The sequence below is a fragment of the Glycine max genome, chromosome 15 (genome assembly GCF_000004515.6).
Source record: "Glycine max cultivar Williams 82 chromosome 15, Glycine_max_v4.0, whole genome shotgun sequence".
Taxonomy (NCBI): domain Eukaryota; kingdom Viridiplantae; phylum Streptophyta; class Magnoliopsida; order Fabales; family Fabaceae; genus Glycine; species Glycine max.
This window is the reverse complement of record NC_038251.2, coordinates 52,646,926-52,704,521: the sequence shown is the minus strand read 5'-3', so window position 1 is coordinate 52,704,521 and position 57,596 is coordinate 52,646,926. Positions and strand designations below refer to the sequence as shown.

The 57,596-nt window shown below is 34.2% G+C and overlaps 3 protein-coding genes across 5 annotated transcripts; 1 reads left to right on the top strand and 2 right to left on the bottom strand.

The window, feature by feature from the left end:
- Positions 1–15,895: 15,895 nt before the first annotated feature.
- On the bottom strand, positions 15,896–20,335 carry LOC100780879 (probable serine/threonine-protein kinase DDB_G0280111). Of its 2 annotated transcripts, none has more exons than XM_003546817.4 (9): positions 20,175–20,335; positions 19,940–20,024; positions 18,736–19,224; positions 18,129–18,294; positions 17,778–17,828; positions 17,495–17,677; positions 17,264–17,357; positions 16,394–17,136; positions 15,896–16,294 (listed from the first exon to the last, which is right to left on the bottom strand). In XM_003546817.4, the coding sequence occupies exons 3-9, from the start codon at positions 19,197–19,199 to the stop codon at positions 16,013–16,015; spliced, it is 1,983 nt and encodes a 660-aa protein (XP_003546865.1). In that variant the 5' UTR covers positions 19,200–19,224; positions 19,940–20,024; positions 20,175–20,335; the 3' UTR covers positions 15,896–16,012. The 2 variants fall into 2 exon arrangements, with proteins under 2 accessions (XP_003546865.1, XP_006598247.1); XM_006598184.4 differs by having other exon boundaries at positions 19,940–20,052; positions 20,175–20,333.
- A 6,143-nt stretch (positions 20,336–26,478) lies between these two features.
- LOC100780512 (protein EMSY-LIKE 3) lies at positions 26,479–36,876 on the top strand. Its single transcript, XM_003545914.5, has 10 exons — positions 26,479–26,758; positions 28,396–28,601; positions 28,685–28,794; positions 28,919–29,165; positions 29,306–29,524; positions 29,605–29,673; positions 33,360–33,602; positions 33,690–33,758; positions 33,851–33,914; positions 36,549–36,876. The coding sequence occupies exons 1-10, from the start codon at positions 26,494–26,496 to the stop codon at positions 36,593–36,595; spliced, it is 1,539 nt and encodes a 512-aa protein (XP_003545962.3). The 5' UTR covers positions 26,479–26,493; the 3' UTR covers positions 36,596–36,876.
- A 12,608-nt stretch (positions 36,877–49,484) lies between these two features.
- On the bottom strand, positions 49,485–54,538 carry LOC100779988 (lateral signaling target protein 2 homolog). 2 transcript variants are annotated; one of them, XM_003545913.5, is made up of 3 exons: positions 53,707–54,538; positions 52,857–53,589; positions 49,485–50,858 (listed from the first exon to the last, which is right to left on the bottom strand). In XM_003545913.5, exons 1-3 carry the CDS (start codon positions 54,117–54,119, stop codon positions 49,764–49,766), a joined length of 2,241 nt encoding a protein of 746 aa, XP_003545961.1. In that variant the 5' UTR covers positions 54,120–54,538; the 3' UTR covers positions 49,485–49,763. The 2 variants fall into 2 exon arrangements, with proteins under 2 accessions (XP_003545961.1, XP_014623573.1); XM_014768087.3 differs by having other exon boundaries at positions 49,485–50,861; positions 53,707–54,535.
- Positions 54,539–57,596: the final 3,058 nt, after the last annotated feature.

The following is a 57,596-nucleotide window of genomic DNA, read 5'->3' as shown; positions in this document are numbered from 1 at the left end:
AATTCTTTTCGTGTGCAAAATTTTCTTGAATCAACAATAGTCATACACCACGAGCGAGTAAAATTTTCTTGAATCAACCGTGGGAGGTTGTGAGGAGCATGGTTCCATCGATGGATGTCATGGTTAAGATCTTCTGCGTTGATTTCATGGATGTAGTGGTAACTGGTCATTTAGGGTTTTTTATTCTAATATGGGATTTGGTATCTTAATGTTGCTTATTTTTGTGATGAATATATTGTTGTTGTTTTGAGATTTAGAGAACACTCTTTTGTGGTTTGTTGCTTATTTGAGATTATGATGGATTCTTTTGGAGGTCTTATGCATTTCTAGGATTGTGATGAATGTGGAGAACATTCTTATACTGTTGCTTATTTTCCATGTTATGTTTTTCACTGTTCGCTAGTTGTTTGATGAAATGCAGAGGATTATTTTAGTTGGAATTATATGATTGTTGGGTATGTGCAAGTTAGGGATTTGGACTATGCAAATGAGTAGTTTGAATTAATGCAAAGGTTAAAATGTGTATATGGTTTTGATTCATCTTTCATTCAATGATTTAAGTCTAATTTGTGAGCTGATAACACTCCTGGGATGTATTTTTAAATTCTGGTTTTGTGAAACTGATACTTAGTCCTGTTGGTGGAATATTGCATATGTTATGGGATGTAAAGGTATGGTGGGGTTGTAAATGATTAAGCAAGAAATGTTTTCGAAGTCTCAATGCGAAGTTCAAAATTGTGTAGATTTTAAATGTGAGTTCAAATTGCTATGGAAATGAAATGCTAATGGTGTGTCGAAGTTATGACTTATTTTATCTATTTTTAATTTACAAAAACATTTTAAAATTAAAAAACAAACTAAACTAAAACTAAAAAAACTAATTTTTGTTTTTTAAAATTTTGAAATTAAAAACAAAAAAAACCACCTCGAATGTGCCCTTAGTTTTTGCATATTTGTTCATGAAAAATATTTCATTATTATCTAATACATTATTCTACCTCCCTTTCTAGTGTGATATTCATTATTTCAGTTAGGATCAAAGCTCGACCTCTCGAGTTGAGTATTTAGCAATACAAAGGAAAAGATCCAATCAAAAAAAGAAATGGAAAAAGGATATGTTACCAACAAGCCACCATTGTTCAATAGAGTCAAATATGACTATTGGAAGAAAAGAATGGGTGAACACTCTTCAAGTTCATACATATCGATATATGGGACATTGTAAAGAATAACCACATTCCATATGATGCTGAGTAGAATGAGATCCCTAGAAATCAATTGACGGAAGAGCAAAAATAGAGATTTTTGCTCAACTTCTAAGCTTTAAATGTTTTGTTGTGTACTCTCTCTGAGGAAGAATAAACCAAAGTCCACAACTTGAGAAGTGTTAAATAGATGTGGGACACATTGGCCATAACATATGAAGGAACATCGCAGGTAATTAAAGAGGAACAAGCTAAGTCAATTCACACGTAAGTATGAATTTTTTACTATCGTAGAAAGTGAAGAGGTACAATGTATGTTTGGACACTTCCAAACTGTTGTATGTTGGTTCATTAACAACCATTAGTTAGTTCTCTTGCTCTTTACCAACTTGTATTTTTCTGTTTTCTATTATTCTGTTATAACATGTAACAGTTAATTAGTTTTAAGTTGGTTGGGTTAGTTAGGATTGAAATAGTGCTTCTATTTCTTCTTCTTGTATAGCCTAGATCAAGAGAGTTTTTTTTTTCTGTAACTAGAGAGAGTTCTGTGCTTAGAAAATTCTGCAGAGATTGAATAAAGTGGCTGCTATGAGCACAATGCAGTTTTTTCTATTCATCCTTTTTCTGCATTTTGCTTATTCTTGTCCATACAAGAAACTCATTCTTTTGTGAATTATAATCTAATCTTGGCACAACAAATTGGTGCGGTGAGCGTGGAGCGATTTTGAGTTCGATTCAAGAAATGGGCTCGGCCAAGTATGAGGTTGAAAAATTCACAGGGCAGAATGATTTTGGGCTATGGCGATTGAAGATGAGAGCTCTTCTTGTTCAGCAGGACCTGGTGGAAGCACTTGATGGAGAAGCCAAACTTGAAAAGATGATGGCTGATGGGGATAAGAAAGCACTACTGCAGAAGGCACACGGTGCAATTATCCTCAGTCTCGGAGACAAGGTGCTGAGGCAAGTCTCTAAGGAAACAACTGCTGCTGGGGTTTGGTCAAAGCTTGAAGGTTTGTACATGACCAAATCTTTAGTTAATCGTCTTTACCTAAAGCAGTCTTTGTATTCGTTTAAAATGCATGAAGATAGATCAGTAGGAGAACAATTGGATTTGTTTAATAAACTGATTCTAGATCTTGAAAATATTGATGTCACTATTGATGATGAGGATCAAGCTTTGTTATTGTTGTGCTATTTGCCTAAGAGTTACTCTCATTTCAAAGAGACTTTATTGTTTGGAAGAGATTCTGTTTCTCTTGATGAAGTGCAGACTGCTCTGAATTCAAAGGAATTGAATGAAAGAAAGGAAAAGAAGTCCTCTGCAAGTGGTGAAGGGCTGACAGCAAGAGGCAAGACCTTCAAGAAAGATAGTGAATTTGATAAGAAGAAGCAAAAGCCAGAAAATCAGAAGAATGGTGAAGGAAACATCTTCAAAATCAGATGTTATCACTGTAAAAAGGAGGGTCATACAAGGAAAGTTTGTCCTGAAAGGCAGAAAAATGGTGGCAGTAACAATAGGAAGAAGGACTCAGGAAATGCTGCAATTGTTCAAGATGATGGCTATGAATCTGCAGAGGCACTTATGGTGTCTGAAAAGAATCCAGAAACTAAATGGATAATGGATTCAGGGTGTTCATGGCATATGACACCAAACAAATCATGGTTTGAACAATTTTCTGATCAAGCAGATGGGTTAGTACTCCTTGGAGATAACAAGCCTTGCAAAATTGAAGGAATTGGATCTATAAGGTTTAAGTTTCATGATGGGGCTGAAAGAATTCTCACAGAGGTCAGATATGTACCTGAGTTGAAGAGAAATTTAATCTCTCTTGGTGAATTTGATAAAAGAGGGTATGTGTTCAAGGGTGAAAAATGAATATTGAATGTAGTTAAAGACTCCATGGTTGTCATGAGGGGAATTATGGAGAATGGCCTCTATTCTGTTGATGGTGAAGTTTTAATTGGCTCTGCAGCCACTGCAACCGGAAGAGTTTTATCAAAAACAAAGTTATGGCACATGAGGTTGGGCCATGTAAGTGAGAAGGGATTGATTGAATTGGCAAAACAGAGACTGTTATGTGGGGACAGAATGGAAAGATTAAAGTTCTGTGAACATTGTGTCTATGGCAAAGCCTGCAAATCCAAATTCAATGCTGGACAGCAAAGAACAAAATTGATTATGTTCATGCTGATCTTTGGGGTCCAACCAAGACTCCCTCTCATTCTGGAGCATGGTATTTCTTGAGCATTGTGGATGACTACTCAAGGAAGTTGTGGATCTACATTCAGAAAACAAAAGATGAGGCTTTTGATAATTTCAAAGGCTGGAAAACACTTGTGGAAAACCAAACAGGCAGAAAGATCAAGAGGCTCCGTACTGATAATGGTCTTGAGTTCTGTTATGAACCTTTCAATGATTTCTGCAAAGAGAATGGCATTGCAAGGCACAGGACAGTTGCGGGCACTCCTCAACAAAATGGTTTAGCTGAAAGATTCAACAGGACCATTTTGGAGAGAGTGAGATGTATGTTGCTGAGTGCAGGATTACCCAAGATTTTTTGGGCTGAAGCAGCAATGACTGATGTATATCTCATCAATAAATGTCCTTCAACAGCTCTGAATTTCAAAACCCCTGAGGAGATTTGGTCTGGCCATCCACCAAGTCTAAAAGAGCTAAAGGTATTTGGTTGTGTTGCTTATGCTCACATCAAGCAAGATAAATTGGAACCTAGAGCTGTCAAGTGTATTTTTCTAGGATATCCTGAAGGAGTGAAAGGGTATAAGTTGTGGTGCTTGGAGGCTGGTTTTAAGAGGTGTTTAGTGAGTCGTGATGTTGTCTTCAATTAAGCTGAGATGGCCTACAAGACCAAGCCCAGCATGGTTCAGTCCAGCACTGATCAGAGTAAGGAAACTGATTCTGAAAAATTAAATTTTGAGGTGGAGACTGAGGATAAACATGCTGAAACACAAGCTGTTAATTGGCCTCTTGATGAAGAAAAATCTGAAGAAGAGGAACAAGAAGAAGCTGACTATGTGCTGGCTCGAGATAGAATCAGAAGGGAAATCAAACAACCTAAGAGGTATGGATATGCTGATCTAATAGCATTTGCTCTGGTAGCTGCTAGTGAAGTTTTGGAGGAAGATCCAAAAACTGTTAAAGTTGTCTTAGCTAGTAAGGAGAAAGAAAAATGGCTAAGTGCCATGAATGAAGAGATTAAGTCTCTCCATGACAACCATACATGGGAATTGATTAAAAAACCACCTGGTTCTAGAGTGGTCAACTGCAAATGGATCTTCAAGAAGAAAGAAGGCATCCAAGGAGTTGAACCAGACAGATTTAAAGCTAGACTTGTTGCTCGAGGGTTCACTCAAAAAGAGGGAATTGACTTCAATGAAGTTTTCTCTCCTGTAGTGAAACACAGGTCAATCAGAATTCTTATGGCTATGGTGGCAAAATTTGATCTTGTGTTAGAACAGATGGATGTGAAGACAGCATTTTTGTATGGAAAGCTTGATGAGGTGATATTGATGAAACAACCCGAGGGGTTTGAAGTCAAAGGTAAAGAGGATTATGTTTGCAAATTAAATAAATCCTTGTATGGTCTAAAATAGTCCCCAAGACAATGGAATAGGAGATTTGATGAATTTATGGCTCACATACAGTTTCATAGAAGTCACTATGATAACTGTGTTTACTTCAAATTTCCTTCTAAAGCTGAGTTTGTGATATTGCTATTATATGTTGATGATATTTTGATAGCAAGTAACAGCAAGAGTGAGGTTGAAAAATTGAAATCTGAGTTGAGCAGGGAATTTGAAATGAAGGATTTGGGAGCAGCCAAGAGAATACTGGGAATAGAAATCAAACGGGACAGAAAAAGGAAATTGTTGTATTTGTCCCAGGAGTTATATCTCAGAAAAGTTCTTGAAAAGTTTGGAATGTCAAATTCTAAACCTGTAACTACTCCTATGTCACAACAGTTTAAGCTCAGTACAAGTCAAGCACCTAAGACACATGATGATATAATTTACATGGAAGGTATTCCATATGCTAATGCTGTAGGGTCAATGATGTATGCTATGGTATGTACTCGCCCTGACATAGCTCATGCAGTGAGCTTAGTAAGTAGGTTCATGGCAAATCCAGGCAAAGCACATTGGCAGGCCCTGAAATGGATACTCAGATATATCAGAGGATCACTTGGAAGAGTTCTGGTTTATGGTGGAGCTAGGAATAGTAGAAGGACAACTGCTATTGAAGGTTTTGTAGACTCTGATTATGCTGGCTGTTTAGATTCAAGGAAATCCCTCACAGGATTTGTGTTCACTGCTTTTGGCACTGCAATTAGTTGGAAAGCTATCCTTCAAAAGGTAATGGCTTTATCAACCACTGAAGCTGAGTACATTGCTCTTACAGAAGCTGTGAAAGAATCTATGTGGCTTGAAGGCATTGCAAAGGAGCTGAAGATACAAAATGAAGTGATCACATTACACTGTGACAGCTAAAGTGCCATTGATTTATCCAGAAATTCTGTGCATCATGAGAGGACAAAGCACATTGATATTAAGCTGCATTTTGTCAGAGAAGTTATTGGTCAAGGATCAGTTATAGTCAAGAAGATTTCAACTGATCACAATCCTTCTGATATGATCACAAAGGCTCTTCCAAGTAGCAAGTTTTTCCATTGTTTGGACTTAATTCAACTGAAGGGTGATTAAATCCTATTTTTGCAGCAGCCACTGGTTTTGTTAATGTTTTGTTATTGAACCAAGGTGGAGAATTGTTGTATGTTGGTTCATTAACAACCATTAGTTAGTTATCTTGCTCTTTACCAACTTGTATTTTTCTGTTTTCTGTTATAACATGTAACAGTTAATTAGTTTTAAGTTGGTTGGGTTAGTTAGGATTGAAATAGTGCTTCTATTTCTTCTTCTTGTATAGCCTAGATCAAGAGAGTTTTTTTTTATGTAACTAGAGAGAGTTTTGTGCTTAGAAAATTCTGCAGAGATTGAATAAAGTGGCTGCTGTGAGCACAGTGCAGTTTTTTCTATTCATCCTTTTTTCTGCATTTTGCTTATTCTTGTTCATACAAGAAACTCATTCTTTTGTGAATTATAATCTGATTTTGGCACAACACAAACCATATTAAATGAACTAAGATCTTTAGGCATAACTTAGGATAATTATGATCACGTTGAAAAAATTTTGAGAAGTTTGTGTAGAAAGTTGAGACCACATGTTATAGCCTTGAGAACTCTATGTTGGAATAAGAATGTTAAAAGCTCAAAGGAAAAGCTCATGTGGAGAAAAGCTTAAAGGTCTAAAAGGTTGGGGGGAATATGTGGTTAAGGAAAAGCTCGAAGGCCTAAAAAGAAAGTTAAAGGATTGGAGTAAGAATGTATCTTGTGTGGAGAAGAGTCATTTTGTCCTTGAAAAAGAATTGAATGATCTTGATAAGAAGGAGAAAGTGGTAGGGTTGGAAGTGGATGAGGTGGAGAAAAAAAAAGGTTGTGCAAGTACAACTTTGAGAGTCTATCTTCCATAATGAATCCTTGCTTAGATAAAAAGCAAGAATCAAGTGGTTACAAGAGAAGGATGGTAATAAAAAGTTTTTTCACTCCATTCTTAACTAGAGGAGGAGAAATAATTCATTGATGGGACTCTATATAGGTGGGGAATGGGTGGAAAATCTAGGGTGAAAGAGGAAGTCAAAGCTTATTTTCAAAAGAAGTTTAGGGAGGAAGGGGTTGTAGACCAAAACTAGATGGTGTGGCTTTTGATAGAATATTAAGTGAAGATAATACTATGTTAACCTCTAAGTTTGAAGAGACAGAGGTCAAGAATATTTATAGGATTGTGATAGCTTAAAGAGCCCGGGACTAGATTAACTTTAATTTCATCAAGAATTTTTCGGAGGTTATTAAGAAGGATGTCCTTTACTGTGGTTGTAGGTGTCTCCCTCCTAGCCTCCCTTGCTAACTGACTCTTGGTCTTAATGAGTAAGAGCTTTTCACCCCTCTCCTTGCTCTCTTCATCACCTTCTTTTCTCTTATTATTCTCTCCTTTCTCATTATTGTCATCACATTCTCCAATACTCTCTTAACTCTCCTTTCTCTCTCTGAATTCTCTCTTCTCTGACTCCTAGTAATGGAGGTGTGAAAAAATACGCGATGGAAACATTTATAGTAATTAGGGGTGAAAAAATATATACAATGAAAATACGATTCTATTGTATAATATACAACGGAATCAAGTTTTTGTTATATATATTTTTTCACCACCACTTAATTTAATGGAAACACGTTTACGTATGACCAAATATCATTAACCATTTGCAGAAGGAGTTGGGGCAACGTGGTGGTGTGGACACACAGTGGTGACTAGGCCAAGGGGGTCACACGCACGGATCTTGAGTCGGGAACGACGCACAACACTATTAGGACTGTGGTGGTGTTGCGGACACCATTGGGGTTGTTGCGTTCAGATATGGTCAAGGTGTGGTCGTTGTGTTTAGATTTGGCTTGGGGTGGGGTGTGCCCAGTGAGGGGATCAGGCACCACCAAGGTGGTTGGCGATGATGATGGTTGTGCGACTTGTGGTGATGTGTGGTTGTTTTGGATCTAGACAGAGGTGGGGCGCAAAGCAATGGTGGGGTGGTGATAAGTTGGGTGGGATGAGAAGGTAAAGGAGAAGAGAAACATGTAAGATGGTCTTTTCTTATATTTGTAGGAACCATTCACAAATGATACATGGGTCAATATCAACTCTCCTGGACTATGCAGAGGGCAGGCCCCGACACTTCGTGCATTAAAGTTAAGAAATTGATATCTTAATTTATGTATCCATCCAAGTTATATTTGAGCATTCTACATTTTTAAAGGCAACCAAGCTCGGTGTATTGATTGTGTATTAAAATGCATAAGTTTTTTTAAGTTATTTTAAAACTTTTTAAATACTTAATTCACCTCTCTTAGATGATTGTTGTCATAGCTAACATTTATTTACTTATATATATATATATATATATATATATATATATATATATATATATTTTTTTTTTTTTTCTATGAACATGCAACAATATTTGCCTTTCAAGAGAATAGACTCACTTAAGAGAGAGTTCTTCCAACACTTCTTTTATTTATAACCTTAATTAGACTATACTTAAAAGAAAATCAAGTTCAAACTATAATATACATTAGTTAATCTTCAACTATAATATACATTAGTTAATACTAATGGTATTGAATCTGTCTCATACTAACCACTTAAACTAAGTAATTGACCCATTATAATTGGTCCCACAAACTTTAGATCAGTAATGAATTTCAGTTAGTATAACTTGCCAAAATATTTAACTCAAAACTACCACCCTTTGAGAATTCATATTGAACTGTCCAAGTATGTATTTAGTTTATAGTTAAAATTGTTGTCTAAGTGTGTCAATCACTTCAAAAAAAATGAAATATTTCTTTGAAAAACATCACTTTTGACAAATTAAAAGAAAAACCTAACAAATTTAAAAAAAAAACTAAAAGAGAGAATTTGGTTTCCAATATCAATCTTTATGTTCCCAATTTGATCTAGAGAACCAACCGTAGGTCTCAATCCTAAATCTTCTTTTCTATATCCTCCAAGTGGAGGATTCTTCCTTTTTTGGTCCATGTTTGACCAGTCACTGTATGTCGGTGGCTTTCTTTGTTCCTCGCAAGTCGCAACCCTTGATCGATCAACTCCTACCTTAATGACTATTACTAATAGTTTAAAGCATAGAGATGTTGCATCGATTTAATATAACCCACAACTAATTAAAAGCATTATATTTTTAGTAGCTTTAATTTTTCTTTTGAAAGCTTATAGTGGCTTTTTTTTAGCCAACTTATTGTGCCTTTTAAGTATTGATCCAAAAACTGTTATATCGTACACGTGTCATTAATTACCATACCATCAATAATCATTTATTAAGTTTCTTTTTACATAATAACTATTATGTAACTCGTGCATACATACGGGTCGTTCGCAATTTATTTAGCATGCATGCTTAATTGTTTTGCAAGTAGAAGCAAAATGAGAGGCAGTGTGGAACTTAAGAGAATTAAATATTTATAATAATATTGTGCTTAAACCTCGTCAGTTATGTACCCACAAATTTTTATTTATTTAGCAATTTTAGAATGTTTTTACTGAATGGTAGGAAAAAAAAGAAATATAGGAATAAAAACAGCTATTATAACAATATAATTACCGGGGTTAGGGCTATAGCTTGTTTCCAATATTCAACGGCTTGATATTATTGAAAAATAGGAATCTGTGTTATCAAAAGATTCCATGCAATTCTTTCTAGAATAGAATGAGTCAATCATCCACTTTGGTATCCATTCACTCTGGTAGCTAATAAGTTTTTCTACTCATTTTTTTATTTTTTTTTTCTATCTTTTCTTATTGTTTCATTTTCCATTTTTTAGTTATTATGATATTCGGACGCATCAACGTGTTATGAAATCACATTGATAGTCTTGACTCGTGTCCTAGCTCGTCTAAGAGCTAGATTTAGCTCAATTGTTCTAATTCGTGGTCTAATTCAAAAACATTTTGCTTTGAACATAGGAATTGCTAAGAGTAAAATTCGGGAACAATAACTAACTTTAGTAAAGAGTAAACCTTTTTCTTTTAGATTAGAGTTTTTTTTATAGATATAGAATTTGTATTAACATGAGAAAAGCATAACTAACTTTGTTTGTAAATTAAAGGAACAATAACTAAATGTAAAGCAAGGGTATTTTTTTGTTTTAATTTTTTTGGTGTTAAATTTTTCAAAAAACAACAGGAACACACAAAAGGTAGAATAAATAAATGGATAAAATTTGAAAATAATAGAAAACGAAATGAATATGGGAGAGAAATTTGAGAAAAACATAGATTAAAATGAAATATATATTGGAGAGTTTAAGATGTTGAATCTTTATGTATCTTCTCTAAATAATCAAATCTCCTAAAATTGAAGAAGCATACCTTACTTTAATTACCGTGTATAAAGTTACAACAAAACAAAAGCAACTTAAGCTCATAAACTTGGATGTTATTTACATCAGTTACAATGCATCATTATATTTACCTTGTCAGGTTTTTGAATTTGCATAACAATGACATGTAGGAATTGCTTTAAAAACATCTCCTAAATAGAAAAACATTTTCCTTCATAAAAAATAATCTAAGATTCACACGACAGGTATCATTATTTTTTCATAAATATCTGCTGAGTCACGTACCACCGTGTATATTTGGGTAGTACAGTGTATTTCTGTTAAGTTTCTCTTAGGATTGAAATATTTAATGGATTATACTTATAGACAATAAAATGATTATATACGGTAAAATTCTTTCTCTAAATATTTAATATGATTATATATTTAAGATTTAAATTTAAAGACATGTAATTAAATTAAAATTATTTTATCTAACTTAATCAACATGTTTGATAGTATATGAGGAAAGCGTGTATTACCACCTACACACACCAAGAACATCAAAGAAAAATTTCAATGTTCACTCCCGTCATTACAACATAAAAAAGGGCATTCAGCTAGAGCTTACATAATAATAATAATAATAATAATAATAATAATAATAATAATAATAATAATAATAATATCATTAGAGAAAGAGACAAAATTAAATAGACACAGAATGCATCTACAAAAAGAAGAAAATAGACTAATTTAAAATTATAAATTTATTTACAACATTATCCCAAATTAAGTGTTTGACATTGTGAATTAATCATAATGATGAATTGTATTTCTAATAGAAAATATCTTCTGGGTTTGTCCTTCGTAGTGAATGAAGTAGTTGTCAATGGTGTTGCCAACAAACATGCATGACAACAAAAAAAAATTAAGAGATAGGAAATATGAGCGTTAATTATTGTCATCACAACATAAGAAAGGACCTTCAGTTAGAGCCTACATAATCTATAATAATAATAATAATAATAATAATAATAATAATAATAATAATAAAGCAAACATGCAGGACAGGAAAAAAAATTAAGAGATAGGAAATATCAGTGTTAACTTCTCTCATCACAACATAAAAAAGGACTTTCAGCTAAAGCCTACATAATAATAATAATAATAATAATAATAATAATAATAATAATAATAATAATAATAATAATAATAATAATAATATTAACAATAAAATTAAATAGAATTATAAAGCAATACTTAGGACAACCTTGAAGAAAGAATGCCAAAGAAAACAAAAAATGAGATGTCCTGGACGACACACGTGCTACAATGGGCGGGACAAAGGATCGCGATCCCGCGAGGGTGAGATAACTCCAAAAATCCGTCCTCAGTTCAAATTAATAATAATAATAATAATAATAACAAAGCAAACATGCATGACAGCAAAAAAAAACTAAGAGATAGGAAATATCAATGTTAACTCTTGTCATTGTGGCATTATAATTTCATATATAGGAATTTGTTTGATTATTTACAGTTACTTGTGGCACACAAAATTAAATAAAAAAGAAACTAATACATTCAAGTCTTAGTATCGTTTCTAAAAAAATGTTAACTAATATGGTAGCGCGCACACACACACACACATAAGTTAATCATCAGCTTTGAGCTTTCTTTAATTTGTTGCAGATGTCTTGACCTTTCTTTAATTTTTTGTATTTCAGGTATTGATTCATTAATCATAAGCTTTGATCCCTGCCATGTGTTAGTTATTGTAATTGGGTAAAGTACTGTGAATTTAATAATAGGAAATAAGTTAACTTATGTCATATGAAAAACTAATCAAAAGTGAAAAACTTTGTGCCTCTTTGATGCGAGTGACTACACAATGGAAAATGAGATACACGTGAAGAATGGTATGTTTAGTAAACATACACAAGCTTATTTGTACCTCTATTTTCCATGTTTTAACATATTGGCAAATGAGTTGATCATGTGCTTGTTTCTACTTGTACCAAATATGGTTTCAACTTTCAAACTCACAACTCTTCATGCATTGCTTTCATTCCTTACGAAAAGAAAAAAAATTGTAATAACATTTGTGCACTTTACTTTCATTTATTACAAAAATAATATACAACCTCAATCATATACTTTCAAATCCTAAGCTACCTTAGAGCTCAAATGGTTCTATGCAGGGTAATTCCTTCTTTCTTTACACTACAATTGTATCAAATATGGTTTCAACTTTCAAACTCACAACTCTTCATGCATTGCTTTCATTCCTTACGAAAAGAAAAAAAATTGTAATAACATTTGTGCACTTTACTTTCATTTATTACAAAAATAATATACAACCTCAATCATATACTTTCAAATCCTAAGCTACCTTAGAGCTCAAATGGTTCTATGCAGGGTAATTCCTTCTTTCTTTACACTACAATTGTTCACCACTCCCCCACATAATAATAGGGAACTAAGAAGAAATTGTGAGGGACTCAGAAACATCGAGTGGTAGCAGTGTGCTACCACATTGCTCACCTTTCAATTGTGCAGCGAACCTTTTTGGGTTTTGCATGTCGATACTCTCATAAGCAGCTATAGAGTGAGGAGAGGAAGAGCTCGTTGTTGTTGAAGATGATGGTCAACATATTTGAGCCGCGAACCTTCCATTTTCCCTCCAACGCAATCTTCTTCGTAGTTCAAACATCAAACGATAAAACCACTATCTCCATTTGTTGTTGGTACTGCCTATACCTTTGCTCCACCTTCAACTATCACAAATATTTTATTAACTGTAATCAACCACAACCATGCAATTTAAGACCATTAGCCATTCATAATCTTTCTAAATTTATATTCATTAATCAGTATATAAGATAAAGCTATATAATATGTGCTCCAACACATGTAGTAGCAAGCCAAAGACAATACTACTACAATAATAATATGTTTGAAAACTCGAGGAGAAGTAATAAATTACTTCCAAAATGTGAAAGTTATAACTATTAGCTTCCGAGTACAAAACATATGAGAAGTGGAACCACACACACTACAATCAAAGTGAACAACACATACCTCATCAAGCATACCAATTAGTTTGGCTTTCTTCATCAAAATTTCTTGTCTTTCTGTAGTTGATAGCTCTGAAAACTCATTCTCAACTTGGATTTTATCATAAACCATGCTAAGTTCTATCATATTTCTTGGAGTAGAACCTTTATTTTTTCCTTGGAGGGATTTCGATTTCAGCAAGATGAACCATTTGGAAGTTTTTCTTTCCCTCTATTATTCTGGATGCTATCTTTGTATGTTAGATACCCTCAAGGCTTCAACATATAACTATTTCAATTGGTCATCAATATGTTTCCTTACAAAATGTAGGATGAGAAAAGTCATTAGTAGCTTTTAAAATGAGTTATCTAAATATATTTTTTGTAAACCATTTGCTAAAAACAATAGTTAAAATTAGATAAAAGCTCCATGCCAGTACCAAATGTGCTATCAAACATCAGCTTATCAGGCCAAAAACAAATTAAAAGGACAAATTCTGATTGAAAATTTGTCATTAACATTGAAGAAATCAACTACAAAGCAGAGAATAAAACAATTCAAAACTATAAAGATGAATGTGTGACTTTAATCGAAGAATCTGCATGAAATTAAACAAATGAGTTAAAGAGTTGATTTAAGGTGAACCCTTCAACTTCACCCTCAAGGAAATTTGCACTTTTACATCATATAAGGTCGTCACAATTTTAACTCATGTGTGATTCATAGTACTATATTGAAAACATGATAAATCATGGGTACTAGAATATAACAATAAACCTTAGAAAAAAACTTCTGAGGATGACTTCGAATCTGAATAACAGTCTTTGTACCAACATGTTCTATGGTGAAAATAAATGGATCCAAGAACTTAGAGCATACTTCTTGATTCCCTAATTTATGTGTGTGTGTGTGTGTGTCCAATTTCGTATTTGGTCCCCAGTAATTTAATTCACAAATTGAGTCCCTCAGTTTTGTAAAATCTTGCAATGTTGGTCTCAGACGCCTCAATTGGACGTTGACCATTAAGCTCAGACGTTGATTGTCACGTGTCAATGTCTGAGAGGCTCTTGAAATTTTTTACCCATTTGTGGTAAAAAAAAATTTACGCTGACACCCCCCCCCCCCCCCGGACGCCTCAATTGGACGTTGACCATTAAGCTCAGACGTTGACTGTCATGTGTCAATGTCTGAGAGGCTCTTGAAAATTTTTACCCATCTGTGGTAAAAAAAATTTACGCTGACCCCCCCCCCCCCCCCCCCCCCCCCCCAATCCCCCCTAACCCTAGTAGTAGTGTTTCATGTACGCAGCATTTAATGACAGCACAAAAAACTTGCCTGCAGGATGCTTCTTCATCGATAGCCTAGTAAGCGGGAAGATAAAAAAGGAACCAAAAACAAAGTGGAAAAATCAGTAACAAACCAGAAACACGAAACAAAGAATTATAAATTACCAAGAAAACATGCATAATAGAAAAGAAAAGTAAAACCTTGACCCTGAAAAAAAATGCACAAAAGCAAAAGTAAAACCTTTATTCGTGTGGCAAACAAAAATTGGAAAACTCAGCAGAAAACAAAAGCATAAACTGGAAGTGAAGATGGAAGAGACGAACCACAAAAATGAAGAAGAAAGAAAGCAAACGAAAAAAATAGGTAGAAGTTGGTGAAGAAATGATGCAAACGCAGGAAGTAGGTTCCAATTTGGTGAGGAAACGATGGGAGAAGGTTGGAGAAGAAGCCACGTGGAGCAACCAACAGAGTCACAAAACCTCAAGTGAAAATGCCCAAAAAACCAACAAATGGGACACCTGTCAGCAAATGAAACATGGACACAATAGTCATTTTCAAGGACTTCTCGTTTATAAGACTTTATATAGACTATTAAATTTTAAAATCTCCCTATATATCATAATGCACAAGCTAATATACTTGTTATTATTTGTCAATGTTGCTCATACAAATCTTTACTATTTAATGTGAATTTTCTTTTATGTTGTTTCTTTTTACAAAAAAAATTCGTTTACACTGTTATTCTTCTTACAACATTACTTTATTATTATTTATTTATTATTTGAAAAAATATTAAATTATTAATTACTAATATTTTTTTCTTTTTATAGTAAAAGCTATTCATTTTAAAACCTAGCTACTTAAATTTTCAAATTGTTTATTTTTTATTAATATTTTCAAATTGTTTATTTTCTAATATTCTTAAATTTTACTTTTTTCTCTCAAATTTTTATTTCAAATTTAGAAATTCCAGTTTATTCTAATTTGTTTAAAGAAGTAGCTCAAGCAGTCAAGTCTCTGTCACTCAGATAAACTAATTAGAATTCTCTTAAATGAAGTTTATACCATAGATAAGTATTTAACACTACATAACATGCAGACGAAATTCCCCCCTGCTATTTCTTCACTCATTTAAGAATTTGATAATTTTCTTTATTATCCAACGCAAGATAAATGCCACCACTCGTTCAAATTTGTATGGTGCACATGAGGGTGGAGGTCCACTCAGACCCTAGCCAATTAACACAAATATAGAGTAAAACGTAATGCCACAATCTTGCAGAAGGGAAATGAATACCGTCACTCAAGAATGGTTTTAGTCCAAAGAAACAGGTACCATTTGGAAGCATGATCCACAAAAGAAAACAAACTCAACCACATGAATTTAACATACATGATATATATAATAGTTTGCATTCATTTTACTTCTCCATGTAGGACCAAAAAATAAGTCTCATAGCAATCACAGAATAGATCCTTTAGAACTTTTCCCATAATTAAAAACCAGCCCATCCAGCTGGTTGAGAAGTTGACTTGTTTGCCTCACCAAAAGCCTGAGACTTTGTTCCTGCACTGCTAGGTCTTTGCATGTGTGGGCTGCCAGCAGGTACAGCACTGAAGCTATCTGATCCAAAACCCCATGAATCAAAATCAGTAGCTAGTGCAACAGGTTGCTTGTTCTGCTGACCATTTTTCACCCTGACGGATTTGGAGGTATTTTCAGCTGAGAAGGACTTTTGTTGTTGAGGTTCCTCTGGAAAAGCATGCCATGACTTATTCTGCAGTTGCAATGAAACACAACCATGTGTCACAAACACAACCTAAACAAAATCAGCAAGACAACTGAATTGAGAAGAAAACTACAAAATGCTTATTACCGCAGATGCAGATGCAGATGATGTAACTGCAGGAGAGGTTTTCAAACCATCTCTAATTGGCGAAGGAGTCCTAGCTGTGAGTGCTTGCTTCAGATCCTGCAGTTCTTGCCTTTGTGATCGGCAGATAGCAGAAAGCTTTTCATACTTTGATGTTATTTCAGCTTTTTCCAAGTTAGCTTCCTTCAGCTGCTCTTTGAGTTTCTCCACCTCAGCCTCTAATGCTTGTTCCCTTTCGGGTTTGTTACTAAGTCCAGAGTTGAGATTAGTAGTATCAAATTCAGCAACAAAAGTGTTAAAAGCCTGGTTTTGAAAGTTAGTTGTACTCTCACGTACGCGATCTTTATCCTTAAACAAATTTATTTCAAAATCCTTGGAGGGTACAGTATCAGGCTTGTGTAATTTTCCATGTGTACTGCTTTTCACGGTATGAGTTTGTGTGTTAACCACTTTGTTAGGACCAACATTTTTGGGTAACTGTTCGTTTTCAGGAAGAATCCTATCATGTTTCGGTGAAATATGGTGGCTAGATGGTTCTTCATCAAAAATTGGTTTACTCTTATCCTCAGCAACAAGTGATTCCTTTGCATGCTGAGTGGACCAGAAAGCACCAAGTGCACCCCCACTTCCCCCTCCCCTAGAAGCAGGGGGTGGTTGTGGTGAAGTTTTGGGTTCTCCAGATGAAGGTGGAGGAGGTGGGTTCCTACGAGGCATTGGAGGTGATCTGTTTGAGGGCATTGACACACCTGCAGAAATATAGCAATGGATCAATTTTCTCAGTAAGGAAAAAAATTGTATATACAACTCCAATCTTCTGACTTATGCAAAGAAATTAGGTGTTTAATTCATATCTAGGGTAATATTTTGTATCACCTTCATGATTGTTAGATGAGGGCGATTCAGGTGGTCTGTCAGGTAACGACTTCTGTAAATTAATAGGTAGTTGCTCATTAACACGAAACCAGACCTGCCACCATGGAAGTACATCCAAAGTCAGTAATTAATTGCCCTAATTCTAGTACGTACCTATGAATGCTATCAATGGATGATCTATGACCAACCTAAACTGATGGAGATGAATGGTCAATCAAGCAAAGCGCTTGCCTGCGTGATATCTGGTCTGTCATCTGGTCTAGCTTGGAGCATTTCTCTTATCAAGTCCGTGACAGGTGAAGTGTATTTTGGTAATTCGGGAATGCGGTAGTTTCCATTTAAGACTTGGAGCTTTGATTCCCCATCAAAAGCACTTTTGAAGTAGCATATGCGAAAAAGGAGACATCCAAGTGCCTAAATATTCAACAAGTAATATGATTCCACAACTAGCATAGAAAGATATGGCAAATATTTATATAATTAAAAAGATAAGTTTTAGGCATAGATGACTTACCCATATGTCCACCTTCTCATTAATGACTTCTCTCAGGAACAGATCCCACATCTAAAATGCACAAAGAAAAGAAAATTTATATCACACATGACCATAAAGTTTTTTTGGTAGAAAAATGGGATTCTAGGGTCATAGCCTGGACAACAGGTGCAAACCTCCACCTACCCATTAGCAGTCGTGACCAGGGAAATAGGGTTACAATTAACCCCAGAAAGAACCCAGATCAAACCTGTTCACCAGATGGACAATCCAAGATTGAACCCAGGAACTCCCATAACTTGGAAGAGGCTGTGGTGCTTTCACCACAACCTTCAATGGTGACCTAATTTTAGGTAGAGAAGACAAATTTACCTCAGGGGCCCTGTAGGCAGGGGTTGTGTACTTCCTGATATTGTCTTCCTCAATCCCCATTTCTTCTGGCTTCTCAAAACGTTTGTGATTGGTGGAAGTGCTTCCAAAATCACATAACTTCCATAAGCCATCTGAACCTAATAAAAGATTCTCTGCTTTCAAGTCTCTAGAAAACACAGAGAGAAAAGAAAGAAAAAACAATTTATTAATAATAAAGTACCTTATATTATGAAAAAAATTAGATCTTAAGAAAAACAGAACATAATGGCAGAGCATTTATGTCTGAAGATGTAAAAATCATCTCATCGTAAGTATATATATTATGAAGCATAGGGCCATGGGCATATTATCTAACAGTTACAAATGAGATATAAAATTAGCAAACAATGATGCTGAAGCAGTCACTCATAGGGATAGACAGACAACAAGGAATTTTCCTTACGGAAAAAATTTTAGGGGGAAAAACCAAATACAAGCATAAAACATCATACTTTTCAAATGATCGGATGCAAAATAAAAAATAAAAAAACTAAAGAATTTAGAATAATATAAAGAGAGAGATCACAAATTTTGACAATCATTAAATTTTTTTAGATGGTGTTGTTACCGGTGTGCAATAGGTGGGGACTGGCAGTGCATGGCAAGAACTGCATTACACACATCCCTGAAGATCAAAAGAACCTGTTTCTCATCAAAATAACCAGCTCCTCGGCTCTCCAGCACATTAACCAGAGACCTCTCACAAAATTCCATCACAACGAATGCTTCTTTCGTCCTACCCATATCAACGATGGCATGTGCATGAAGTGTGACAACATTGGGATGTCCTGCCAGCATCTTCATCACAGATATCTCCTTCTTTACCAATCCAAGTGATTCTTCGTCATTGCATATCATGTGCTTCAAAGCATATTGCTTTGACATGTGTACAGCATCTCGAGCTAGGTAGACACAAGAGAACCCTCCTTCGGCAATGGCCTTAATGATATTTATTTTAAGATTGCTAACATCTATAGTGCGGCCTTCAAGACCAGTCTGTTCTTTGTGACTGAATGGCTTAAATCTCCACATTTTTTGGGTAAAACAGAATAGGATGCTGCACATGTAAATTAAAGTATAAAATATAACTTCCACATCATAAAGAACACAAAACAGAAAGGATGCTACATATACATATGAGAGAATTTAAATTCAGTTGCTGCCAGCTGTAAAATTTGATTCTATCCTCCATTTTAACTACGTGTTTGTTTCTCCGGTGCAGTCACGGCAGCATGAAGCCCAAAACCGCTTCACCACAGAAGCATGGGTGATGCTTCTCGAAACAGAGGTTCAAATTGCCCCACCGGAAATCCAAACACACGCTAAACTGATCTAAATTATCCACTCTTAAAAAAGAAAGAAGGAAATATAGCAAGACCAACAATAGCAATAGCAATACCCAATTCACAACAATAGCAAAGCAATACCCAATTTCCAAGCACTCTTTAATATGGTGAAACAAAAATCAACGTGTTTTCGGAGATCATCCTAATACATTAGCAAAAAGGGATAACATCTATAATAATTAAGGCATCGAGATAAAACATACCTACTACTTAATAAAGCAGTTAAGAAAATATAATTGGTATACTAAATAAGCACACCATAAGATCCAACAAAACAATAACGCCATGTGACCATTAAATCTTCAATCACCACATTCATATCCATAAGATCCAATCCAATAACAACAAAATGGTAATCGACACTTGACCCAAAAAAGCAAAAAAAAAAAAAAAGATAAAAAAATAAAGCACAATCAATAACCTTACCTAGAAATTTCTGCTTTAATGCTCCAAGAAAATGAGATCCTTCAATCCGAAATTCAGTTCAAATCAAACAGACCACGCCCTCGATCTGCATCCAACTCAAACTCCATTAAATACTACAAAATTCAAATCCCCAAAAACCCAATTCACTATACGAATCTTACACAACTAACTAGAATTTCCATTCATAAAAAGAACAAAACTTTACGAAATTCCCTATCAAATCACGAGACTCTACCTGTTCACAGCGGATTGAGGGATCGATAAGCTGTTTCCAAAATCGAATCAAATCTGACAATCCACCATTAACGCAAGGGATTGAGCTTTTGCTTCAGCTGCTAATGTTGCTGGCTTCTTCAGATTTGGCCAAGTGAAAAGAAGAGGAACCTGTGAAGGATATTTATATGGGAGATAAATGAGAAAGGTAGAGTGAGAACATTGGACCGTTGAAATTGCATGATAGTGGGGTCTGGAAATCAACGGTGAGAGATGATTTTGTGCGGTGGGCGTGACCGCAGAAAATAAGGGGATCCGTGTTTGGGAATTGACGTGGGGTCCACGTGATTCAGAGGGCAGAGGGGTTTTTACTTCTTACGGTGCTCCGGAGATTTGGGTAAAAGTAAAAGGGTTTTTACTGGCTAGATCATGACACAACAACGTGGTGGGATGTCACACGCAAGTGCAGTTTCGCAATTCGCACGAAGTGATATTTTATTATTTTGCAAAACTTGTTTGTCATTTTTTAAATTTCCAAAATGCTGGTAGTTGAAATTCTTCTATTCTGCAAAATTATCTCATAATTGGTACTGAAGGTTTTTTTTGATAATGATGCTTATTTTTTATTTTTATTTTATATATATTTTAGGCATGTGCTAAGGTGATCGTTAATTTTAAGTTTTTAAAATTTTAAAACTTAAAATTACTTTTTAATTTTTAATTATCTTTTCAGTTTATAAATTTTTATTTTAATATTTTAATACTAAGTTTTAAACGTAAGTCATACTCAACACAAAAAATTGACATAGTAGTATAAGATCTTGTTATGTTCACATGTGAAAAAACAATCTATTTAGTGACATAATTTGTAATCAATTTTTTTGGTGTGTAAGATTTTCTTGAATCAATAATAATTACACACCGTGAGTGAGTAAAATTTTCTTGAATCAACAGTGAGAGGTTGTGAGGAGCATGGTTCCATCGATGGATGTCATGGTTAAGATCTTCTGCATTGATTTCATGGATGCGGTGGTAACTGGTCATTTAGGGTTTTTTATTCTAATATGGGATTTGGTGTCTTAGTGTTGCTTATTTTTGTGATGAATATATTGCTATTGTTTTGAGATTTAGAGAACACTCTTTTGTGGTTTGTTGCTTATTTGGAGATTATGATGGATTCTTTTGGAGGTCTTTTTGAGAACACTCTTTTGATCCATCTTTCATTCAATGATTTAAGCCTAATTTGTGAGATGATAACATTCAAGGGATGTATTTTTAAATTATGGTTTTGTGACATTGATACTTAGTCCTTTTGATGGAATAGTGCATATGTTATGGGATGTAAAGGTATGGTGGGGTTGTAAATGATTGAGCAAGAAATGTTTGTGGAGTCTGGATGCGAAGTTCAAATTGTGTAAATTTTAAAGGTGAGTTCAAATTGCTATGGAAATGAAATGCTCATGGTATGTGGAAGTTATGATTTATTTTTATCTATTTTTAATTTACAAAAACATTTTAAAATTAAAAAACAAACTAAACTGAAACTAAAAAAACTAATTTGTTTTTAAAATTTTTTAAATTAAAAATAGAAATGCACCTAGAATGTGCCCTTAGTTTTTGCATATTTGTTTGTGAAAAATAACTTCTTGTGAAAAAGATTTCATTATTATCTAATATACTATTTAACCCCCCCCCCCCTCCCTTTCTAGTGTGGTATTTATTATTTCAGTTAGGATCAAAGCTCGACCTCTCAAGTTGAGTATTTAACAATACAAAGGAAAAGATCCAATCAAAAAAAGAAATGGAAGAAGGACATGCTACCAACAAGCCACCATTGTTCAAAGGAGTCAAATATGACTACCGGAAGGAAAGGATGATTGAACATTGTTCAAGTCCATACATATTGATATATGGGACATTGTAAAGAATAACCACATTCCATATGATGCTAGGTAGAATGAAATCCCTAAGAAGTCAATCAACGGAAGAGCAAAAATAGAGATTTTTGCTCAACTCCTAAGCTTTAAATGCTTTGTTGTGTACTCTCTCTGAGGAAGAATAGACCAAAGTCCACTACTTGAGAAGTGTTAAACAGATGTGAGACACATTGGCCATAACATATGAAGGGCCATCACAGGTAAAGAGGAACAAGCTAAGTCTCTTCACACGTAAGTATGAATTATTTACTATGGTAGAAAGTGAAGATGTACAATGTATGTTTGGATGCTTCCAAACCATATTAAATGAACTACGATCTTTAGGCATAACTTATAATAATTATGATCACGTTGACAAAATTTTGAGAAGTTTGTCTAGAAAGTTGAGACCACATGTTGTAGCCTGGAGAACTCTATATTGGAATAAGAATGTTAAAAGCTCAAAGGAAAAGCTCTTGTGTGGAGAAAAGTTTAAAGGTCTAAAAGGTTGGGGGGAATACGTGGTTAAGGAAAAGCTCAAAGGCCTAAAAAGAAAGTTAAAGGATTGGAGTAAGAATGTATCTTGTGTGGAGAAGAGCCATTTTTTCCTTGAAAAAGAATTGAATGATCTTGATAAGAAGGAGAAAATGGTAGGGTTGGAAGTGGATGAGGTGGAGAAAAAAAAAGATTGTGCAAGTACAACTTTGAGAGTCTATCTTCCATAATGAATCCTTGCATAGTTAAAAGGCAAGAATCAAGTGGTTACGAAAGGAGGATGGTAATAAAATGTTTTTTCACTCCATTCTTAACTGGAAGAGGAGAAATAATTCATTGATGGGACTCTATATAGGTGTGGGATGGGTGGAAAATCTAGGGTGAAAAAGGAAGTCAAAGCTTATTTTCAAAAGAAGTTTAGGGAGGAAGGGGCTGTAGACCAAAACTAAATGGTGTGGCTTTTGATAGAATATTAAGTGAAGATAATACTATGTTAACCTCTAAGTTTGAAGAGGTAGAGGTCAAGAATATTATATAGGATTGTGGTAGCTTGAAGAGCCCGGGACTAGATTAACTTTAATTTCATCAAGAATTTTTTGGAGGTTATTAAGAAAGATGTTTTGAGATTTGTTAATGAGTTTGGTGAGAATGGGATCCTTCCCCGGGGCACAAATGTTTTTTTCATTACATGAATTCCTAAGGTCTCTAATCCACAAGGGTTAAGGGACTTTAGACCTATATATTTCACTAGTAGAGTTATGTACAAGATTATATCAAAATTGCTTGCTAACCAATTGAAGAAGGTTTTTCCATCCATTATTAACCATAGACAAAGTGCATTCTTGGAATGTAAACATCTACTTCATAGTGTGGTGATTGCAAATGAAGCAGTGAAGGATGCTAAAAGAAAGAAAAAGGAGTGCATAATTTTCAAGGTAGATTACAAAAAGACTTATGATTCAATATGTTGAGATTTTTTTATGTATATGCTTCAAAGACTAGGGTTTGATGCTAAGTGGATCGGGTGGATTTGGGAATGCCTTAAGGCTTGTTTCGTTTTGGTGCTTGTTAATGGAGGGCCAACTAGTGAGTTTGTGATGCAAAAAGGACTTTGAGAAGGAGATCCTCTAATACCTTTCCTTTTTATGGTGGTAGGTTGTCTTATGAGGGAAGCATCAACAATAATAATAATTGAAATATTAAACATGTATATCTCATGTTATAATAATAATAATACTAAATTTAGTAAATTGCATCTCATATTATAATCACTCTTATCCATGTACTACACTAATAATTAATCTTTGAAAAAAAATATTCTCTATCTGTTATATTTATTTACTTTACTAGCTATTAAGATGCAGGCCTACGACACATAGAATGTCAATATATATGATATTAGTGATAATTATATATTAATAATTTTTTAAAATCTATCTAACTTGTACACTATAATTAATCACAAATGATAAATGAATAAATAATTACATATTAATAACTTTAATTATTTTATTTTATTTTTTAAATCTAGTATTTTTAGTTTAAAAATTTATAATATAATAAATAAATACATAATATATAATGGATGAATGGATAGATGAATTTAAATATTTCATTATCCTTCCTCTAATGCCAAATAATAAATCTAGATTTTAAATTCACTTTCTATTAAATGTTCAACTAATTAATTTGGTTTATTAAATAAATAATTTAAAAAAAGTCCTTATTTTGAGCAGAAAAATGTGACAAAAGTTTTAATTCTTACCAATAATGTTTGTTTTATTTTTCATATTTTAAGTGGTTTAGATAATATTTTTCTTATTGTTCAAAGCACCTTCTAAATTGCTTTTACAAAAAACAAAAAAAAACATAATTTATAAGAAATAATTTTCTTAAAATAAAAAAAATATTAAATTACAAAAACTAAACAAATATTTAAATCTAATAATTATCCTATATTTATGCTAAAAGGAATTAATTGTAAATTGTTATAGCACTCAATCTCCTAGATGATTGAAATATTCTCTTTCAATGAGGACATTATATGTATAATATGTGCAAGCTTTCCCATCAAGGCACATGCTACAAATTGACAATAGTGTTGCCATTCATTGCATGTAAATGTAAATTGTAAAAGGATTATATGGCACGACAGACACGGGTTGTAGATAGCGGTGTATATTGGTATCCAGTCCACAACAACTTCATGGCTGCACTTTAGCTATTATAAATTTTTTCCATGATTTGGTTTTGGGATTTTCCTTTGGACTTATTCCATTATATTAAGCCTTTAATAAAAAATCAAAGCAAAGTAGAATATAAGTTGTCATACCATATTCATCTTATCAAGAGAAAAAAAAAAAAAGCTTATGTAGAGACATAAAGTGCTTTTTCTTTATTATCCTCTAAGATTATTAAATCATCTCCGTGTGTTGTGATGTGTTGCTCCACTCAAGAGAAGAAGCTAGTTACTTTACCAAGGTATTCCCACACACTCAAGTTAGTAAAAATACAAAGAGATGTGGACCAAAAAATATTTGAAAAAATGTTTGTATTATTAGTGCGCATTTCGTCTCATGCATGTTACGTGGGAATGGCTTATATTATAATATATACCTTAACCATGAAAATGTAGACTTTTCTAGAATCAATGTATTTATCGGCATAGAATGTAAGCCCAATAAAAGAGGTCCAAAATAATTTTCTTTCAACTAAAGGGTACCACTTTGGGGGCTTGGAGGTATTGGAAAGGATGTTATATACATTGTGTGTATTTTGCCCTAATATGACATGCATCATCCCAAATAGCCATGTCAATGTTTGGATAAGGATTCCCATTGTTGTGGAGGTAGTTATGTTTGTCTTCTCACTAAGTATAATGGCATATGTCGGAAACTTGATTCAGTTGATTGGTAGCTTTCTTGGAAGCAGATAAGAGTCATGTTGGATAGGTTTGACATGACTTTTATAGTTATCTCCTCACATCATTCACTCTACGATTACTATCGGTTGCATAATACCCTTTGGTTTTTAGTCTTTCTAATTATTTTTTACGCTATTCTCAAGTATATTTTAGTGATAAAGAAGGAGCATCAACCCCTACAAGCTAAAAACCTCTCGGAAAGAAAAAAATTAGCAATATCTACTAGCTAGCAAATACATCGAAAGAAAAAATGGACTAAAATAATAATAAAATAATCTGTAAATTCTCATCCAATGAGAAACCAAATTTAATTATACACGATCAATTACTTGATTAACTTCTCTAAGCTTATATATGCATGAAAGTAAACTTAGCTATATGCTATTCTCAAGTATGTTACTTTGTTTATCCTTTCTTGGGCGTGGATTTTCCAACAATAATTGTTCCTTGTGTTCTTATCTATTTTGAACTTTCTTTACCTTGTAGATGCGTGATATGGCCAAGGGAAAACGTGAGATTAGGGATGATAACAATTCGGGTTGGACATGGATATTATCCGTCCATTTCCCATTGGTATTTGTTTGAAAAGTTTTCATGAATTTGTGAATACAAATTTTTTTCGTCATTTCTACACAAATCCAAAGCATCTTCTAAAACAACCACACATCTCCCTAAAAGAATTTACACTTATGTTGAATGTTTCTTTCAAGAGAGTCACAAGTAAAAACATCTTTCTGAGTTCCTTGACTTAATTCTAAATCTGATTGTTATTCTTAAAAATTTCAAAATTTAAACCACAAAATCACTCCAAAGAGAATCTTATATATTAAAAGGATTAGTTTAACACGAAAAAAAAAGAAGAAAACTAGGGTGGTAAAATCTAATAGTAAAAAAAGGTTGTAAAATCTAATAGTAAAAAAAGGTTGTAAAATCTAAATTAAAATTAAAAACTAAAACAAATCATTATTTTTTAATGATTTCAAATGTAAAAAACTATTATTGTTAGTATGGCCGTTTGGGCGGGAGCTCTCTTAAAAACAAGGAGTCACCACTTAGTGTCCAATTCGACAAATTTGAGGCTCTACTCGACAGAACCACCCATAGTTCGATTCTACCTTCGAATTCCTCTTCGGCTTCGACTCTGCGTTCCTCGTACACTGTCCATTTCGCCGGAATCTTGGTTTTTGCGTTTTTTTTTTCTCTCTCCTGAATCTGGGTGCTTTCAATTTTGGTGCAAACTGGCTATGGACCACGAACCCTACGATAGTAGCGGTGAGTTTCATTTTAAAGTTCCTTTCTTTTTGCCTGTCTCTGCTTCCTTTAATTCTTTTTTGATTCTAGGGTTAGGGCTTTGTTTGGGTTTCTTTGTTTTTAATTCTTCTTTTTATGGGTTATTGGGTAGTGTGGTGTGAGGATTTTAATTTGCGCCAAATTGTTGGGTTTCATGCATTTCTTGGGGAATCTGAGTTTGTGTTCGTTTTATGTTTTCCGTATTGTAAACGCGAGTAACTTAAGAACGTGTTTGATTGAAGGGTATAGTACTAGTGGTGCGTGTTTTGTGATTTGAATTGTAATGTCTCAAGGGGCTAGAGGATTAGTGTTTTTCTTGAATATGTTTATTCCATGATGTGTGTGAGGAAATATTGGTGTGGCATTGATTGAGGAAAAGATGATAGCAAATTGGTTAAGGTGGTTTGAACATGGGCAAGGAAGCCCATTGAAAACACTAGCGAGGAGAGTAAATTGCATGGTTTTTAGTCTTGCAAAAAGGGGGAGAGGGAGACCAACAGGGACACTAGAGGAAATTGTTAAGCGGGATTTCATGGTGAATAATATTCCTAAGAATTTGGTCTTTAATCAACCCAATGGCATTATGTGATTTATGTAATCGACGTCACCCATAAGGATAAGGCTTTTGTTGTTGTGTTTATTCCGTGATGAAAGAAGTCTTGCGAAAGTGTGAATTTTCTTGTTAGCTTGTCTTCGAATGGACAGTTAAGGGTGTCCTGAGGCCTGAGGGAATTTTAATGACTTGAGAGAGGCAGAAAAGTGTGTACCTTGCTAAAGAAATGCATTAGAAAAAAGGAAGCAAACAGGAAATTACTTGGTTGTTTTGCATTAATGTGCCATATAAATTTAACTGCTCAAGGTTGACATTTTTTATAAACATAAAAGATTAAAATGTTATATTTCAAAATTCCAAGCTGCTTTCTGCATAGAGTTCCAAAGACAGGCCATTAGTCACTTGTTTAGAGAATCTGATGGCTGAGCCTCTTGGGTTTCTTTCTTTAAGTTAGCAATGGAGCACTTTAGTCATGCCTCACCTTTACCAGCAGTAGGTGCTGAACTCTTCTTCTGCCTGAGATTATCCTAATTGATGGTTTGATTGAGAAGTAGTTTCTTAAAATTTTCAAACTTAATAAGGAAGAATCATATGGAAATTCCTATCCATTTGTTTACTAGAACTTAAAGCTTTTCTAAATAAAATGTTTATGCTCTCAAGGTCCTTAAATGACAACTTTTTTTAACCCCTCCCCCATCTTTCTTTTTTGGCACTATTGTGTACACAGTTCTCTTTATGATACAGTGTAATGCTAGTTTATGTCATACTGCTTGCTTTGTACCCATGATGAAATTTCGGTGCTCTTAATTATTAATTCTCCCTTTAGATAGTACCTCTTATCTAGTTAATTTAATTGTTATGGTGGATGGGTTGTGTCCTAACTTTGTATAAATAGTAAATGCATGTGTTCTACTTCTGATGCTTGGAATTGTTCTTACAATGCTTTTCTTGAGAATCAGATAGATATTTCACCTTCACCAAAAAAGTCTGGTTGATACTTATTTCAATGATTCGTGGTCTTGCCTCACATGTTATACTTACATTGCATCCGTTCACTTGATTGCAGGAACTGATGATGATTTTCCACCAACACATCAAAATAGAATCCCCAGAGGAGCACATCTTGCAGGAAATGGAAGTGCAGTAGGTTCAATTCCATATGCAAGGATGTATGGAGAAATTGATATGGAAACTCAAATTCACCAACTTGAGAAGGAAGCATACAGTTCAGTTCTACGAGCCTTTAAGGCTCAAGCTGATGTCATTACTTGGGTATATATTCCGTCATTTGGTTTTCACGTATCTAATATTTTTAAAATTGTTTGGTCAGGTTTTAATGACGTGTATTTCTTCAGGAGAAGGAAAGTTTGACTACAGAACTTAGAAAAGAGCTAAGATTATCAAATGAGGAACTCAGAGAACTTCTAGGTCATGTTAATGCAGATGATGTCATACAAAATATAAGGTCTGATAAAACTGTGAAACATGGCTTCTTGTTGATCTATGCTTCATAAGTTAGATTGTCATTGCTTTTTCCACATATGCACTGTCATTTTGTTAATCAACACCTTATTGAACATTGATTTTAGGGAGTGGAGACAGGCAGGAGGCAATCAGCTTGGTGTGCTGAGTTTTGGGCAAGCTATTCATGATTCAATTCCAAGTCCCCCTATCTCTGCATCCCGTAAGAAGCAGAAGATAACTCCATCTGCACTATCACAATCTTTTGGTGGGCCTTCTCCATTTCATCCCCAATCCGTGGATGCACCTGTTCAGTCATCTTTGGTTGAAAAACGAGGACCTGTTTCTGGATCTAAGGGCAAGAAGCACAAACCTGTAAGCAAACGATGAATTCACACAGTGCTCTTCATTTCTGTTTATCTTCACTGAGCTTGGGTTTGACTCTGATGCAGATCAGGAATACATAATTTAGTGCTAAGGAATAATAAACAAGCAACATTGTTGTTTACTTGCAGGGCCATGCATTACCTGGTGTATCTTCAATAAAGCAATATCCTTCATCTGGACTAGGTGGAAGGAATCAAGTACCTAATAGAGTTACCTCTGGCACTGTCATGGGTGAGCTTGCTGAGGGAGCATCGTTGGATTCATTAGTTGGTAGAAGAGTGCGAACAAGATGGCCTGATGACAACAACTTTTATGAAGCTGTTATCTCCGACTACAATCGATCCGAAGTACTTACATTCCCCCAATAATTAAAAAATTGTCAGTTAGTATGTAGCTGACATGCTTATTTTTATTTCTAACTTTTCAGGGTCTACATGCTTTGTTCTATGACTTGGGGACTGCAAATGAATCATGGGAGTGGGTTAATCTGTCAGAGGTATATTTAATACTGTTGAGAGTCAGGAATAAATGTCATTTATTATAAATTGATTTGATAGGATCTGATTTAGGGGAAACTTAATCTCCTCTAATTATGTGTAATTAGTACTATCTGTCTATATAAATGTCAATCCCGCAATGGACCTGGCTTCTCTGCTGTCCCTTTTCCAGCTGTCCCTGTGCTGCCCCTTGAAAACCACACAGTTTTAAAATTGAATCACAAAATTAAATATTAACAAAATTAAATATTAACACAACTACATGGACAGCACAGGGACAGCTAGGAAAAGGACAACAAAGAAGCCAATTTGTCCCGCAATATACTCTGACACACAATTTTCACTCAATTTCTCTTATTTTTACATGGTATCAAAGCTTGGTTGAGGGAATATCGAAAACTGTCCTCCACCAGGAACCTACTGTCCCCAGTGGACCTTTATGGTCAGTCATACTTATTCCGATGACCCTTTCCTCTTTTCCTTCGCATTTTCTGGTAGCTGCTGCTGGAGCTACGGTGCCTTTCCGGCTGGTGACCCAGCCACCAGCATCGCTGTCCACTGATCTACACAATGGTGGTGGCGACGACCTCATCGGAGCTCAAAGGCTCTCTCACGCACCCATCTATTGTGTGCCAAACACCATTTTCGTGCTCCATTGTTCCAGCGCATCCGGCTGCCATTGCGGCCGCACTTCCATTGGTGCTATTGCCCCTCCATTTTGACACTGGCCCTTAAATTTTGGGTCATTCTGTGTTCCCCTTTGATTTCCTTTTTTGCAGTGAACCATGCGGCTGCTCTGCCCTTGTGTGACAAACTTCCCGTTGTCTTTCCGTCGGAGCTCACGTTCAACCACTGTCGCTCATCGCCAAAGATCGCCATGCCATTCATATGCACAGTCAACTCAAAACACCGCTGCATGTGACCCCATGCAGGGCCCTTTTTCAGCGTGTATAGTTCACGCACACAAAGCGTGACGCATCTCTGACAAGAGTCACACTGGTCTCCATTATCATTGTGGGCCTTTGTTGGCTGCTGTCAAGCCATCATTGATCCGGCACAACCACATGGCGAGAACCGTCTTTCGTTTCTCTAGGGTTACCTTATTTGGAACAAGCTCTCTCAACTTAGGAAGCTTTAGCTTGAGGGGTGTGTCGAGGATCAGGAATAAATATGTCATTTATTATATATTTTTTTTGGAAAGCTCATTTATTATAAATTGATTTGATATGATTTGATTTAGGGGAAATTTAATCTCCTCTAATTATGTGTAAATATTACTATCCGTCTGTATAAATGAGCATCCCGTTGTGTACTCTGACACACGGTTTTCACTCCACTTACCTATGTTTCTCTTATTTTTACAAATATGTTATAACTATAAAATTATGGTTGTAAAAATGTTTGGATTGAGAGACTTGAAGTGGAATTCAAGCAGTAAGAGAACAGAGAGTTCTCATGACACCCCCACCCCTAAAATGGTTGCTGTCAATGTTCCATTTCTTTGAAAAGAAGAGGTTTCTAGTTTTCTCTAAAAGTGATTCAGCATGTATGTGGCAACAAAAAGTTCATCATCTATTATCAATAAAAGAACATTTTTCTAGTATTAAGTGTTTCATAGAAAAAAATAGTTTACCATTGCTAAAATCTATTATATTACTTAGGAATTTCAAAAAATCCATATGTCATGGTTTTATTATTTATATTTTTAGAATATCAAGATGGAAAATAGTTTTATTTCCAATGTCTCTCTTTATTCTTGATGTCAAGTTCTAAGGAAGGATAGTTTAAAAAAAAAACTTATTTTTTGAATGAGAATGGTACAATTAAATGATGTTAACCAATTTTCTTAATAAGCCTAAGTTTTTTTTTTTTGAGACCAGAGGGAGTAATACTGAAGACAAATTAGATTTTTTTTTTCCTAAAAGGAAAGTTCTTCTGTTAAAAAATTATTATTATTTGGGGCTTTATGTACCTTTGTTAAAACTGAGAAGTCTACCCATTTCTTTTGCATTTATCATTTTTGAATATATCATTTAGCTGCCATATGTATGCATGATATGTCAATAATGTTTTTTCAATTCTGGATCTGGCTCATGTTCGCTGGATTCAGATTGGATACTCTAGTGGCCCTGCATCATAGGAACTTGTTTTCTTTTCTCTAATGTAGCATTTGGTGTGTGGACAGTATGAAATGGAACAAATGTTTCATACCATTCTATCTCTGGTTCCACCTTTTGGTAGAACTGAAATGTTTTTAATGTTAAAATGCACCAAACATTGAAAGGAAGTTTTGTTATGTTTTGTCCCATTCCATTCTAACATGTTTATCAAATGCAACCTAAATGTAAAACAGTTAGTCTTAGTTGTGAGATTGAGGTGAATAGAAGAAAAGGCAATGAGCATTGCATGTTTCAACATCAAGTAAAGCAGAATGAGTCCAAGTAGAGTTTCTTCCCTATGTTCTTTTGTAGTTCTTCTTGGCTCTGTATCTCTGCAGAAACTTCTATCAAAGAGTGGGTAAGAAGCACACACTCTAGGAAGGAGGGACAATTAAGATTGCGGAAACATTATCCCAACACAACTGCTTAGTTTTCCTGGGATGGTCTGGGTGTTTTTATAATTCTTTTAGGGTTCCCTCCCACTAGCCATCAGCCCTTGCATATAAAGCTGGCCATGAAAGATGAGCCCAAAATATCTTTTAACTTTCTATTGTAAGTGCAATCATATTTTCAGGAAAAAAATGTTAGTTTTTAAGAGTATGACATACAAATTCATAACATGCTCCGTCAATAACTGATGCTGTTTTTAGCTATCAAACATTTATGTTCCTGTATTAATTCTTTCATTGTAATTAATTTGTGCTGAAGTGGTGATGCATACTAGCTTTTCAATACCCTATAAATTTATGGAAATTTTGTTTTGCAGTAGTAATTAGTAGATATTGTTTATATATGTTTCCCGATAACTCTGCTTCACAGACTAGTATGTCTAAAGGAATATTTTTGTAAGCTTTGATTTTTCCATCTTTAAATTGAGAGTTTGGGCATGTTTGGTGAAACTAAAACTTTTAGCCCTGATTCTCTCCAGACTTTTTAGCATCGACAAAATAGGCACTAAATTTGTAATGTTTGAAAATATTCATTTTAAATGCTAAAATCATTTTAAAAGGAGTTATTAGGCATTTAATACGATAAAATTCACTATACTAATACTAGCAAAATCTATTTTTACTTAACATGTTGAATGAGGAAATGGTTACTCATAAAGACAGTTTATGATTTTGTGCTTTGTTTTTTTTGGCATGTATTGTAATCTTTTCATTTTCAGCACTGAAATGGGGAATGAAAACCGGCTTTTAGTCAACTTTTCTTTTGACTATTTTTGTTCAGGAATGTGCATATGATGTATAGTACTTCAAACTTAATGACTGCAGCTACTGATACCATATGAAAAGAAATAGGTACTCAAATAAATGAAATTTTGACTTGTTTTAAATTTTCATTTTCATTACACCCTGAATTGTGTTGGGTGGCTATTTGATTTTCATAAAATGGAAGCAGTGCTCTTCCATGTATCTTGAATGTTCAATGCTATGAAGAATATGGATTTCCAGTCCATCTGCATGATATGCGTTGCACTTGATAGTAATGTTTTAGCTTATTCAAATGTATTATTGTTACTGCAGATGTCTCCTGCAGATATTCAGTGGGTTGGTGAGGATCCCGGAGTCAATCGTCGACAGGGTTTTGGTGGATCTGGTAATGGGATGAGAAGATCTGTAGGACGTGGAAGTGTTCCAGGAGTTGGAAAAGGTAGGGGAACTGCAAAGGGGCAATCCAGAAAAGATTTCTTACCATCACAGAATGGAATAGGAATGAAGACTCCAGATGATATACAAATACTTCACACAGACACGTTAGTAAAGGAGGTAACTGAAAACAGTTCAATCGTACTCTTTGAGATTGTTTGATCTTTTGTTTTTTTGACATATTTAAGTATCTGGTGAACTTGACAGGTGGAGAGGGTATTCAATGCAAAACATCCCGATGCACTTGAAATCGAGCAAGTCAAGAAAGTATTGAAGGTAAGGGACAATTATATATGACAGTCTGACCTTTCTTTTATTTTCTTGTAAATGGTGTATGCATGGATTAATTGATATGAAATAAATGGCAGGATCATGAGCAAGCTCTTATTGATGCAATTGCAAGGCTTGCAGATCTTTCTGACGGCGAAAGTGGTATTTCTCAGTTTTGATTGATACCTTATTGCAATTGCCATCTGAGATTTTTCCTTTCATGAATGGTCCTCTAAATTAGAAATTAGAATACTGTGGACTTCATTTGATTGTTAAATGGATCTATTTAGTGCCCAATCATACAACAACAACAACAACAACGCCTTATCCCACTAGGTGGGGTCGGCTACATGGATCAACTTCCGCCATAATGTTCTATCAAGTACCATACTTCTATCCAAATCATTAAGTTCGAGATCCTTTTTGATAACCTCTCTTATAGTCTTTTTGGGTCTTCCTCTGCCTCGAATTGTTTGCCTTCTCTCCATCTGGTCTACTCTCCTCACTACAGAGTTTACCGGTCTTCTCTCTACATGCCCAAACCACCTAAGTCTATTTTTCACCATCTTCTCTACAATAGGCGCTACTCCAACTCTCTCTCTAATAGCTTCGTTTCTAATTTTATCCTGTCGAGTCTTACCACACATCCACCGCAACATCCTCATCTCCGCTACACCTACTTTATTCTCATGTTGGCTCTTGACCGCCCAACATTCTGTTCCGTACAAAATCGCCGGTCTTACCGCAGTCCGATAAAACTTTCCCTTTAGCTTGATCGGTACCTTTGCATCACATAACACCCCCGATGCTTTTCTCCATTTCATCCATCCTGCTTGAATGCGATGATTCACATCCCCTTCAATTTCTCCATCATCCTGTATTACAGACCCAAGATATTTAAACCGTGTGACTTGAGGGATAATATGGTCTCCCATTTTCACCTTTGAGTTAGAAACCCTCCTTCTTTTGTTGAACTTACATTCCATATACTCCGATTTGCTTCTGCTTAGGCGAAAGCCATGTGTTTCTAGAGCTCGTCTCCAAGTTTCCAACCTCTCATTGAACTCCTCCCTCGACTCTCCAAGGAGGACTATGTCATCTGTAAAAAGCATGCATCTCGGCGCTATCTCTTGGATTTGTTCCGTGAGGACATCCAGAATTAAGGTAAAAAGGTAGGGACTAAGGGTTGACCCTTGATGCAAACCAATTGTGATGGGAAAATCGTCTGACTCTCCACCCTGTGTCCTAACACTAGTCGATATCCTATCATACATATCTTGGATAGCTCGAATATATGCAACCCTAACCCCTTTCTTCTCTAGAGCTTTCCACAAAATCTCTCTAGGCACTCTATCATACGCTTTCTCCAAGTCAATAAAAATCAAGTGCAAGTCTTGTTGGTCCATGCGATATTGCTCCATCACCCGCCGTATTAAATAAATCGCTTCCATGGTCGACCTTCCCGGCATGAAACCAAATTGATTCTCAGTAACTTGAGTCTCCTTTCTTAATCTCCGTTCGATCACTCTTTCCCATAATTTCATGGTATGACTCATGAGCTTGATTCCCCTATAATTTGCACAATTTTGTATATCCCCCTTGCTCTTATAGATTGGCACTAACGTGCTTCTCCTCCATTCCTCCGGCATGCGTTTTGACCTCATAATTTCATTAAAGAGTTTGGTGAGCCACTCAAGACCTTTATCTCCAAGAGTTTTCCACACTTGAATAGGTATGTTGTCTGGCCCCACCGCCTTACCGTTACTTATTCTTGTCAACGCTTCCTTTACTTCCTGTTTCTGAATCCGACGATAGTACTTATAGTTCCGGTCCTCTTCTCTTGTGTCTAGACTGCTAGAGTCATATCCATATCCATCATTAAATAAGTTGTGGAAATACGCCTTCCACCTTTCCTTGATATCTTTTTCATGCACTAAGACTTTGCCTTCTTCATCCTTAACACACTTTACTTGATCCAAATCTCTAGTCTTCCTCTCTCTACCCTTAGCAAGCCTATATATAGATCTTTCTCCGTCCCTGGTGCCTAGAGCTTGGTATAGTCCGTCAAAAGCTTGGGCTCTTGCCTCACTCACCGCCTTTTTGGTTTCATTTCTAGCTATCTTATACTTATCCCAATCATAAATGAAATATTAGAATTTGCATTTGGTTCTACTCTATATTTCTGTACATATTATTTAAATTGATATACATGTGATAGGGTGTTGGCATAATAAAATAGTTTATAGTTTATCTACTGAATTTCAACCAATGCCTGGGACTCTGCTAATTTGAGTGTAAAATGTGGAGAAAACTAACAATGGTTTGGAATGGAAAGGTTTTGAGTTTCTCTGATTGTTACTTGGTAGAGTGGAGAGTCACTTCCAACTCACTTTCATGCTGTAGAGAAGCCATAAATTGCACTCCATGTTCATTCATCCCACAATTTTATTGTACCAAACGAGTGTGAAGTAAACTCGATTCCAAATTATTCATGAAAAAAGAAAATTATTCCAGACTCTTTACTTCCCTGTTTCTCCTATTCAAACAACCATAGCCTATGTATTTAGCGATACCGTACTAAGTACTCTTTTTATATTAATAAAGTAATGTAATTCTCACTCAAGCATGATGTGATGAAAATGCCATATTATTATTACTTGTGGAAATCACCATTTTAATATTAGTATTTGGGGATGATGTTTTTGGGTTCACTATGTTACTCAATACAGCACTGATGATTCCTAAACCAATTCTTTGTATAACCTTTCTTGATGGTCTTTTTTGTTTATTATACAGATGAGGGTGGTTTCCATTTCTCACATGCTACAGCAATGGCTCACTAATGTGGAAGACCACCTTTGTACAATGGGCAGAGGAGGCATTATGGTAGCAAACACGTGGAAAAAGACTGATTTTCTCGTGTTGTTGTGCTATAAAAGATAACTTCCCTGACAGATTGTGGCTCTAGGCTTGGCTCTTGTGCATTTGTCATTTGAATTTAAGTAGGTTGAAATTTAGGTAGTTTAGTAATGATTATTCATTATGATTTTAAGAATTGACACAGGACCAGGTGATGCCTGTAAACAACGCATGATAGTGTATAAATTCTTGCATTTTCTGGCTCCATTCTTCTATCTATTAACTATTAATTAACTATTAGAGAATAAATTATACTCATTTGATAATTATCAAATTTGAGTTATGGAGTTATAAATATGAGGAGTTTTTTTTTCCAAAAAGAAAATATGAAAAAAAAATACTTAAGTCATAGTTTAATTGATTTGATGATTTTATTGATCTATTTGACATCATAATTTTTTACATACATTATAATTCTTTATTTTCTTGAGCCGTACAAGGAGGATAAAATTTCTTATATGTTTTCTAGGGGGTGCTTTATTTATTTATCTTTACTCCAATGAGTCATTTATTGAATCGTTACAATCAAAGTTCGATCTTGAACAGAGGGAAAATATCATCTCTTGAGTTTCTTTTCAAATTTTACATAATGTGGCTTCTTTTTTGCTTATTCCAATACTTGTTTTTGAAAATATTACTGATAATTCCTTGTATGATGCACTGACGCTCTTAATATTTATATTGACACTTATATATTATATTTGTATCCCTACAAGGGAGATTATTGTAATGGATAAAAAAATAGGGATGTTTGTGTAAATTTTCAAAATATTAAGGATGGTTAGTGTGATTTTTTCTATTATATATATTATATAGTATAAAAGTTATGCCTAGCCCATTGTACAATGAACCGTGGTGGACCCAAATGACAAATAGCCTTTCTTTGGTCTTTCCGGACTTGAGAGAAATGCGGAATTATAACTATCAATTAAAAATTAGTTTAAATTTTGACTTTATAATTTGTTCCATAGCCCTATATATTATTATAATTTTAATCAATTGGAATTTTGCATTTGACCTTCCAAAGTTCTCTTTACATTTTTTGTAAAATCCAAATTATGCTTCTCTTAAGATTGGGGATGGCCCTCAAGTCTTTGCGTTCTGCATAAAAATGCATTTGTTTCCAGTGGTTGAATATGTTTGGATGAATATTAGAAACAAAAGGAAAAATGTCTAATCAATGAGCACAAGACTCCTCCCGAATTTATTATATGTGATGCAATGAATATTTAACAGAGTAAATGTTCAAAGCATTGAATCTGTAGCTCTAGGTACTTTCTGAACACCAATTTATGAGATTCACGATGTGTTAGACACAAACAGGTTGCATTGAAGTAGATGAGGGGTGTTTTATTTTTCTGTGATATGGAGATGAGGTGAATCAGCCTATGAGCAATTGAGTTTGTGACAATCCACTGGCTCTGCCCGGTTTCTAATCCTGTTCTATTTATTATTTATTCCTTTAAAGACAAACACTTCATGAAATGTGATTTTGAACAGGGAGAATCCATATTGTGTCTGGTCAGATGACTCAGATTTTATTGTTTTTGGACAACATTTAGGTGCAGTTTTAATGTGTTCTTGGTGTTGTTTTTTATTTTTAAAAAGATGGAGTTACTTTAGTAATTTTCACAAGAAGGTTGACATCTAGGACATGTTACTCTAGTAATTTAAACGACAAAGTCAGTGGACTGTCATCACATTATTTTGGTGAAACTCTAATCTTAATTAGAGAACCTCCCTAAAACATCTATGACATTGAATCTATAAAGTTTTGTCCTTTTTGTTTAGGTTTTGAATGTCTTCAAGATATTAGTTAAGTGGACTGTCACGGCATGTTATTTTGGTGAAACTATTTTTAATTGGAGAACCTCCTCTAAAACATCTATGACATTAAATCTAAAGTTTTGTCCTTTTTGTTTAGGTATTGAGTGTCTTCAATATATTAGTAGGAATCAATAAATAGAAGACTTTTATTGAAAACCACAATAAGTGTATATTAATAACATTAAATGTTATAATTTTTCATAAACAAACTTTTAATTTTTAATTATTTAACTAGTATCCTTACCACACTAGTTAACATTCTCCTTTTTAGGTTTGGTGCTCACTTTTTTTTTTAATAATATTTTGGAGTTCACCTTTATATTATTTTCAAAAAATGATGGATGATAATTTTAATTTTATTTTGTTTAATTTTCACATTTAGTCTACATATCCTTAATTAGCTCATGAGCAATTTTAGTCTCTTTGATTTTAATTTCTCATATCAGTTCTTAAAGGTTTTCAATTATTCAAATTAAATCCTTTATCTTTGAATTTCATTCAATAGTTAATAGAAATATAATAATGGCAATATATTAGTGATTTAATCTATTTAGATTTGCAAAGAAAAATTGGATTTTATTATTTATTACATTTGGAACTTTTTGTTATATGTTTTTATATAAATATTTTATACATTTTTAATAATTTATACAAATCAACTATAGTAATAAAAAAACTAACAAACCATTTGTCAATTTTAATTTATAAAAATCAAACTTAGATACAAAGAAGTTTACAATAACTTACCTATACTACTTCAAACTTAAATATAAGTAACAAAAAAAATTTGAACTTAAAGTATAAACAAATACTAAGTGACTTTTATCTTATTTAATGATAATATTCTTATTATGACTTAAATTATATTTTATTTAATAACTAAGAATATGTATTAAGAAATATATTATTATATATATAAAATATTTTTAATTTAATTATTAAAATATATTTTATGAACAATTGAAATTTGTTTATATATATTTAGACAAATTTAAAGGAATATTTAAAAAAAGTAATATAAAAATTATATATATAACTTTATTTTTTTATACACAGAGAATTAAAACAATCACATTAATAATACTTATTACATATTTTTTATAATAAAAAATTAATCTATAACAATAGATAAAGCCATATGTATATAGATATTCAGACAATTTTAAAGAAATATTTTAAAAAAAGTAATATAAAAATTATATATATATATATATATATATATAATTTTTTTTATACACAGAGAGAATTAAAACAGTCACATTAATAATAATTATTACATATTTTTTATAATAAAAAATTAATCTATAATAATAGATAAAGCCATATCAATTCTCATAATTTCTTTTTGGTTTATGTAGATGTTCATACACATGTATAATTATCTTCATAAATAAATTCATGTTTTTAGTTAAAGATAAAAAGGAAAAAAATATAAAGTAAAAGTGAATTTGATACAATAAACAAGGGGGTGTTTGATTTAGTTGTTTTCTATTTTTATTTTCACTGAAAATAGAACATGATGATGGAAATGTGTTTGGTTGAATTTCTGTTTTCATTTTGAGTGAACATATTTTTTCAAACGAAGTAAAAACTGAAAATAATGAAATCTTATTTTTAGTGTTTTCAGTTGAAATCAGGAAGCTCATTTTGAGATAGATAATTTTAAACAAATCTAAAAATATGTTTTCAACATATTCAGAGTTCTAATATTTTAAAAATGAAAACATCAAACACACCCTAACTGAACCAAATTGTATATATCAAGACTTCATGATATATTAACCAAAACAAAACTAATTTACCCATTATCTTCTTTCCTCCAACACAACTGCATATCACCATTGTCTCCGACATAATTGCATATCATACCTTTCGTTAGATGAAACATGACAGTTTCTTTTTCTCTTTTACATTTCTATGTGTGGCATCTGTAGTATCGAATAATATCAACTATCAAAATATCTCATTATTTGTTTTGACTTGAGATGTTGTTAGTATCCAAAATAAAACGTTTGAAACTCAATATCATTTTAAACCAACTTTTAAGAATGAATTTTTTAATTTTTATTTAAAAAGTGAGAATTATGATTTTAATTTTAAAACTGAATCAGGATAAAAAAATTTACCTCTCCATCTGATCCAATTTCCAAGTTTTAAAGTTTTCTTTCTTTTTTAAAATTAAATAAATTTTAAAACTGTATATCGATAATTGTGGAAGTGGGTAACACTATTTTGGTTAAATAAAAAATATTTTTAAATGAAAAAATAAATTTAATGTATTGAATTTTTTTAAAAAAATTATGATAATTTTTAGAGTAAATTTTAAAAAATGAAAGTAGAATTCTTTTTTATTTTTATTTGTTTTAAAAAATTAATAAATTTTAGAAAATTAAAAGTAGAACAATATCCTCTAGAAACACCACATAATTATAAATCTATTTTTAAAAATAGCTTTTATAATTTCAAAATCAACACTAAAAAAGTAATTTTAAAATCATTTATTTTTTAAAATAAAATTATGATTTTGAAAATTCCCATATTCCAAAAAAAAAAACAAATCTTAATATAAAAAATATAATAGCAAAATAAAAATGCGCAATACAACGCATGTATTTTCACTAATAACAGTAAATAGAATTCTTTTAAATTCACATATACAAAACAGAATGGGATACAAGAATGGCAGAGAGAGAGGAAGGGAGAAGGAAAGACATATATATATATATATATATATATATATATATATATATATATATATATATATATATATATATATATATATATATATATATATATATATATTTTTTTTTTTTTCTTTTTTTCTTTTTTCAATCATTATTTTTTATCTAGAAAAATGCTAGCAATTAACACACTTTTTAAATACACTTATTATTAATTAAAAACCAATTTAAATATGTTTTTATTCCTAATTTTTTTTAAAAAAATAATTTTTTAGTCTTGCAGTTAAATTATTCTCTTAATCCCTCAAATTCATAAAATATTATTTTTAATACCTCAATTTCACTTTGAAGATTAAAATAAAACGAGAAATATATTTTTTGAGTCCCTCAAATTCGCTTTGAAGGACTAAAAATAACATTTTATGAAATTAAAAGATTAAAAAGAATTAATTTTTAAATAAGAAATTAAAATTAAATTTTTTAAATCTGAGATATTACAAATATATCTAAGTCTTAATTAAAATTTATAGGGAATCTTAAATTTTCAACACACTTAATTTCTTCACCAATCCATATATGATCTTGGCGTCTCTAATCGGTTCTTGCATTTTTTTGTTCTTTCTTATGAAACAATTCACACGAAATAGTTAATAGCTCTCAAAAGTAGCCATAGCTTATCATCTAAGAATATTTTCTGAATTTCCGTACAAAAATGGTAGCTTTTGACTACCCATGCCAAAAGAAAAAGCCGGGAAGATGACGAAACTCCAAAGACTATTCAAAAGGCACTTTATTTCATGATTGACAAGTTGCCCTAATTTGTGTGATTCTCCATCCACAGAGGACCAAACATCTATATATCTGCCAGAATTTATTCAATACACACCTTATATATGTGAACTTTTTTCTTTCTTTCCGACTTAGATAAAAGTATCAATGTATCATCATCGACAAACCTTTACATTTATCAACTTTTAAAATTAATGATGCTTATTCAGTATTGTTATTACTTATTGTCTTATTAATTAAATGTATGACGATTTTTTTTATAACGTATCTCCATTAATATTTTTCTTAGTATGTTTTCTTGTAAGAATATTTATACATGTTAAGCAGATATATTCACTTTGGTATTAATTAATCTCTAAACAAGACTTAAATATGTGATTTTACTTAAAATGTTTGAGTTTAGTTTTCCTTAGACCAATAACTCGTTGGCTTTTAATTTGGTTTAAAAACAAGTTATCAATATCGGGATGAAAAGTTCACATCAATTTATTTTTTTATATTTCTTAAATTTGATTCCAAGTCTTTCAAAAAAAAATATTTAAATCCAAATAGTTAAAAAAAATTAGAGTTGTGTTTATAAACAATCATGTGTTCCTCCATTGCTAATTAAATTGGCTCAATGGAAATTTTATATAAATTATTAGATAATTTTAAACTACATGATCTCTCATTAATTTTCACATGACATGTAATCGTGTGTTATTAATTCTTTTATGCAAATCATAAAATTTAAATGTGCTAAACAAACATTGGTTGTAACAATGAACACTCTTAATGATCATGATCTATTTAATAATTTCTGCATATTGATATATTGAATTTAATTTTGTCAACTGCATGTAGTCTTACGTGAAACTCAAGGAAATGACATTGACTTGATTCTAATTTGTGCAAGAGGTTTCCAACATACTTCTCAACTTATTCTCCAAAATTCTTCCATTTCTATTCTTCCATAAATTGTCAATAGTGACAACAAATATAAGAGACCAACTATGTTGATTATTCAGCACTTTAGAAGTTAAATTCACAAGCAATCAGTGGCCAATTTCCCCAAGCTTCCCCAACTTTGTGCAATTCAGAATCAATTCAATTCCATTCCCCAAGCAACCAATGTCATTGACTTGATTCCTTAAATTATCTATTACACAAAAACCACCCCATCTTCATCATTAAGGCAGAGTTAACATTTCTAGCAGCTTTCAAACCCAATCCACCCCAAGCTTTAGGCTTGCAAATATTCTCCCAGGCAACTGTATGAACTCGTCTCTGATTCTCATTGTCTCCCCAAATGAAAGCTCTACACTATTGATCAACTTCATCACATTGATCTAGGCCAGCATGCAGTTTGCATAGCATAGGATGGGAGAGCTTGTAACACAGATTTCACCAAAGATATTTTCCTATGTCCTTCGTGCAATGAAAGCCAAACTTATCACTTAAGATGCTTCTATTTTGTCTGGTCACATTCATAGAAAAGAAAACTTGAGTATATCTCTATTAATCTTTTGACCTGAACTGCAACAAAACAAGTCAAGAATGTGATTAATAACCTCAACCTGATCAAGGCTTGCCTCAGCAAATAGAAGCAAATCATCATCAAAGGCCAAATGAGACAGCTTCGTTATGTCTTATCTGATCAATTTTCATATAGCTAGTTACTTCTTTAAAATGCTTTAAAGAAATAGTAGAAGTATGAAAAAAACTAAATTGAACTTTAATTCCTTCATGGTAATTGCCGTTAATTAGCCTCTTAACCTTTTGTAGGTGCCCATGATTTATGAAATGTTGCCCATGGCTTTTGAACCTCATCAAAATATATGGATCTGACATCTCCATAATTTTTAACCAGCTTGAGAGCTTTTAGTTGTTGTGTGATGCTATTTAAACAACATAATAAATTTTCACTTTAATCCTACCCAATTTAGCTAACTTAATTTTAGTTGTACGAGGAGCTTTAATCTACTCCATCAACTTCATTATTTGTTTTATTTTGAATGAATCCAGTTTAGTTTCTAAATGACGTGACAGCTGATGTTAATTTAAGTTCATCTCTTCGTTATGTCTTATCTGATCACTTTAGCAGAGTATCTTAATAATATATTTATAAATTCTATATGACACTTATATATGATCCGCGTGTGCATGGGAAGGTTTAAAGTTAGATGTGAAAAATCATAAATCTTCTATGTAATCCCTGAATTTGACACCTATTGTCATAATATTAGTTCTTGAATCTGACATTCACTATCATATTAGTTCCTCAATTTGGCATTTATTATCATATCAATCCCTCAATTTGACGAAATTAAAAAATTATTAAAACATTATGTTTGTTATCTTTAATAAAGTGTCTTAGTTGTAACACTTCATAGCACACACAAGAAATGACATTCGTGTTCTGATCAATTAGAACTAGAATTTTGCACCTTTATATATTTGCACTTTCACTGTGTTTCTTATAAATACTATATCTTTGTCTTTGAGAATTCAAGAGAAAGACAAGTTCTATCTTTACCTTTAATTTAATTAGATTAAATTACATTGTAGGATTTATGAATTTGTTTGGTCTAATTCAAACCGGAAGGAATGAAATTATAATTTGATTATAAAATTAAATGTAATATAATTATAATTCAATGGTTTTTTTGCTAGAAATCTCAGTATACCTTGAAGGAATGAAGGTTGATGCTAGGTGCACCCAACATTATTGCTGGTGCACCCAACACTTAATGGTAAAAGTCAAGAATGCCCCTGTGTATTTTTTAAAAACTTTTGTGCACATCAGCCTTTTCTTCTTCCGCCAGTCTCCCTCTTCTACGAGTTGAGTGTCCTTCTTCCGCGAGCTGAGTCTCCTTCTTCCACGAGCCTGAGTGTCGGTTCGGCTACTGCGATTGTGTCTTCTTCTTCCGTTCTTCGTGAGCATTATTGGTGGCATTATCATGGTGGTTTTTCTCTTCCGGCAGAACGTGCGTGGAGGTTTTTCTCTTTCGGTAGGACGTACATTGCGGTGCTCCACCATTGAGGTAAGCCTATTGTCCCTTTGCTTGTGTCGTTCTGCTTCCATTTTTGCTTGTCATTGGGATGTAGTTGATCCGCATAGGATTTAGGTCATCCGCAGTAGAGACAAGGTAGGGCGTAGTTGATTTGCAAGCAGGTTAGGTATCAAGTTGATCCGCAATAATCTATTTTAATTTTAAAAAGTGAAAATTAGGTTATAATTTATGAAAAATGGTTTTTAATAAGGGTTTAGGGTCACTTTTAAGGCTTTTAGGCTGAAGTATGATATTGTATAATGTTTGTTTAAGATATTGGTTTGGTTTGGCTTTGAGGCTTTTTGGTTTGTATTGTATAATGTATGATATTGTATAATGTTTGTTTAAGATATTTTGGTTGGTGTGAATTTATATTTTGAAGGTTTCAATGGTTGACTTATACTATGTATTGGTTTATTACTTTATTTATATCTTGTATGCTAGTGAATAACAAATTGAAAATAGGAACACAAACTATTAAGTTGTAGCACTACTTTGAACACAAACTATTAGGTTTTGCTGAAAGTTTCTCCTACTTTTGTGTTTGAAGGCCTTAAATTTAGCCACTCATTAAAATCCCAAAAGCATGGTAAAAAAGATTAGAATCCTGTAATCTTTTTTAAGGGCTTCTCATATGGTGCTTCTCATGTGCCTAAAAAAGATTAGAACCCTTAAATGTAGACAAGAATTTCTTATGGTACTTCTCATATTCTTGAAAGCAGTAAACTAATTAGCTCCAAAACTTCCAGAAATTGTTGTATAATAGATCATTAACCACAAAGCAGAACCATAAACTATCTTAGCAATAAGAGAAATAAATGGTGCCACTCGGATGCCACGAACATTTAAAGTACTGAACCCAACCATTAAGTAGTCAAACATTGATCCTAGATTTAGTAAGTTGAATAAAGTTTTTTAAAAAAATAGTAAAAAAAATTTAACATCTAGACTTGAATCTTGAGAAACTCATTTTCCTCCCTCAGCAAAGACTGCCAATGTGATTTTGGACTTGACACTAGGCATATAGAATATCTAAACTACAGTCCTTGTCTACCACACTTTGAACAAGTTAATATTGTGATGAATTTGTGTGGTTTAGTGATGGAATTTGTGGTAGATATTTGCAGATTATGGTTAGGACTAGAGGTTTAGGTCGTGCTTTAGGTAAGGTCATTGGCAGAGCTCTGGGGAGAGAGGATAGTCATGATTCTGATGATGCTCCCCAGCGGAGAAGGCCTACCGCATCGGCACGCAGACAACGGGGAGTTGTCCCTGTTGCCGAGGATGAGCCTGTGGTACCTGCGGATGAGCCTATGGTACCTGTAGATGACCCTGTGGTAGCTTTTGATGAGCCTATGGTAGCTGCAGACGTACATGACACTGGTGCAGACACTGTTGCAGATGAGCCTGAGGGATTTCCAGGTGGACTAAGTGACCCATCGGTGCTTACTAAGTATGTTGAGCATGTTGCAGCCAGCGTATGGAGCGAAGAGGTATTTATAATTTTCAATTTAAGTTATTTGTTAAGTATGTGTTATTATTGAAATTTGTGTTCCATTAAAATATTATGTTAATAAATTGCCTGCTCCTTTATACTTGAATTCAGGAACGACCTGAATTGAAGTTATTCTCCCATGGGAGGAAGGTGCAGAAATTAGGTAGGCCTGTTCCTGCAATTGAGGGGTTAGTTGCTGGCACAGGACTAAGTCCTTTGATCGCGTGTTCAGTAGACACCGACGATCGGGAACTTATATCCTCATTTGTGGAGAGGTGACACAGGGAGATTAGTAGTTTTCATCTTCCTGTGGGGGAGGTTACCATCACCCTGGACGACGTGGCATTTCTTCATCATCTTCCCATAGTCAGTGCCTTCCATACCTTCTAGCCTCTGCACGTCGACAAGGCGGTCTTGATGTTGGTTGACTTACTACTAGTCTTAGGAGAGGCAGTCAGGGCCTAGACAACACATTGTAATGGACCATACATACGCCTATCTTGGCTACGAGATATATATCAGCGCAAATGTCAGGCCGGACATTGGACAGCTGCAGCTCATGCATATCTTCTTCATCTTCTAGGTTGCATTGTTTTTGCTAACAAGAGTGCAACCCATGTTCATGTTGTCTTCTTAGACACTCTGCGTGACCTCAGTCAGATTGGGATGTATGCATGGGGAGCTATTGCCCTGGTGCATATGTATGATCATTTGAATAATGCTTGTATTAGCACCAGCTGACAGCTTACTGGTTACATCACCCTCTTACAGGTAATTAATATGTTTATCATAAGTTAATTACAACAATGTTTCAAATAGGGTAATTTAGACGTTCATTTGAAATTTGTATGATTTTCATGTAACGTTTGTAGTGTTGGATATATGAGCACTTTTTGTCAGTTGCGGAGTGCATCGCTGATCTAGACTACAACGAGGTGTCACCACGTGCATGTCGGTGGATTGCGACGAATGCGACTGTGAAGACCAAATCTACAGCGACGTACAGGCAACGTCTGGATCGACTCAGGATTCCTGATGTCTGCTGGATGCCTTATGGGGAGCATCAACCGGTCCGGGAGTTTCATTTAATTTCATGCTTTTCCGGTCGGCTCCGTTGGGGGCTTGTTGCTGTCAGACACCGACCAGAAAGGGTCATGCACCAGTTCGGATACGTCCAGAGTATTCCTACACAACCTATTGATTCATGGGAGTCATTTGATGAAATAGACGACAGGTGGATACACTACTTAGACCATCTTGCGCCAACAGGTGAGATGTGTGTTGTGCCAGGTCAGTGTGCGGCCGACTACATGGACTAGTTCTTCGTCATTTCTCATTCATTCATGACAGCGGCACAGCCATCAGATTCGCCGCGAGATGCACCTGCGTCGCATGATGCCGCATTTGTGGAGCCACATATCCCTTAGGTCCCAGAGCCAGCAACAACATCGACACATGCCCGTTCTGATGTGGAGCAATCCAAACATGCAGTGGTAAGTTTTACTATTTGCTTAGTTGTATCAAATGTCATTTACATCAATTATTTTAATACTAATTTATCTAATTTGTTTGTTTTCTATTTCACAGGAGGCTTGTCATGCGATTGTTGAAAGGTTGGAGCGTCTACTCAACCTTAGGATAGTCACGAAAGGCACAGAGACATACGAGGTCATGGAAGACTGCATTAGGATTGTCAGGGGTGTCATAGAAGACCACATTGTGTATGTGAGGTCTCGACATAGGCCGTGCATGGATCAGCAGTAATGTCTTTACACATTTTATATTATCATATTTGGACGACGTATATACTTTTCTTGTATTTGAAAACATTTAATTTTTTACTGAACATTTTGTATATTTTAAGTCATTTTGGTTTATAATATTAGTGTTTTCGTTTAAATCTTATTCTTAAATTACTTGATTCGAAATTCGTTGAAATAGTATGAATGTGATTCCAAATTGAAGCAAACAACTAAAAACTAATTTAAAATAATACAATATGGATGTAACTAATTTTAATTTTTTTTTCTTATTCTCTTACTAAAAACTATTTTGAAGCAAACTACCTCATTTTTATCTCATCAATATTATTTTTCATTTGATTTTATTATAAAAATATAGAAACATAAATCACATCATTTTTAAATCACTTTTAATTTAATTTATTTTTAATTCATTTAAAAATAATTTTCAGTTTAAATTATTAAATAATAATTAATAAATCTTATGATAATATTTGTAATTAAATTTTCAGTAAGATTATGAAATTCAAAAATATGTATAAGCCTTACGGATCAACTTAATGTGTAAGGCGACTTATACGGATCAAATTGATTTGCAAGACGCTTATGGATCAATTCTTGCGGCTTGATATGTATAAAGAAGAACATAACAGGAGCAATTTGGGCATTTTTGAAAAGTGACATCAGCCACGAATGAATTGCTTGTATCTTTTGGGTTGAACCAAAAATAAAAGATAAGAAAGTTAAAGTTAAAGGCAAAATTATAAATTTGGTCTCCTGTTTGTCTCAAATTTACAATTATGATCTCCTTATAATTTTAATTCATGAATTTAATTTCTCATTTTTTTACAATCCCGTTATTTTAGTCTCCACCCCCGAAATTGGACGTTGACTGCTACTTATCAATGTTGACCGTCACGTGTCACATTTTTATTAGATGTTGACCGCCATGTGTCGCGTATTTATTGGACGTTAATTTCATGCACCTAATTAAGGTCAACCTATAATAAAATCATGACACATGACGAACAACGTCCAATAAAAACACGATAAGTGATGATCAATGTTGACATATAGCAATCAACATCCAATTTCAAGATTGGAAACTAAAATAATGGGATTAAAAAAATAAAAGGATTAAATTCATGAATTAAATTACAGGGACCAAAATCAAATTCTAAGATAAACAGGGAACCAAAATGTACAATTTTGTCAAAGTTAAAAGAGTAACGGAGGTGCTGACCAAATCGAGCACAAGCAGTGACTATGCTTTCCTGTTAAACCAAAAAATCAAGAAAAGCAGTCCCCAAGAGGACAATGTTGTTACAAGGTTTTACCCGAAATCAAAATACTGTTACATGTACCAGGCAACTGACTACAGGCTATAGCTGATCAATAAATTAGCAGTATAAAACAAAGAAAAAAACACATGCTTTGACAATAATAATAATAATAATAATAATAATAATAATAATAATTAATATACAGGAGAGGAACAAAAGAGGCTAACTATGAAGCTTTGGAAATCATTTCTTGGAACGTTTTTTGGGTCGCTTATCCTTGCCAGCACTAGCACTACTTTCTCTCCCACGCTTTGCAGAACCTGCATTTGTCTCTGCTGCTTTCTTTGGAGGTCTACCAACACTTCTCTTTGACTGTGAGTTGTTCTCAACATTCTTACTATTCCTTTTATCTCCAGACCCTGAACCTCCTCCAACGTTATTATGCCTTGATGCCCTTTCTTTCCCTTTATCCCCTTTTCCATTGTTCACCATTTTCTTCTGCTCTTTGACACCATTACCACCTCCACCACCCTTGCTGCTGCTACTACTTCCTCCACCGCCGCCGCTTCCACCACCACCACTGCCACCGCTACCACCCTTTGATGCTTCCGCCGAAGTGTTGCGCTTAATCCTTTTCAAGAAATCTGCAGCTGCATTCCTCTTCTTGTCTGGCCCTCCCTCTGCTTTGCTCTTCTCCGGTTTGACGGTCTCCGACGGCTTGTTCCCCGAGGACCCTGTCTTAGGAGTGGAGTTAGAGGATGGTTTCTTGTTATTATTATTATTGAGGTTCTTGTAGCTCCTCCTCAAGCTTCTTGCTCCAGTGACAGGCTTTTCCTTAGCCTTGGGAAGCTCCTCTTCGTCTGTATCAGAAGAAGAGGGTTTCATGGGTGGCTTTGCATCAGATGATGGCCTTTCCTTCTTGTCATTGAAGGTGGGTTGGTCACCCTTTTGGCCAAAGGTGGCCGAGGAAGGTTTGGCTAACATTGAACTGCGTTTGCGGCATACCAATATAGGACCAGAGGCTTTGTTCTTGGAAATGAGAGAATCTGGTTTAGCTAATGATGCATTTGGTGGGAGTGAATCGTTCTTCCGGGGGATAGGATCGGATTGTGCTTGGCCGTGGTTCTTCATCTCCGTGGTGGCAAGGCGGTGCAGCTGCCGCCCTACCTGTGATTCCAGGGTGTCATGGGAGAAGAACACGGTGGCGTTGGTGAAGAGGAGGAGGAGGTCGCGGAAGAATGCACTGGTGCATGAGGAATAGTGACCCTTTTGGAGTCTCAATTGTATGGTTTCTAAGTCCATGGGCTGTTTCACTAGGTCTTTGTATCTATCGGTATCCTGCTGCAACAAGAGACCAAACCAAATTTTACTAAAGTGTCATAATTGCACGAACCTACATCTGATATCCTATTCGTGGTTAAATTTTCAAACATAAAATATCCTGCAATTTAGAAATTTGTCGACTCGTTGATAAAACATATTTGAGTATCTAAATGAATATTATTATAATAGAGACAAGAAAACATTTGATTACATTTGCAATTAATTTTTGGGATGTATTTAGCATCAAAATAAAATATTCTTTAAACATAAAGATATGAGAGGGTGCACGGGCACGGGAACAAAGAGGGAAAGAGCACAAAAAAATAGGGCCCATTCGTAATTCCACTACCGTACAGATTTTCTTCTTTATTATCAAATCCAAACATTAAGAGCTTACTGCCAATACGGTAACGTTCCCGTCCCGTCCAATCCACACATTCCATTAGACTAAGACATTAAATTGATAATCGATCATATTATAGTTATGTTATGAAATGTTAATTATTATTTATTATATTAACTTCATTGATATCTAATTTTATATTTTCTATACATGTTTTTTAAATGAATAAATAAATGTGTAAAATAAATTTATTTCTTTATCTGTCAACAAAATGTTTAACATGATTTATTATTCATGATAATAAAAGAAACATATACTATTTAAAAAAGTTTAATATTAATTAATGTAAAGAAATAACGTGTATATTTAAAAAAGAAAAAAGAAAACACGTAACATTAACAAGAGAATATTTATATTTATAATAAACAAAATTCACTCTTGGAAACAAAAAAAGCATTCAAATTTGATTTTCAGAGAAGACACAGTTGGATGATTACGACTTGTGAACAAACACGTCACCGCCGCGAAGCATGGGCGCAAGAAAAGGGAAGAAAAAAGAAAAGGGGTTAATAACAATGATTTAAAAATAAGCTTGGTCATGAGGAATTATTTTGGGTCGTAGTAGTGAATAGTATATATAGCCCAAACAGATTAGTTCGTGGGCTTAAGGTGATTCGGTCTGAAATAATTTGTGAACACGTTGCATGGAGTTGCACCCAATCCTGGGCTCACGAAAAAGCACGTGCTCAGCTAAACCATAATATGGTAATATTCTTACTTTAGTTTGTTTCCCGAAATTAGGGGGGAAAATAAAGTATTTTTCTCCAACGGGAAAATTGCGTGAATTCGCCATTTTGAATTTATTCTATTTTGGCCATAGGATACTATGATACTATATTGATATATTAAATATATATATATATATATATATATATATACACATTCGAAAATAATAATCTTGCATGTTTCACATCGAGACACTTAAGGCATCTGCGAGACCCGATAGGTTTAATATTTATATATACTTACTATATGCATAATACCATGTAAGTATATAAGAGGTTTATGAAATTATTTATCCAAATAATGTAATTAAGTTTTACTTTCTGAGATAGATATTTAATGAAATTGGGTATTGATCGCTTACTTAAAATAAGGGCCATGAAACAATAGAAACATGACCATGTGTCATGTATACTTACCATTTTCGGCCTTTAGAAACCATCAAATCCCTAACTCCACTTAATCCCTAGAAATAGAAACCGTTACTCTATTCATTTTTTGTTTCCCAAATAAAACTAATTATTTCACCAAGCTTTCACGATTTTTATTTTATTTTTTATGGTTTCGTCCATTTTATTCACAAACTCCGTGCCCATAAAAAACTAATCTGTTTCAAAAGTGGTCCCTTTTGTTGGACAGTCACGATTTTGAGAACGTATCCGCTTCTTGCTTGCAATTAAATCTTGCAAACTTTTTTATTTTCTTTGAAAAAAATTCACATAACATCATCATATATATTTTTTCAACGTGCATGCATGTATTATTAAAAATGAAGTAGTTTTATTTTTTTAATAGAAAAAATGAGACATTATTGTTATTTTTTTTCTTCAAAATTTTGAAAGAGGGTGGAAATACCGGTTTTATCCAAAAAGTTGTAGATGGAATACCTGGCTTTCAAGACGGCGCTCGAACAACGAGCTGTGCTCGTGCCCCTTGATCAACTCCAAAACCCCAACCAACGGTTCTGATTTCACCGTTGCCAACTCGTCGTTCTCCGCCGGAGATGAGGCGCCACCGCCGCCGGAAACCTCCTTCCTCCGCCGTGTCTTCCTCTTCCTCGTCAAGCTCGCGGAGCTCTGCACCTCGCTGCTCTCCCTCGTCCCTCCCTCGCCCGAGTGAGCCACCGAGTCATGTAACTCGGACGAGTTATCATCCTCCTCCACTTTTCTCTCTTCACTCGGAGGCACCGACTCGCACGTTGGCACCTTCGCCAACGCATCGTAGCTTCCGTTATTCGATTCCTCTCCAACCGGCTTTCCCTTCCGCAAGACCGGATCCGGTTCAATCGAACCGGTTTGAACCGGAGCCGGTCCGGTTCCTGCCTTCGCGTCGCCGTCTCCGGTTTTCTCGAACCGCGAACCGGTCGAGTTGGATTCGTTAACCGATTGGTTCTCCCGGTCCGATTCGTCGCCCATGGTTGGCAACGTCTTGTCTGTGTTGTTCGCGGTTCTCTCCTCCGGTTCAGAATTCGCCGGTCCAGCCTCGTCAACTTCCCCGCCGGTTTTGTCGTTTTCCGGCCGCAACTCGCCGGAAACCGCCAGATCTGGTTTCTTGTCGTCCTTTCCGTCTTTCTCCTTCGTTTTCTCCTCCTCTAACCTCTTCACCTCCAACTGCAACGACCTTCACAAAAACAAAAAGACAAAAAAATTAAAAGAAAAATGTTAAATACCGAAATTAGATCTAAAACCTGAAAAGAATAAAATATTATGAGGAGTTTTTTTATTTGCGGAGATTTACAGGATGGAAACGTCGCTGCGTTGGACCTCGCGGCGGAGCTCGGCGACGCGGAGTTTTCGCAATTCGTCGAGCCAGGGGACGTGATCGGAGATAGCAGCGGCGCCGCCGTTCTGGCGCGACGGCGGAACGTCGTCGTTGCATTGGTCGGCGAATCGGCGGCTGAGATCGTCAAATTTCTGCTCGCAGTGGTGCGCGGTGGCGAGGAGGCGCGTGGTGCGCGACTGGACCTCCATGGCGACGGCGTCCCAGTCCTTGAAGCCATGGCGGTTCACGGCGCACGCTAGCAACAGCTCCTCCCACGTGCCCCACACTTCGTTACGGTGTTGTTGCTGCTGCTGCTGTTGGTGGCGGTGATGGTGGTTCTTCTCTATGTCCGGTTCTGATTCTACCTTGTGATTTTGGTGGTTTTCCATACGCTACGAGAAAGAAGAAGAAGAAGAAAAAAAAAAAAAAAAGATATTGTGGTTTAACCATAAAACTTTCTCTTCCAAACACCCGCGAGCTTCTTCTCACACCTCTTCAAATCCAACCCTTAATTAATATATTTTTAAAAAATAATATTTATATTGAGAAATTAAATTAAATGAATTAATTAAAATAAAAAAGACTAAAACCAACCATTAGGGTTTGTTTATGCTTATGGCTCCTAACGACAAGTTGCTCTTATTTGGTCGTGTGTGTTCTCGATGTTGTGTATGTGTGGTGAGTTTGTGGATTTTGGTTTGGGGTTGGGGTTTTGTTTTCTTTCGTTCTTTGCGTTGAATAGCGTCGTGGTGTTGTGTTGTGTTGTGTTGTGTGTGAAGTGTTAATATGTACCAACACTACACGGGCCTCACTTCACCACATTATTTGAATCAAGCACGTAACTAATTGGAAGAGAGTTTTGCTTTCAAACAAGTTGCGACACTGACCTCAAAATTGAATCGCCAATTTCCCCCATTCGTCAATTCGGGTTTTCGTGTATATTGGACTCTTGACCCGTTTTTGCTTGTTTTTTTTAAAGGGTGTGACTAGTGCACCCAGCATTTCTCCTTTTTTCCAATTTTGCCCTTCACGTTTTTTCCGTAAGATCTTACGAAAGAAGTCTCTTCCGTACCTCTTCTGTAAGAGTCCCGTAACTCTTACGGAAGACTCTCTTCCGTAGGATCTTATGGAAGAAGTTCTTCCATAGGATCTTACAAAAGAAGGTTCTTTCGTAGGATCTTACGGAAAAGGGTCTTCCGTAAGAATTTTGTAACTCTCACAGAAGAAGTTCTTCCATGAGAGTATTACCGAAGAAATTCTTTCGTAAAAGTCTTATGAAAGAGGTATGAAAGAGGTTTCTTCTATAAGATCTTACGAAAAAAGTGTAAAGAACAAAATTGGAAAAAAGGAGAAATGATGGGTGCACCTAGCAACACCCTTTTTAAAAATGTTTGGTGGTGTTGTTCGGTGGTCCAATGTGGAGTTCTTATTATTGTATCTGTCACGAGGCCATTCAAGTATAATACAATTTCGATCTAATAACGTCCTGAAAGACGTAATTCGGATTCGGTCGCGATCTTCAGGGATGAAAAATATTGTTTGTTTTTGGAGAAAAGTTATAGGGAGAGAGAATAAATAATTACATGTAGATCTTCTTCTTCTTTTTTTTTTTCCTTTTGTGTGTTGTTATTGTTTTTCCAAAAGTTAAAAAGTTTTTTTCTTTTTAAAATCTTAACTTTGTTAAGAGTCTAACTTAATTAGTTTGACATAATTGACATAATGTATAAGTTATTATGAAACATTATGGATAAAAAAAAATAAGTTTTATTGTAATTTCATTCATTAATGTTTCCCGCCAATGTTGTACCTAAATCAGTTCTTAAATAAAGATATATTTCATGGAGGGATTTATCTCCTATAATTATAAAACGTGTATATATTACAATTGAGTATGGATGAATTCGTACAATATTATTCTGTATATAAAGGCAATACTATCAATTACTATTAATTTTTTCATCAATAATTAAGATCACTTACTTTATATTTAAACTGATTTGCTTACTTTAAAAAACCGAATTTGCAAGAGTTTTAAAACTCTTTAAAACTTTCTTTATTTCAATTTCACATAATTCTCACATCTCCAAATGTACCACGTAATTGATGGAAAGGATGGAAAACAGTTTTAGAACGACAATAAATGTAAAAGGGTATTTATTATTTAATTAAAAATTACGTCATTAAAATTTTAAAAAAATAGTAATTTATTTTTAATAATTAAAAACATTAAGTAGAATATATTAAAATTTCTTCAATCAATACCTTTAAAATTCTCGTTATCAAGTTTAATATATTAGCAAGCTTTATTGTTTAAAATAATTTGTGGAATCTATCATTCGATCAGAATGAAGCCTACCGCACTAGGGTGATTGGATGCTCATTTGGTGTGTAAAAAATTCACAGAAAATGAAAGCTTTTATATTATGGAGAATGGCCAGGGAGAATCTACCTACAAAACAACATCTCATTTCCAAAGACGTTCAATGCCCTAGCACCTGTCCTTTTTATGATAACAATCAAGAATATATATACTTGACATCTATTTTTTGGATGCGATCACATGAAGGTCTGGCAAGTTTTAGGTTTATGAACATTTATTTAGCAAAAAATTATGAAGCACGGACATTCTAGTCCCTTGTCGTGTCCGGTGTCCGACATGTGTCCGTGTCAGTGTCCGACACCGACACAACACCCGTACTACATTCTATATTTTGGACATTACAGGTGTCCACGTGTCTGTGTCCGGTGTCCGGTGTCCGGTGTCCGTGTCCGTGTCGATGCTTCATGGTGCAGAAGATTGCTTTGAAGCTTTATTCATGTTGTTGAGAATTCTCCCAAACTTCAAGGTTAACCTAGCAACCATTTCCTGGTGCTGTGCATGTGCATGGCGTAGAATGAATGAAAAGGTATCAGATGGTACGGTATTTATATAAACATCCTCGAATGTGTTTGATAGAACCTCTAAGGAAGCTGTTTGTGATTGCCAATTAGATTGAGCTTGTTGTATATATCCAACGTAATAAGTGCAGTGGTCACAACTTCCCTCGACTGGAAGGAACCAAATGTTATCTTCCTAAAGTGCAATATCAATGTTCCTACTTTTGCTGAAAATGGTTAGTTTGGTTTTGGAATTTGTTTGTGAGATTATAGGGGCAATTTTGTTTCTGCCAAAACAAAGTTGGAATTATGGCGTACCCCCAGTGCATAAAGTGGAAGCCTTATATTTATAGAAGCCATTTCCTGGATACGTGACTTGCGGCTTGATCATGTAATAATCTTTGAGATTGACTACAAACAAGGGGTTGATGCGAAGAATTGTACTAGTCTAAATCGCTCAAATTTTGATAGCATTTCTGGCGAAATGTAGTCATATGATTCGGCATATTCAAAACTCCTTAGTTAGTTTTACCCGAATAGAAACAAATTAAGTTGCTTATACTCTAATTAGGACATCAAGATTTTATATTAATTACCATATTCGTGATTTTATTTCAACCTGAATTGAAGTCATGAATGAAATAATACAAGTATTTGGGTTAAAAAAATTCAACACGCTTAAATTTTACTGACATATTTACATATATAAATTTTGCTAAGTAATTGAAGAATACAAATGATTATCACTAATAACCTTTTTTATCACTATTTTTAAAACCAAAAAAATCTAAATGATTATCACTAATAAACTTTATTATCATTATTTTAAAAAATATTTAATTAAATCAGATATTCACAATAAACAAAAGAAGAAGAAGATCCAAAATAATTATCATTAACAAGGTTTTTTATTTTCTTAGAAAAAAATTAATTGCACAAGACCTTTTGCTATAATCAAATAGGAAGTAGATTCAAATTATTGTTTTTTT

Coding starts and splice junctions, on each gene's coding strand:
- LOC100780879 (XM_003546817.4), bottom strand. CDS start 19,199: ATGTGGAGATTTAAGCCATTCAGTCACAAAGAACAGACTGGTCTTGAA. Junction 17,678..17,777: donor ATGAGAAGGTGGACATATGG/GTAAGTCATCTA, acceptor TTGAATATTTAG/GCACTTGGATGTCTCCTTTT. Junction 16,295..16,393: donor CATCTGCATCTGCATCTGCG/GTAATAAGCATT, acceptor TTGCAACTGCAG/AATAAGTCATGGCATGCTTT.
- LOC100780512 (XM_003545914.5), top strand. CDS start 26,494: ATGGCCGTTTGGGCGGGAGCTCTCTTAAAAACAAGGAGTCACCACTTA. Junction 26,759..28,395: donor CGAACCCTACGATAGTAGCG/GTGAGTTTCATT, acceptor ACTTGATTGCAG/GAACTGATGATGATTTTCCA. Junction 28,602..28,684: donor AAGCTGATGTCATTACTTGG/GTATATATTCCG, acceptor GTATTTCTTCAG/GAGAAGGAAAGTTTGACTAC.
- LOC100779988 (XM_014768087.3), bottom strand. CDS start 54,119: ATGGAAAACCACCAAAATCACAAGGTAGAATCAGAACCGGACATAGAG. Junction 53,590..53,706: donor CGCAGCGACGTTTCCATCCT/GTAAATCTCCGC, acceptor GTTTTTGTGAAG/GTCGTTGCAGTTGGAGGTGA. Junction 50,862..52,856: donor AGCGCCGTCTTGAAAGCCAG/GTATTCCATCTA, acceptor CTCTTGTTGCAG/CAGGATACCGATAGATACAA.